Source organism: Brassica napus, chromosome C6 (genome assembly GCF_020379485.1).
Source record: "Brassica napus cultivar Da-Ae chromosome C6, Da-Ae, whole genome shotgun sequence".
In the NCBI taxonomy this organism is placed as follows: Eukaryota; Viridiplantae; Streptophyta; class Magnoliopsida; order Brassicales; family Brassicaceae; genus Brassica; species Brassica napus.
In genome coordinates, this window is record NC_063449.1 from 35,341,039 (window position 1) to 35,401,986 (window position 60,948).

A 60,948-nucleotide genomic window follows, 5' to 3' on the forward strand; every position below is an offset into this window, starting at 1 on the left:
GTCTACCTTGGATTATGTACTGATGGTTTCAGCCCGTTTGGCAAGAGTGGAAGACAGTATTCTCTATGGCCAGTCATTTTTACACCATACAACTTACCGCCAAACTTGTGCTTGCGACGAGAGTTTTTGTTTCTCTCCATTCTCGTTCCCGGACCAGAGTATCCTAAGAGATCACTTGATGTGTTTCTTCAGACACTAATATATGAGTTGCAACAACTATGGGCTCAAGGTGCTGAAACATACGATGTTTCATGTAAAGAAAACTTTCAAATGCGGGAAGTACTTATGTGGACAATAAGTGATTTTCCAGCATATGGTATGTTATCTGGATGGACAACACATGGAAGGCTATCATTTCCATATTGTCAAGATAAGACTGATGCTTTCCAACTAAAACACGGAAGGAAAACGTGTTGGTTTGACTGTCACAGGAGATTCCTACCACCTGATCATCCATATCGTAGGAGTAGGAATTTGTTTACGAAGAACAAGAGAGTGTTTGACAAGAGTGTTTGACAGTCCACCTCCGGAAATTTGTGGGGCAGATTTGTCGACACAACAAAGAGATTTTGGTGCAGAAAGGGCGCAAGACCAAGGTGGACATGTGCATTATCCGGTAGATGCTGTTGGAGAACTACATAACTGGCACAAAAAGAGTATTTTCTGGGATCTGCCATACTGGAAGGATCATCTGCTGAGGCATAATTTAGATGTCATGCATATTGAGAAGAACTTTTTTGACAATCTCATGAACACGATCCTTAACGTTCAAGGTAAAACAAAGGATAATTTGAAGTCAAGACTGGATTTAGTCGATATATGTGCTCGTTCAGAACTTCATGTTGATGAGAATGGTAGGGCTCCTTTTCCCATATACCGACTTGATGCAGAGGGAAAAGATGCGTTCTTTGATTGGATTTCAAATGATGTAGAATTTCCAGACGGTTACGCTTCTAATTTGCGTAACTGTGTCGACAGAAAGGAAGGAAAGTTTATCGGCTTGAAGAGTCACGATTGCCATGTAATGATGCAGCGCCTCCTTCCGTTTGCCTTCAAGGAACCATTACCACGAAATGTTCATGAAGCAATTGCAGGGATTAGTGCTTTCTTCCGCGATTTATGCATGAGATCAGTGACTCTTGAAGGTATTGAAAATTTGAAGACTAACATATCTGTGATTCAGTGCAACCTTGAGAAGATATTTCCTCCATCATTTTTGGATGTTATGGAGCATCTTGTTATTCACCTGGCAAGAGAATTGGAACTTGGTGGTACTGTGCAGTATAGATGGATGTATTTGTATGAGCGGTACATGTACAATTTGAAGAAGATGGTGAAAAATTATAGTAGGGTGGAAGGTTCTATAATCGCACAGATGATAAATTCAGAAACTTCAAACTTTGTCGAGTTCTACTTTCCAGCAGAAGTGCAGACCAAAAACAGAAGACCTGCTCGGCATGATGATAGAGGCGAACGGGCAACATATCATGTTACGGTTCCAGACATCTTCACAGATGTAGGATGACTTAGCGGAAAACCAAAGGACCGTCGACTTACTGAGCAGGAGCGCAATCATTTACAACAAGTGTTCCTCGGAATTTCCTTGGAATATTCCGAGGCTTTTCCGAGGAAGTAGGGTTTTTAAACCGAAAACAACGTTTTGCGGTTTGAATAACACTTATATAACCCTTATTAAGTGTCTTATACTGATTATGAAGTCAAAAATTTGTTCATTACCCTATCATAAACACTTTTCCGATTGTATGAACGAAATTCCCACAACATAAGAGAAACACTTATACACTTTCATGAACGGTAAAGGGAATACTTACAATTCGTTTTGAAATTTTTTTATTTCATAGTTTATGATCATCTATACAAAGATTCCACAATGGTATGCATTGCATTTGTATAAGAAATGATATAGGGCAAAAAAATTTGATGTTTTGAAACCCCAAACATGTGTTCCTCGGAATTTTCTCGGAATAGTTCGAATAAATTCCGAGGAACAATATAAACCAATAGAAATACATGCATAGGATATTCTTTTTCCTCGAATTAATGAACATACCGAGGAAATTCCGACGGATATTTAAGTGTCCGTCGGAATTTCCTCGGAATATTGTCATTTAACCGGGCAAACTAGCCGCCAAATATTTCGCGAAAAATGAAATTGAAAATACCAAGGAAATTCCGACGGATAGTTTCCGTCGGACCCTAGGTTTTATAAACACGAAACACTTCTTCTTCCCCATTTATCTCTTCTTCCTCCGGCGATCTCTCTCTTCTTCCGGCGATCTCCCCCTTCTCTCGCGACGATCTGTCCGGCGAATCCTCTCTATTCCTACACAAATCATGTAAGGACCCTATCTCACTCTCTTAAGTTCTATTTGTTAGGTTTTTAAGTAGATTTGATGATTTTAGAAGTTTTTTGATAGATTTTTGTTAGGGTGATTGGTTAGGATTGTGATTTGGTTGTGTAATAGGTTTAGAATTGTGATTTGGTTGGATAATTTGTTGTGTTGAATTGATTTAGAACTTTTTTATAATTTTTTTTATTATTTTTGTATTTATAAAATCGATTTTGGATTTTACAAAACGTTTTTTGTATATAAATTTGATTTTTGGATTTATAAAAGATGATTTCATATTTCTAAAAAATTTTATATTTATTAAAACTAATTTTGTATTTATAAAACATTTTTTTATTTATAAACACTATTTTATTATTTTTTGTATTTATAAAAACTATTTTTAAATATGTTTTTCAATTAATATTTATTAAAACTTTAAATATGTTTTTTTTAATTTATATATTTATTATAACTAATTTAAATATTTTTTCAATTAATATTTATTAAAACTATTTTTAAATATGTTTTTTTTTAATTTACAGGTCTACTGGTGATCAGACCCGGTCTCGACCTCGTCGTGCCTCACCACGAGGTCGTAGTGGTACGGGGAGCCACTCTTAGGGTTCGTCCAGCCACTCTCGGGGTTCGTCCAGCCACTCTCGGGGGTCGAGCAGCCACTATCGGGATTCTTCATTTTCCGCTACGGTTCTTGCTTCCGCTGCTGCACCCCCTCCCGTTGCTGCACCCCCTCCCGCTGCTGCACCCCCTCCCGCTCCTCCAGTCGTTCCGGGAGTGGTGACTGTTGCCCAGTTGGTTGAACAGCCCGGTAGTGAGCATCTTCTCTATCTCACTCCGTGTCCAAAGGGACGACGTCAAACATGGTAATTAAAAGTCTTTTTTTTTCTTTCATTAAAATTTGATTCATTATTAATAATTTGTTTCTTATATTAGGTTCAACCGATCCGGGAACGGGATCAGCACATGGATCAACCGTATGATGTACTCGAACCTCAGCAAGGGACATCCGACTTTCACTCACTTCCCTACCGAGGACCAGGAGATGTGGTTTCGTCAGTTTGCGGTAAGTATTCTAATTTTTTTACTTATATTTTTAATCTTTATTATAAAATTTCTACTAATTATGTTTTTTTTTCAGCAAGAGTTCACCTGGAATCCCGATCACACGAACTTTATCCGTGACGACTTCGTCCATAAAGTTATGGACAACTATGGGAAGCAGATCTACGAGTGGAAGTAGAAGTGGCTCATCAACAAGGTTTTTTTTAATTTATTAAACAATTTTTTGAATTTATTAAACTATTTTTGGATTTATTAAACTATTTTATATTTTTTTTATTAAAAGGTCCCGAAGTCGATCAACAACACGGTCTGGGAGGAGTTGTGTGTGCATTGGGATAAGAACAAGATGAAAGATACCTCCGTGACCAACTCCGCCAACCGCAAGAGCGATCGTGGCGAGAAGGGCATGTACAAGCATAATTTGGGTGCCCAGACTATTGCCACTCTGGGGGATCGCTTGGTAAGTTCAATCTCTTTTTTTTTTTAATTATGTAAGTATTTTTATTTTATTTTTTATGCATTTCTTCTAATTTTAATGTTTGTTTAACTTTTGTTTTTTTCAAGGCGGATGAAAATGATGGCGAGCCGGTTGATGATTTCGTCCTAATGAAGACGGCGCAGACCAACAAGCACACCGGGGAGATTGATGATGGTGTTGTGAGGGATGTGCTCAGCCTGATCGAAACTCAGAAGGAAGTCGAAGATACCCGTCTATCTCAGCTTCAAACCGACCTGGACGCCACTTCGACGGCTTCGACCAACTTGTCCCGGATTCGAATCAACGAAATCGTTGAATCGGTATGTTCTTTATAAAAAAGTTCAATTCATTTATTTCTTTATTTTCATTTTATCATCTTTTCTATTATTTAAATTTGTTTATTTTCTATTTCAGTCGGTTCCAAAAAAGAAGGGACGTTTGGTCGGTTTGGGTCGTCGAGACCGGTCGGTTCCTCCTTCTGCACCACAGCCCTATGTTGATCCAGAAGGGCTTATGGACCAGTTGAAGGACAAAGATGACCGCATAGCTGCGTTGGAGCAAAAGATGGCGGATCAGGAGGCGGGATGGGAGGCAACGAAGAAGCAGAACGAGCAAATGATGGAGATGATGAAGAGGATGTACTCGAACGAGCAGTTCCCGTAGTTTCTTTTTTTTTTTCAAAAACTCTTAATGTTTTATTTTGGTTTATACAACTTTGAATATTATCTAATATGTTTTCTATTTCAATTTAAATTTTATATTTTTGAATTTCAATTAAAAAAATAAATTTTTAATTTTTTAAAAAAAAATTATTTTTGGGAATATTCCGAGGAAGTGTATCCCTCGGGATATTCCGACGACAACTTCCTCAGTATATTCCGAGGGACATATGTCCTCGGAATATCCCGACGGATACACTTCCTCGGAATATTCCGACGGCTAAGGTTTCTCAGAATATTCCGACGGCCGAGGTTCGTCGGAATATTCCGATACCTCTTTTTCTCGGAATGTTTCCGAGGACCGTTCCATCGGAAAGATCCGAGGAGATACCGACAGACAGTCCTATGAAATGTTTCTTCGGAATGTCCTCAGAATCTTTAATTCTCGGTATTCCCTCGGAATTTTTCGAGGAAATTCCGAGGAAGTTTTACTTTCCGACGAAAAATTTCCGACGACCATCCTCGTCGATATGTCCTCGGAATACCGTTATTCCGAGGACATACCGACGATATTTGTCGTCGGAATCCCGGTGTTTTCTTGTAGTGCTGATTGTATATATATCGAGTTTTGCATCCATTTTTTAGTTGGTGGACTCGTGATCTTCTCCTACATCTTCATCCACCACTGTTTTAGGTGAAGTAGACATTAAACTATTTTAATGTATTTTGCTCTCTTTTTTCTAAATAGAAAAATTATATAAAGGATGTGAGATTTTCTTTAATGTATTTTTTCAAAATAGTAATTTTTAAATATATAATAAAAAATAGAGAAATGTTGTTTCTTTCTTTCTGAATAAAAAAATATATAGTAATTTTTACTTCAGAAAGAAAAATAAAAATTGGTTAGAGTAATTTTATTTCTAAATGCTATTATATACAGATAAAAATATAGAAAAGTTGGAGATGCCCTTAGAGGAACTTACGATAAACTGAATTAAGCCACGTAAAAAAAATTGGAATGATGAAGAACTGGGCTGATCTATTGACGGATGGAATAAACTGATAAGATGGCAAAGAGAGGAAGAATTGACAAAAATATACAGCCTTTAAGTTTGGTGTTCAATCCAATAATCTACCGTTTAGAGTTTAATTAGGAACTTTTGGTGTAAATGAGAGTAATAAATAAAGTGGAAATAAAAGTAATAAATAAGGTAAAAAAAAAGGAGAAAAATGAAATAAGAGTGTTACTCTCATAAAATGTAGCACAACGATGAGTGTTAGTATTCTTTTGATTAAATAGTAATTAGAGTAAATGTAGGAAAATGTAATTTCATCCGATTGGCAGTTTCACAGCGTTATTAGGAGTAACACATTTTTCACTAATAAAAGTTGTGCTAGATATACCTTTCAATCAAAACTTAAAATTTGCTATCCAATAGTCTGTTATACCAATTTAAAAATCTACTATGTCAGAATTTTTATTTTCAACTGCAGAAGAAATAAATGTGGAATTTTAGATTTTTACGAGTTTACAATCTGACTTTTGTATTAAAATTACAAGGCTATGAAGTTATTCGCATGTTCTGGAAAAGATAAATATAGCAATAATTCATCTAAAATGTTCAAATTTAAAACCTGAATTTAAAGGTGACCACAGTTAACACTAACAGTCACATTTGCTTTTCAATTACACGGTCAAAATTAATCATAAAACAAAATTCACGGATAGCAATAAGTATTAACATTTCGGTCGGCGTGTGGGGTAATTGCTTTATTAGTGTTATCATGTCACGTTTAAGCAAATTATTCTTGATGTTGACATTTGTAACTAAAAACTAAAGAAGATATAGCCAACTTATTTTGTATGCTATAGTCTTGTTTATCGAACTTCATGTGAGAATTGGATGTCTATTATACGACTTATGTTTGCTATGTAACAAAATTGGTTGGTCACTTGAACCAATCGAGGGACAAAGAACTTTAATGTGACCCGGCAAAATGATCACAGAGAAAAAAATAAATCATTTCATCAAAAGAATCCTATTTGGAAACATGATAGATCTCAAAATAAATCATAACCTTTTTTTTTGATCAAATTAAACTTATATTGAAACGTAGTTACTCATCCCCAAGGAGGTTTGATCGTAGGTAGTACAAAGCTGATTTAGCCGATGAATCAGCATGAGCATTTGCTAAACGCGGAATAAACTTAAAAGAGATAGAGGTGAAAGACTGAGCCAACTGATGGATGTCATGAAGGATGCCTTTCAAAGCCACATCTTGTCCTTGTGAGTTCAGGAGCAGGATAAGAGCTTTTGAGTCAGAGTAAACAATGAGACTGCTGACGTGTGACGAGACTGCAGCGTTAACCACAACTTTAACCGCAAGTGCCTCAGCTACAAGGGCCGAGGTGACAAAGCGCCGGTGAGATGAAGAAGACTCTGCACTGGTTCCTTCAGCGTCTCGGAGTTGCCATCCGAGGCCGCAGTTGCCTGTTGAAGAATCCGAAGCTGCATCTGAGAATGAAGACCAAGTATAAGAATTAACAGCTTGTTTAACGTTAGATGAAACCACATATTGTGGTACAGGAGGTTTTGTGACCATCGTCTGAGCAGCTCTCCAAGCTCTTGCATCTTGAATAGCTTTAAGAACAGAGTCTTTCTCAGTAAAGATTCTGTTTTCAAAAAGGAGTTTGTTCCTATTGGTCCACAGAATCCATAGGATCCAGGGATATAGTGGCGTGCTTCCAAGGCCAAGAGGGGGAAGAGATATCATCTTCCGGCATCGATCAAGTAGTTCTGAGACAGATGAGACTCCATGTGGGTTCGGTTTATTGATGCACGGGAGTAGTTCCCACACCTGGTCAGCAAAAGGACAGTGTAGTAACACGTGAAGTTCAGTTTCCAATTCGCCACATCGTTTGCAAGTAGCGGCAGCATCAATTCCTCTGTGTACCAAGACTGAACCCACAGGGAGCGCTTTGTTGTTGGCCTTCCAAAGAAAATGTTTAATCTTTGGTGATGCTTCTATCTGCCAAATACACTTGTTCCAATTGAAAGCTAGGTCAGATTGATCTCCATTGCAGAGTTTTGCTATAGCATAGCCTGATTTCGTGGAGTACACGCCTGAGGCATTGGGCAGCCACACTCTCTCATCTTGCATTCCAAGGGTACTGGGAATCAGTCTCCGGATTGCTTCCTCGTATTGGGGGAGGTTACTTCTAATAAGATCAAGGTCCCAGTCTGTAGACGATGGTTTCATAAGTTTGTTCACCCGCCAGTTACGATTTTCTTCAGTGGGTGGTCCCATGATACACATTGGCTCAACAGTTGATAGCCATGGTTCCTTCCATATCTCCACTTCATTCCCTGACCCTATTGCCCAGCCTAATCCCTTAACGAGCAAATCACGTCCCACCAAGAGACCTCTCCAGCCATGTGAGGCACTTGCTGGAACCTTCACGTCCAAGAAAGAAGAGTTAATGCAATACTTGCCTAAACGATTTTTGCCAGTAGGGAAGAAGGCTCCTTGAGGATTCGCCAAGACAGTTTCGCAAGCATTGCATCATTGAATTGTGCAATTTCACGGAACCCTAAACCGCCAGCGTTCTTCGGCTTTGCGAGTTTTTCCCACGCAATCCAACTCATCTTTTTTACACTAGGGGAAGCATCCCACCAAAACCTAGTAAGGATAGATTGGATTTGTTTGCACAAGGATATGGGAAGTTTGAAACAAGACATGGCGTAAGTCGGCATAGCTGCTAGGACTGATTTGAGTAGCACCAACTTCCCCGCTCCGGAGAGGAATCTCGTTGTCCAACTATGTGAGCGTTGTCTTATGCGATCCACCAGTGCCGCGAAAATGTCTCGTTTTTTCCGACCAAAGTGCTCCGGTAAGCCTAGATACTTGCCGACTCCTCCCTCGTTGAGAATTTGGAACTGGTCTCTTACTCGCCGTTTCGCTTCCCCAGGTGTTTTCGATGAGAAGGTAATGGAGGATTTATCCAGATTGATGCATTGACCTGAGGCGTCTCCATACTTCCTTAGGATCATGATGAGTTTCGCACAGCTTTTGTGATCCGTCCTACTAAAAAGCATAGTATCATCTGCGAACAAGAGGTGGTTGATGGATGGACTGTGACGAGAGACTTTGACTCCAATAACATCACCCTGAAATTGGGCTTTCTTACAGAGGCCGGATAGAACTTCCGTGCAAAGGATAAACAAATATGGTGAAAGGGGATCGCCTTGTCTGATTCCTCGGGTCGGATTAACTCTTCCCTGTGCCGCTCTGTTGATGAGATAAGAGTACGAGACAGAGGTCACACAGTTCATGATCCACCTAACCCACAGGTCGTGGAAACCCAGCCGCGTGAGAACATTCCGTAAAAAGCTCCATTCGATGCGGTCGTATGCTTTACTCATGTCCGTCTTGATAGCCATGCTACACCGGACGGTGGCGCTTGAATGTTGCAGATAGTGTAGAATCTCGTGAGTTATAAGAACGTTATCCGCAATAGATCTTCCTTTTACGAATGCGGACTGGTGCTCTGATATTAGTCCGGTGAGTAGTGGCTGGAGCCGTCGTGTGAGCATTTTGGCTATGATCTTGTAGTGTGTGTTGCAAAGAGCGATAGGACGGTAGTCCGACACCTTTTTCGGGCTTGAGAATTTTGGAATGAGCCTTACGTGAGTTTCATTCTGTCGCGTGTCTAGGGTTCCAGTAGTGAAGAAACTTGTGATATCTTCCACCACATCATCTCCTATAATGTCCCAAAATGATTGGTAAAAGCTGGCCGAGAAACCATCTGGTCCCGGTGCTTTATCAGGGTGGATAGAGAATAATGCTTCTTTGATCTCTAGTGCTGTCGGAGGAGCAATCAATGTATCGTTCATCTCTGTGGTGACCATCGGGGAGATCCCTTCCTCCACTACCTGAGATGAATCAGACATTTGGCATGAGAAAATCCGAGTAAAGTACTCGGTTATGCTCAGTACTATCTCCTCTTCCTTGTAGACTGCATTTCCTTCACTGTTTTCAATTACCGAAAACTTGTTGATAGCTCGACGACCTCGGGTAGATGCGTGAAAAAAACTGGTGTTGCGATCACCACTTTGGAGCCATTGGATACGGCTCCGTTGCCGCCAGTAGAGTTCCTCCTCTTTATATGTTGATTCAAGTGTAGCCGAGAGAGAAGCTATGATCACCGGGTCCGGAGCCAAGCTAGATAGAGCAGACTCTAGCTCCACTTGTGCCTTCTGGATCGCTAGATTGCTGTTAAGGTTTTGTTCCTTCACCCAAGCGATGATGCTATGTCTGATCTTTCCCACTCTTGTAAAAACAGAGTCATTTGGATCGCTTGTCCATTGATCAGACACTATCTTGCGTATCTCAGGTTTGTCCTTCAGCCTTCTATCAAACCTGAATAATCCTTTCTTCTTGCGGGTAGAGACATCAAAGTGTACCACAATTGGCCTGTGATCAGACCCTTCGAAACGGAGATACTTGCAATGTCCAGCTGGGAATCGTTCAAACCAAGAGCAGTTTCCCATAGCTCGATCCAGTCTTGATTGAATGAAATATTTGTATCTTGTTCCTCTCCACGACAAATGATTCCCGGAGTGTGGAAGGTCCCAAAGTCCCATTTGAGAAACGAAGCTCCTAAACGAGAGGAAAGATCCTTCCCAACGAGCTGGGCCTCCAACTTTTTCCGAGTTGTCGAGGAGATCATTGAAATCACCGGTTATCAACCAGGACTCATCTCTATCCGCCCCAATCTCAGTTAGTTTTCTCCAAAACTCCGGACGATCAGAAGCATTTGGAGCACCATAAATAAACGAAACAAAAGAGAAAGTTCCCCGAGCTTCTATTCGTGTATCAATTATATTTGGGGAGGAGAATAAGATTTCAACCTGAATTTCATCTTTCCAGGATAGGCAGAGACCTCCCGCCAAGCCCACCGGAGGGACCGTGAAGTGGTTGGTGAGGTCAGAGTTTTTGAAGAGTTTAAACAGCGCTTCATCTTGATTTTTAGTTTCCATTAGGAACAGAACAGCCGGAGAGATCCGTTTGCGGAATTCTCCGATACGCTGGATCGTCAAGGGGGTCCCAATACCTTGACAATTCCAGCTCACGCATGCTAAGGAAGAGGTTTTGGGGGAACCCGAAAATCCTTCCCCTTCTTAACCGTTGGAGGAATTATTTTAGTGTTCAGTGCTAATTTGCGTGTTGCAGCTGATGTTCCTCTTCCTCCGGCCACTATCGCATCGAGCATCAGTTTTCTTTTAGGAGATGGATGGACTTTAGTAACCCGTCGTTTCTTAATAGCGTGGCCTTGTGCTGGGCGGTTCCCAACCTTTCTAAGGGTCTGAGAATTCCCAACTTTCCTTTTTCCTGCAGCTTTAGCCAGTGCAGCCAGAGTCAGCTGATTTTCCTCACTTTCTTCAGTTTCAGTTTGGAGGAGGGGGCCTAAGCGGAGTGAAACATGGATTCTGTCTTCGCTGAGAGTCCTGATAGGTGATCGTTCCGAGGGGCCAAGCCTACCCGAGTCAAAAACATTAGAACTCGATGGTCGAGTAATAGAATTTATCACAGGGAGATGCATATTTTCATCAACTTCCTGGAGCTCCACATTATGGATGTGTTTAGAGTTGGAGTTTGACTCTGATCTTTCATTTAGACTGGTTCTCTGCGTGTGGACCGAAAGCCTATCCTTTGCACAGATTCTTTCCTCGCTCTTTGAGTTGGAACCACGCGGGTCTGAGAGACGATCTGCGATGATGTTTCGCCTTTGCACCGTTATGGCATTTGTTCCGGGGGACTGGTTCGACCTAGATCTCTCTTCTCTTATAGGTGATATCCCTGGCTTGTTATGCATGGGAGGTGCAAGGGGCTCCCGAGAATGGGAGACATAGTCAACTGACGGTTGATCTCGTCCTTCTCTACGGGGCGGAGTCCTTCTTGATGATGGGTTATTTCTGATAGAAACATTCCTATCATCATAACGTCTCTTATTTTCCTCATAGCCAGAGCTCCTTTCAGAAACAATCCTAGAGGGATCGTTATGAGAAGAGCTTCGAGCATCTCTTGGGTCCGCATATTTGTAGTTAGACCAGCGATCTCCCTCTCTCGATTGTCCTTGTTGTAGACGAGTTTGTCTCCTGCCTTCCTGCCGCCTTTTGCTTTCTTCGATTCTTTCCAAGGTGTTGTGTTGGGACAACATCCTCTGATCTCTTCCTTATCTAGATGGAGGGCGAAGCTCGCAATCTTCATCTTCATGTGACAGAGACTTACAGAAGAAGCAATGTTTTTCAAGCTTCTCATATTCCAACTCCACTTCAACAACTTTCTTTGAAGGAAGTTCGATGTCCATACGCATGATGAGTGGTTTTAGCCCATTGATCTGAACTTTCATTCTTGCCTTCTCAAAGTCACGTAGTTCAATAGGGCCTAGGGCTGCTCCTATGATGTCGAAAGTTTCATCAGTCCAGTAATGGAGAGGAACTCCATGGACCTTAATCCAGAACGAGATCGTCGCAGGGAACGAGTCTGATACTATCGGTTCCCATCTCTGAAGGATCATCATCCACTTCTTAAAATGAAAAGGCGATTTTGAGAGTATGGCTTGAAGGTCCTGTTCCGATTCAAACCCAAATTGGAACAAGGATGGGCCCAAATCTCTTCCAGTGATTCTGCCTACCACATTCCAATGTTGAAGAAAGAAGTCAACCAGTGCTCTAGTCTTTTGGATTGAGGAATTGGTGACTCTTCCTATGAGTGTGAATCTGTTGCGCTCTATGAGTTCAGAGCTATCCGATGCCGGGATTCTGACAAGCGGTTTACGGAAAGGAGGACGTTCCTCTTTCCATTTTCCTTTGTCAGCTCTTGAGTAGCGGTTCGCCATTGGCTCGTCGGAATAAAGTAAGAAGTTCCGCCGGTGATAGATACGCGAGACTACAGGGAGTAGTAAGGATACCGTATGACGATGGGGACTACAAGGATGTAGTAAAGTGAGAAACCAGTAGCTAGTGGTTTCATCCAACCATAAGGCTGTCGCAGTTGCAGGAGCCTAACATGGTGGTATGGTCGGAATCAGCGAACGTCGGCGGTGAAAATGGTCGGAGAAGACGGTCCCTCCCACACGGTCGGGGGAAGAACCCGGCGTGTAAAGACCAGAGAAGTCTTTTATCCACCAGTAACTTCCTTTCCCGGTAAGCAGTTCAAAAACCTAGAGAAGAGACTGCTGGACACTAGCCGAAAGGGGAAGGTCAACTCTGCAGACAGTCGGGAATCTAGCGGTTAAAGCCCAATATCGTAAGGTGTGCCTGGGAGAGAATTAAAAGCTTTTTTAAACTGTCGTTAAATTATTATTTTCAAAATAAATCATAACCTATGATTCTGCTGTCGCCTTTGAGTCCGTGTACCTATAGTTGTCTTCTCTTGAACATAAAATGATACCATAATTTCAAAACCATCCAACTATATAAGTATCCTAGTAACGATAAGGAGTAAACATGTAGATAATAACACTTTCAGTTCATTGGATGTTTTTTTTAAAAGGTCTTGATATTAATTTTTAGATTAATTTTAATATACATGAGCAATTTTTTTTTAAAAAAATAATAATCCAGTGTAGAGGAACCGGTGAAAACTTGAAACCTTAACAGATTCATGTACACTAGATATATAACTACTCTAGTCATGACTTCAATATTTTTTTAAGAAATAGAAGTCATGTATGGGAACCGGTACCGGCTCTACTCACTCTAAACCCGAAGCTCATTGATGTCTTGAGATTTTACATAGTTTTAAGCATGATTTCCAAACTCATTTAGATCATTTAAGATGCATTTAGAGTCTAATTAGGTACATAGCATATGCATGTGTAGTATGTTAGGTTTGGAAGAGCTCGAGTTGAAGTTTGGAAAGTTTGATGGATAAGCATGAAGAAAAGGGGCAAAGGCAAGAAGATGGACCAAGCCGCAGACAACCAGATCGGACTGGACCAGGCCGCAGAATCGCTCCCGAGAGATCAGCCGAAATGGACCATCCCGCGGACAGAATCCGCGGACAACACCAGTCCGCAGAATCAAACCAGAGAGCTCGAGGTTGGTGTGGTCGGCCGTGGGCGTGTACTGCGGACGAAGGCAGTCCGCGGATTCTCGCCCGAGAGGTCGAGTTTTGATGGGACAGACCGCGGACCACGGCCGCAGGTTGGAGCCGTCCGCGGTCGATGCGAAGACCAGCTCACCCATTTGCCTTTCGGGTCAAACCCGGGTTTGTCGGATCGACCCGGTTCGAGTTTTAAGCTACTATAAATACATTTTAGACCTAATTTTAGATCATATCTTGTTTTCTCTTAAAAATACATTGATATTTTGGAGAAAGTTTGAATCTTTAGTAATATAATTTTTCTTTCTTGAGTAATTTGAGTCTATCTCATCTTCTTAACATGATTTCTCTTGAATCTATTATGGGTTTAAGGTTAATCATGAAGATTAGTGAGTAAATTCTTTTTGGATTCATGGGTTAGGATGATTAGGATGATTAAGTGATGATCTAGAATGTTTAGAGTATATTAATATGTTTCATTGCTTGATTGAGTGATCTTTATGCTAATCTAGAGTTGGCCATTTTAGATTAGAAATATAGACATTTCATTGCCCGGAAGGTGTTCGATGAAATGTCTGAGCCAACTCAACATGCTCTTAGCTTACCCTACCAAAGGTATTTGATGTTAGGGGAGTTTAGAAAGTTGAATGATCTGTTCTTAATTATTGTTTGATTGACACAAACCAAAGGAATTTGATGTTTGATCAATGAGAGTAAATGAGCTTTTGTATTGACAAAGAACTTGATTAGAATTGTTCTCTAGACTTAAGGAATTGTGTTGATTGAATCTTTGCCATTTTAGATTAAATCTTAGTCATCTGAAATCAAATTCCTACACCCATGACTCCTCCCTTATCCATTTGCTTGAAAGTTGCTAGTTAATTGTGTTAGAACCTTGTTAGCTTAATCAAATTACCTCGTTACATTGATTGCATTTAGCTTAAGTATGAACATGAATTCTATTTGATTTGAAACTCTTAGAAATGGATTGACATCTAAAATACTACTTTGATTTGAATCTTGGACCCTTGAAAAGTCCATTTCACTCATTACCTCCCTTACCGGCCTACTACAGCGGGGAGTGAAAATGATCACGCTCCCCCCTACAGGACTCTCCAAAGCAACTCTCTTCCCCTGGATCATCTGGTACCTGTGGTCAGCCGGGAACAAACTTGCCTTTGAAGAGGTAAGGATCACGGAATGGGAGGTAGTGACACAGGCGATCAAGGAAGCCGCAGTCTGGCAAACTGCACATCAACGTAAATCCTCCCCAACCAACAAACCCCCGGATTGTAAGTTCTTCCCGTCCAAACCTTCGCTCAAACAAACAAAATGCTTTGTTGATGCTGCTTGGATCGCGGCGACGAATAAGGGTGGGTTCGGTTGGATTTTCACGGACCCTATCACAGGATCTTCACGATCTATGTTTTCAAACCGCAGCTATGTCGGTTCTGCCCTTATCGCAGAAGCTCTTGCGGTTAAAGCTGCTCTCTTAGATGCAGTCTCTTTAGGGCTCACTTCGGTCACCTTCTGGTCTGACTCGAAAATGCTCGTCTCGGCGCTATCCTCCAGTGATTAGATCATCGACATTCAAGGAATTATGCATGACATCTCTGTTCTAAGCGGATCCTTTGTCTCTATCTCTTTCAATTACTTTCCTCGTCTTGAAAACCTTGCAGCTGATGCTCTTGCGAAATCAGCGTTGTATGAACCTTAATTCTGAGTTCTAGTAGTAATGAAAGTATGGTTTGTTCAAAAAAAAAAGAAGTCATGACTTTTTTACATGTGTGATTTTTTTAAAAAATTTAGAAAATTCTCTAATTTTTTTAATTAAATATATGTTTAATTTTTTAATTAAATGGGGTGTATTCAACTAAGAGTTTTAGGTGATTTATATTAAAATGATAAATCCACTGTTATTCAAACATGAATTTTAAAAACTCATTTAAAATCTACTGTTATTGAACTTTACATTTCGTAGAGTACTCTAAAATCCACTGTTATTGAAAATATTTTAAGTTGTGGAGTTTTAAAGTTTTGAGGTGATTTTAGGGTGTTTGGGTGGAATTTCTTAGTTAAAAAAATTAAAACCCAAATCTCATGGTTTTAGGTTATATTCTAGAATGGTTTAACAAAATTCACCTAAATCTCTGCAACTTATTGAAATCATCTAAAATTCCATTAAAAATTAAATCACCTCAAATATTATATTGAATACACCCCTCTAATATTCTAACAATAAATTTTTATTTAACACAAAAGAATATTTATTCAAAATATTAAATTACTTTAATATTGTAACAATATTGTGAAATATAAGATTTGAAAAGAATATTTTAAAATAATAATTACTCAAAATATTTTATCTCAGATGCTCAAATTATTAATTAAGTAAATGAAATATTCACTAAAACGGTTAATAAACTTCAAAAAATGAAAGTAATGTTTTAAACGGAAATGAGAAAAGACAAAACTAGCTCGAAGCATATAGATATTTAGATCGGTTTCAACTAGGATGGCACATTAACAATATACAGATGTATGCAGAGTAGTCGTTTCGATTCAAGTAGTAAATAATCTCAACATCCAGTTTTTAACCATTTTATGTCGATTGGTGATTTTTTCAAAAAAAAAAAAATCGATTGGTGTAGCCATATCATTAAACCTCGAAAGGTTAAAACTAATTTGACTTTATACATCTGGTTACTTAAATCATTAACATATGCCTGGATATATATATTTTTTTTTTGAATTATAGGGTCCGAGTGGTTCAAACGCAGCGATTGCGGTTGCAGTTGCGGTTGTGGGAGTTTGCGGATGCGGATGGTTGCGGTTTCTAGCGTTTTTAAGAGATTTGTACGACTGGTTCTGCGGTTAAAAATTAGTGTGTTTGCGGGATACTTATGACTGGTTAACTACCAAATACAGTAGCAGTTAAATAATAAATTAACAATATTTACATTTTATTTAATTATAAAATATCAAAAATCATAATATTATAATAAATATGAAAATTATATTTAGAAAGTTATAGTTTTAACTTTTTTAAAATTATAGAAAATATTTTTATTTTAAAATTTTATAATAGTAATTAAAATATAATAGATATATTTTAGTATTTTTATAATTCCAATTTTAAAATTTTATTGAATATTTTTAATTTTGTATTTATATGTTTTTAATAAAAGGAAAAAAAATAATCATCCCGCAATCGCTCGCAACAGCAAACACTAACTAGAACCAGCTTTTGATTTTAAGAGGTTTAGAGCGGTTTGAAGCGATTTGTAGCGGTTTGTATGATTGTTTCGAAACGCTGTCAACCGCTACCAACCGCAAATGCTGCGTTTGCGGGTGGTAGCTTTACAACAACCACAAAATCTTATTAAGCAAATGACATTAGAAAAATTTGCTTAAACGAAAATATCGTATGTATCCCCAACATGTGATCAACTCCATTCCAAGATTCTAATGTTTTATCTTTTTTTTTTAGCAACAATGTTTTATCTCAACATATAAAAATAAGAAGAATAGTTAAATATTTCAAAATTTAACATTTCTATCTATTTGTTTTTGAGATATAACTACCATTTAACTATTTTCTTAGATTTTATGTTAATATAGTACGTTAAACTTTGGAATTGAGCTGCTCTAACCTACCTATTATCTTACATGATATAAATATAATAGGTAATTTTAATTATATATCATAAGAACAAGAAAACTATATTTAAGTCTATGTAATATTTATATTTTAATGTTATAAAACCATTTTTCAGTTCTGTATAATAATTTTGGGTATATAATTTTCTCGAGATATCATTTTAGAAATATCTACTAAATTATCTTAAATATTGCAACAAGATTGAGAGCTATAATATTTTTTTTAAAAATATTTCTTAAATAATAAATAAAAATATTAGATAAATCATAAATTTCCTAAAACTAAACAAAAATCTTGTTTTACAGTTTTAAAAATTGGCATTCCAATTTATCGCTGAACATGTAACACTAACAATCTTTTTTTGGTGAAATTGAGATATTTTGCATAATATATCATCATCATTTTCATAACAAATGTTATAGAATGCTAATTTATTTTATGGTTTCTTATTTTGACTGTCGCATACTTAGATATCATATAAAACTTTAATTAAAAACATATATTATAAAACACATAAATTTGATAAGATAAATTTCTTAGGATAACCCTTTTTAAATTTTTGTCACAAAATAGCCTTTAATAAAGAAAATGATCAATTTTTTTTATTAAAGAGTAAAATTGCATTTATACCCTAAGGTTAATTAATCTAGACTTAGGGTTTAGAGTTAAAAGGTGGGGTTTTGAGTATAGAGTTTCAAATTTAAAAAAACAAAAAAGAAAATATTAAAATTTTCAAAATAAAAAAGACTATTTTGGTTATTTTCTTTATTGAATGTTATTCTTTTGACAAGAACTTAAAAATAATTATTTGAGAGAATTTTCCATTTTATAAAGTATTTAAAATATGTATAATTTTAAAAAAATTATTTTTATCAAATAATATTTTTAATAGAAAAATAAATATGCATTTTTCGAAACGCGAGTCAAACTAATATTATGTTAGAACATTAAAAATATCACCAATCTTAAATTTGATCAGTAAAAATAAGATAAACACTTGCGTGATCGCACATATCATACTTTATTTTATATTAAATTGATAATTAAGCAAATGGCCGGTGAGACAAGCTTAAGATCTCATTTGTGATCTTCACTAGCGCATCCAAGGTTCCCGGCGCACGGTTCCACATGGGAGGCCTAGTCTGATCTGAAAAGTGCTAATTTGGTTTGGATAGATTTTAAAAAAAATTGTACTGCATTCTCTAAGTGTGTTTGTTCTGCAACGGAAGATTAGATTTCATAGACTTCAATTCCAACATGTTCTCACTTCGGACTGCAGGTCTTCTCGGGGATTTGCTTAAAAATTAAAAAAAAAGTTTGAATTTATCATAGTTATGTTTTGAAAACAATATTAAACACTCGAAAATATTATCAAGAGTCAATTTACTGTTCAGATATTAATACGAACATCTAAATATACAAAATCACGATACACAAATAAACAGTAGGATACAAAAACACGAAAAACCATAAACCATAATGTATATTGTAAACCAAGTGGTCTTGGCCTAGTGGTAAATGGCTCACAGCTGTGAGTACCGCCCTGGGTTCGATTCCCCTTGGCCACCCAGGGCGCCTTAAGTAGTAAGTAAACGCGGATCCTGCGGGCCTCGTAGTGATTAGTCCTTGGACCTAGAAAGCCTTTGGGATCACACTACGGTTATCAAGAAAAAAAAAAAAAATATTGTATATATATATATTGAGGGACTTTTCTAATTCCATGCATTAAATATTTTAGTGTTATAGATCTGTTGGTATATATTTTAGTTCATAATATAATTTATCATGAAATCATTTGTTAATATGCTACATCTAAAGTTTAGGAGAGCCTAAATATTATATTGGTGATAGAAATCTATCAATTTATCGCTAATTATTTTTTACTTAATAACCAAATAAAATTTAGAGGTTTTTACCAAAACTAACTCACAACTTGATTTTAACCTCAAACATATATCCAAACTTGAATCAAATGCAAAACTAACCTAAAAACCTTGTAAAATTACAGCTCAGCTCCTTGTGACAAAACAAAAAAACAGAAGCCATTTTTACGAATATAGCCCTAATAAGTCGTCTGAGATGTTGGAAGTCGTGTGGACACTTTATTACCTATACATGTTTATTTTTGTGTATAGTAAACACTTTTGAAGTTTAATTTGATTTTATGAAATGTTTAGTTAGTTAATTAAGTTTAGGGGTTATGTTTAGGGTCTAGACGACTTACATTTCAGTCGTCTGGTGAAGAAATTAAAATAGACGACTTACATGTAAGTCGTCCAAATATTTCCGCCTAAAATTTTTAAAAAAATTATTTTCCCGTTTAAATAATTTAAACCAGACGACTTACTTGTAAGTCGTCTGGGAAGTTTTCTATTTTAGTTTTTCGCTAAAAATATTTCAATTTCCCGCTAAAAATATTAAAGTCTTCTGGACAACTTACAAGTAAGTCGTTTAGGAAGTCGTCTGAACCAAAAATATTTAACATAATTGGATTTTTTGTCTCCTTATATAAAGAAAAATTTACACATTCTCTCTCATCCTCTCAAATGGCTGCAACAAAAATGTAATGTTCTTCATTCTAAAATTCTTCAACCTCTCTCTAATCTCTTGGACTTGAAAACACCAAACTTTATATAAATTTTTCAGTTTTGTCTCATGTCTTTCTTACTAATATATCTTTTTTTGCAGATTTTTAATCAGATGATACTAATCTTCCACTCATTTAAAGGTAGATCTATTAATTTTAGATATGTATTTGTGTGTGTTCTATAAAGGTAGATTTATCTAATCTTCCACTCATTTTCTCAGTTTTTAAGTCATTTGAACGTTTTTGGATATGCAGGTTTTTCAGATCTGGATTTGATATGCAGGTTTTTCAGATCTAGAAGACTTCTGTGACGACTTAGTCGTCTAAAATATAATGCACTAGACGACTTCCAGGAAGTCTTCTAGACGACTTCCATTTCAGTCGTCTGGACTTCCTGGAAGTCGTCTGGACTTCTTGGAAGTCTTCTGAAGAAGTCTCTCTTTCATAATAGATCTGAGCGTTTTGGTAAGTTTTTATGTCTGATTTTTCTTCATTTGGTAACTTCTTGTTGTATAAAGTTCTTATTTTTTTCTCAAACTAAAACTCTCCAAACCCACTCTAATCTCTTTGACTTGAAAACAACAAACTTTATATGAATTTTTCAGTTTTGTCTCATGTCTTTCTTACTAATCTATCTTTTTTGCAGGTTTTTAATCAGATGGTACTCATTTTCCACTCATTTAAAGGTAGATCTATTAATTTTAGATATGTATTTTTATGTGTTCTAAGGTAGATTTATCTAATCTTCCACTCATTTTTTTTTCTGTTTTTAAGTCATTTGAACGTTTTTGGATATGCAGGTTTTTCAGATCTCGATTTGATATGCAGGTTTTTCAGATCTGGAAGACTTCTGGGACGACTTACCTGTTAGCCGTAAAAAATATAATGCACTAGACGACTTCTAGGAAGCCTTCCAGACGACTTCCATTTTAGTCGTCTGGACTTCCTGAAAGTCGTCTGGACTTCCTGGAAGTCGTCTGGACTTCCTGGAAGTCGTATGGACTGGACTTCCTAGAAGTCTTCTGACAAAGTCTTTTTCCATATCAAGTGGAGTCCACGCTTGTCTTTGTAGATGAATGATCTATAATAGTTTTCTTTGTGGTCTGTTTTGTGTTGCATGTCTACTCTTTTAGTTATGAATTTTTTGTAAAATCAGTAATAATGTTTCCCAGGATGTAATACATGTGATAACAATGTGTTTACACATTTACAAATCAATGAAATAATAGACTTCATTAGCCTTTTTCTTATCTTTGGATCTCTCATATGCAATAATAAACTCCAATGGCCTTTTTCTCATCTTAATAAACAAGAATGTTGGTAGCTTCATACTGATACAACATTTTAAGAAGCATTTTAACCCTTCTTCCAACTCATAACAATAATCATCATTAGTGTCTATAACAATAGTACTTAAGAGATGGAAACAAACAATAGTAACTAGTCAAAGCATATCATATTTTTTATAAGTTTGTGTTGAAAAATTTAGTCAAATTTAGTAAAACTAAGGGAGAGAACATATTTTGAAAATATGAATTTTACATATCTTGAAGTTGCTTATCACTCTTAAAAATACAAGTTATACAAAAACTAGCATAGAAGACTTAAAAACAAGCGGAGAAGACTTCCACGTAAGTCTTCTCGGATCAGTTAGAAACTTTACTTAACGTGAATGTTGGTAACCTCATAAATATCATCAATTAAGTTATAAATTTCATTCAGTAGCCCAAATAATCATTAATAAACATGAATTAACAAGAAAATGTTAAAAAGTCATTATAGTTTTAGAGAAAATGCAAGTTTATTAAACATTGACGCAGACGAAATCGACGGAGGTTATCTAGTAAACTTCTAGAGAAGTCGTCCATTTAGGTCGACGCGGACGACTTCAATCTAAGTCTTCCAGACGACTAAAATATAAGTTGTCTGGTCAACGCATAGGTTATTTTTGCAATTGACTTTGAAATCTGTTATTTGAGACGACTGAAAAATAAGTCATCTACTTTTGTTTGGTTAAAAAAAAACTCCAAAAAAGCTAGACGACTTACATTTCAGTCGTCATAGGTTAGTTTTGCATTTGACAGGATTTTTTTCAGAAGTTTGACTTTCCTGGACGACTTACATTTCAGTCGTCTCGTGAAAATTAAAATAATAATATTTTTAAAAAACTAGACGACTTACAATTAAGTCGTCATAGGTTAGTTTTACAATTGAAAAATAAAAATTCAATATTTAATTATATATAGATGACTTACAATTCAGTCGTCCGTCAGACAACTTACATGTAAGTCGTCCAGGATTTACGAGGTTTGACCAGAATCTCGGAATAAAATCTTGGACGACTTACATATAAGTCGTCGGGCGGACGACTGAATTGTAAGTTGTCTGGGTATAATTAAATATTGAAGTTTTTATTTTCAATTGCAAAACTAACCTATGACGACTTAATTGTAAGTCGTCTAGTTTTAATAAAATATTGATTTTTCAATTTTCACCAGACGACTGAAATGTAAGTCGTCCATGAAAGTCAAACTTCTGAAATAATCCAGTCAAATGCAAAACTAACCTATGACGACTGAAATGTAAGTCGTCTAGGTTCTTTGGAGATTTTTTTGTAACCAAACAAAATCAGACGACTTAACTTTCAGTCGTCTCAGAAAACAAATTTCAAAGTCACTTGCAAAAATAACCTCTGCGTTGACCATACGACTTCCAGGTAAGTCGTCTACAGCCAGACGACTTACCTGTAAGTCGTCTGGACGAACAGATCTGGAAAAAAATTCGATTTCATACCTTAAATTGGTGAGATAACTTCCTTAGCACACATAAGGCTTCTTCAAGAACACAGAATCTCAAAAGAAAGTGACCCACCTAGAATCGTTAGCTTCTTTGACTCAATGAACTATAAAAAATGTAGAATCAAAATCTTGAGTTTTTTAGCTTAATGTGGAGAGAAAGTGAGAGAGATGTTGTGTTTAGTTCATAAGAATGAAGAAAGAAGAAGGGTAAATCGATTTTGGGAGCACTAAGAGCTTCAAATTGGTTGTTCATGGTGGTTAGGGTATTGATGACAATGACAATTTTGTAATTACTTGAAGATGATGAGGGTGAGAGAGTAAAAATGTCATTTTCGGAAAAAAAAAAATTGAAGGCATTTTCGCGAATTATATGAACTTGTGGGGTGAATAGGGCAAAACTAATTTCAAAAAAAAAAGAGGTTAGTTTTATGTTTGTCTTTGAGTTGTAGGTCAATTTTGCAAAAAGCCCTCAAATTTAATCCAATTATCGTTATCTAATTTGTTAATTATGCTCCAAAATAGTTCGAACAAAGTTATATAGTAAAATTCGGTTTGAGGTAACATGTAAGAGTTATTAAATTCAAAGGGGTGTTACGATATTACATCATCCAATTTTAAAGAAACTTAAATAGTATAAATTAATCCATTGTTAAAAAAATTTGAATTAAATATCCAACATTAGATATAATATTCTCAATTTAGTAACATTAAGTTAACTTTTCTGGTAAAAATGTGATTTTTTTTAGATTTTTCAAAAAAGTCCAAAATATTTCTCATTTCAAATTACTCCAGCATATATTTCTCGTTACTTTGAAAAAAAAAAAATGATGCATCAATTCCTATTTGTTGTTATTTACAAACTGACGCATACATCTAAACGTTTTCTAAACAATATTTCCTCTATTTTATTATATAAGGTGTTACGTCTAAAAATACGAAATAAAAAATTAATATTTCTTACAAAAATATCTGTAAAATTATATATTAAAATTGGTAATTAAGTAATTTTTAAGTTAATAGTTTTTAAAGAAGAAAATAACAAAAATAACTCATTTTTATTTTGAATAGTAATTTGAAATTCTATCCTCAAAACCCCACCTCTTAACGCTAAACTTTAATTCTAGATTAGTTAACCTTACGATATAAATATATTTTTATTTTTTAATAAAACTTGTTTTACTCATTTTCTTTTTTAAGACTATTTTTGTAAAAATAAATTAAAAAAACCTATCTTAAGAAGTTTTTCTATTAAAAATGATTCAACTAATCTTAAACATGACTATCAAATATAACTGGTTGAAATTAAAGCTGACACAAGTCTCCAAATATTTATATTTAAAACAAAAAAGACTTTATAAACCATGATATATTATAAAAAAAAAAGAAAAATAATCATAGGCTACGTGAAGTATTTACTACTACATGACTAACCGTACGTATTATATTAATATATACATAGCTACACGAAACGTATGTTATGAATGATTATTACGTAGTTAACATAAACTTAATATCATTAATTCAATAAGTGATGTAGACGTTTTAGACATTAAATCAGTTTCATTCTTCTATTTAATCAATTAAAATCCTATCCATCGGAGTATAATTTAACTAAAATTACTCATCACCACAAAGAAAAAAGTCATAGAAAATAGGGTTTATATTCAAATCGGTGAGAAAAAAAGAAAATTGTTGAAAAGGTATGGGTTATTGACCAAAATTGAGAGAAAAAAGTTAATTGACTTCGAATAAATATTCTTTATCTTGATTTTGATCAATAAGCCCTTATTATTTAGCGGACAGATTTGCACGTGATGCGAAAAATTCTCCTACAGCTATGCTATATGTCGATTCTACACCTCCAACTTGGTTCTCCAAATCGGATGGTTTAGTTACTTAGATTTACTGTTGTTGTAAAAAAAAACTCTTACTGTTTTACTAACTTTTTTTTTCTCTCACTGATTTGAATAGAAAATTTAATTACGTAGATTTTTCCATTTGTCGTGACAGAGAGACAACGCCTCTGATTTTTAACTTTTTTTCTTAAAAAATTGTGGCGAAATATAATTTTGTTTTATTGTGCTAGAAAGTGTTAAATTTTAGTTAAATTACGGTTGGATGGGTCGGATTTTAATTGATCAGTGAAAAAATTAAAAGAATTACCATCTTATTTTTAGATTAATGAAATTAAACTTGTGATGTTAATAATATAATATTATTAAATTCAAAAATGTTACTATACATAACATATATTTTGTGTAATTAGACATACATTATTTTTAATATAATATTATTAAATTCAAAAATGTTACTATACATAACATATATTTTGTGTAATTAGACATACATTATTTTGGTCTCTATGGTTGTCAATGCTTCATGTAACTAACCATCATTTTTCCTTGCGTAAAAGAGAGTAAAGTACATTTTGTATTGATTTCATTTAGAAAATATACAAAATCTTTGGCTAAAAAAAAAAAAAAATACAAAATCTAGCTTCTGTGGAATAAATTGGCGGTGGGGGACAGAGAAGTAAATTTGAAACACGAATGAGAGGAGAGTGAGCAATTTGACTGTGTGAGTGCCTCACAACACTCTTCCTCTCTCTCATAATAGTCTCCAACATTGGCTTCTCTTTTCCCGAGATGACTTCCTAATAACACAATCCAAAGCTCTCTCTCTCTATTTCCGATCAAAAAAGTCGAGTAGCTTTCTACAGGAGTTCCATTTCCAATGTCTTTGTTTCCCATCTAGCTAGATGATACCTACACTTGATCAAATCCATGATGAATCTTTTTTTTAAACGGGCCGAAATCCAAAGACAAAAATCCATCCAACAAAACAAAAGAAACAAAAACAAAGACAGAAGCCCAAAAAACAAAGGGCAAACCAGCCCACTCATGGAGAAATCAGAAAGGAAGGTATACATGTCTGAACCTCAACCTAGGAGGGACCACGCGTCCTTTCTCCTACCGTTTATGCCACCTCGAGATTTTACACCGGAGAACTGAAACGACGATGCACCGTAACCACCGAAACACACCGGCGTCACACTAGGAATACCATCCTTCATCATCATCTCCGACTTAATAGACACCACCAACCAAACAGAGCAAATTAACCACCGGAATCCACCGGAACCTTAACTACAACCACCGAAAAGCCACCTCCAACAACTGTATTGGAGGTTTAGGAAATTCAACAGCAAACCACACAATCTGAGATTCAGAGAGCATCAATCGATTGGAATCGAGATCTCATCCAAACTCAGACCAAAACCCGTAATCAATCATTTAGCGTCAACGGCTAACCAAACTTGAGAAACAGAACACACCGAGCTAAAGACCATACCCCATGATCTTCTCATTACAAACATCAACACCAACCGAGATCAAAAACATTCACGCCGGATGGTTCCACCAAAGAGAGCGCGAACCACCAGAATCCACAGCCGGCTACACAACATCAAGGGGACCACCGTATACCAGAGTCGAAGCCTACTTGCCAGGAGACTACACCGTCGGAAAGTTCTCACCGGCAGGGAAACACCGCGGCTCACTCTCTCTCTCAAGGTTTTAAGAGAGAGAAGAGAGAGAGTCTACCATTCCCTTATCAGGTTTGTGAACTTATTACTTATCTCTCTAGCTGACCTAACTTGTGATATTTTTTTTTCTTGATATTCAAATCCATGATGAATCTATTCTTCGTAAACAAATGGTTTTTATTTAAATGTGTTGAGTTATTAACTTATTCTTTCCCAAAATAGTCGAAGTTTTGGATGTATGCACACGAACTAAGTTATATACTTTTGACTAAAAAGTAACATTAAAAATATAAATCATAATTAATTCAGCCAATCTTTAAAAATAAGTATAAAACATCATTGGTCACACAATTTTCAATAAAACCAAGATTAATATAAAAATATCAAAACATCATCTATTTTGAAACATTAAAAACTGTCCAAAACATCATCTATTTTGGAAAACCGGACTACTTGAATAGCATAAAGAAAAAATGTCCCAGGAAGGAGTAGTTGACACTGGTTTCCAAAGTATTTGGTGTTTTCAGTATAATACGTTAGTTATTGGTTAGTAGTAATACTCAATTTTACAGAATAGTAATGAAATTTAAAATGTAATATAAATATTTTGTTCATATATACTCCATCCGTACAAATTATTATAGTATAAGATACGCAAAACCAGTTGATCCAGCCCGACAGCGTGAATATCAAACACTGAATACTCAATATATAAATCGTTTTTCTATCGGCTCAATAATCTTTAAAATGTCGATAATGACATTCCATACGGTTTTAGGGTTCTGATGGTATGCAATTTAATACTATTATATAGTCTTTACTTAGAACGAAGATGTTTTTTCTTGAAGAGTGTGATAGTTTTATGTTAATAAAGATTGTCTTTATGCAATTTATCAGATTCGTGTTCAACTTGAATTAAACTATGATTGAACAAAAAACCAATCTACGGCACTACAGTTTAACAAACTGTAATTCTTAATTTATTCGGCGACATACGCAAATAACGTCGCAATTTTCTCTTTGTCGTATTTAGTTAAATGCACGCTCTTCTACATTTCTCATGTCCTTATTAGTTCCACGTCTTTATTTCTATCGATTAAAATTTAACAACGTTACTATTTAGTTTAATATATTCATATCGTGATGTTCTGGTCACATCTTCGTCGGATTATGGCGCGCATATATATATATTTTTTAATTTTCTCACTGATTATCTACCTTTTTATCCTTACGGTTTAACAGCAGTCTGTAAAATGATCTGCAAAGATTTTAAGTTTCATAGTAGTCTCTTAGATCATCATTAATCTCAATCTTTTAACTGGAGTTCTCGGCTTACAGACGGTTCTTAACTTTTCTTGGTTTTAACTAAGAAAAATTAAAAACTGTCTATTAAATAAGAGATATAAGAGCTGTCGCTTAGCTGAAAAGTGTAAAGAAAAAAACAACAAAAAAGTGTCAAATCATGAGTTAAGAACCTCGACTAAGAAACCGGGGTTAATCATGCCCTTAGGTATATTATACATGTTTAAAACATTTCTTAAAATGGAATTTCGTTTCAGTACTGCAACCCTTGGTGAAATGAACATTAGACCATTAGCATAATAACTCCAATCAAGATTTAAAATTTAAACTTCGAAAATTGATATAATTTCACCGTTTAATTAGTGAAAACAAATGGTTAAATATTTGTTTTTCATCAAAATAACAGACTTAATTAAAACTATGCAAACTAAACTGGAAATTATGTGTTTATATAGATAATTTGGTTAGGTGGCTTTCACTTGTGTGAAATTTTCTACCATTATATTTTGAGTCTAGGATTCAACATTGCTGAATCTTTTTTTAGCATCTTTGAATCTTCTCCCAATATGCTACAAATGCAGACTATTCTTCCGATTAGAAGCCATATGCACCATAGTCTAGCAATATGTCCCCAATATCATATGAAATTGGTTAAACAGTTTTTAATTAATAACTTGATATTGTAAACAAAAGAATTACATTCTTAATATACATATTTTACCCAAAAAAATTATATTTTAAAAGGAAGAGAATACGTTCTATAAAATCATTGGAACGACTAAGTTTAAATTTAATGACCTCCGCCCACCTATTATTACGGATCGGATCATGGCGTATTCCCTAATAACGACGATTACTATTTTTTTTTGTCATCTGTAAATTTGATTTAAGCACCAAAGGTGAACAAGTTCAGTACACACTATCATCCCATCAAAACAAAGATTGAATGATCAAACAAAAAGAAACCGAGGCCACAAATTACATAAGCCGAATAGAAACCGGAGCCATAAGCCGGATAGGAACCAGAGCCATAAACTTGGAACACAACTTTCACCGAGAAACATCTCCACCACTATAACATTATCAACACCGCCATGAAGCTAGCACAAATGCCCACCTTCATCAACACCCAAAGAAACCGGAAGCTAGCATAAAGCTAGAGAGATACCTTTGGACGAGAACCCAAACAACAAAAACGCTCGTGACTTGGCTGAGACCACAAGACGAGACCAAAACCCCTGAATTTGCAGAGAAGTCCCTTGCTCAAACGCTTGAACAACAAATTAATACCATCGAAGATAAAGATGGAGCAACAGGAATCTGCAGACAACACATAAGTGATTAAAATAAGACTGCAAGACCGACGGAGAGGGGGGAATGAACTCTTAACCAGAAGACACCAAGGAAACACCACCAAATCAACATGCCAGCCTTAAACCAATTCCCATCGCTACTATAGATAATCAGGAAGTAAGCACTTGCATGAATTTTACCAACACATAAACCCAACTAAACAGAAGCCTACTTACTCAAAGAGGAAGGTCCGCAAAGCTAGGACGTGTAGAACCTAGTGCACTACACATCGACTTCCCGAGCCGTCAAGGCTCCTATGCTCAGCTGATTAAGACGACAGAACAAGACAAACGCCCCTCTCATGGCACCGGCAAGCTTGCCGGATACCGGAGAAGGCAAACACATCATTTTCTCTTTTTTTTTCTCTCGGCGGCTGGATGACGATTACTGTTCAAGCGTTGTCTTTTTCATCCATTTTTTTTTTCATCCATTTTGGTTTGTTATTTTATTACATATCCAATTTGTTTTCAAATTTGCAATTAATGTAATTACAATTATATTAATTAATTCTATCAATTTTGATATGATAATGTTTCGTATTATATTATATATATACGAAACCTAATCTATTACATAACAAATAAGATAATGATTCGAAGTTCTCTACTGATGAAGACTTGAGATAAATTATTTTATTTCACTATTTGATCACTCATATACGTTTAAGTAAACAATAAGAAAATTTTGAAATATATGGACTAAGTCACATCTGAATGTTAGCAGAGTTTACCTTACATATTTCTACATGCATTAACGAAATTAATGTTGAGAGTTTATTTCGTCGAATTTTTAGTTGAGCGGTTATTTTACGATTTATCTTTAGTTGAGAGATTTTATTACTAAATGCGATGAAATGTTTTAAAAATTATTACTACTTATGCATTATTTAAAACTCTTACAATCGATTTATAAGCCTTTAAAGTAGTTTCTAAATTCTAATACATTATTTATCAATTTTATAACTGATTTATAAAGCTTTATAAATATTTTTTATATTTTTATAAATGATTAATAACATTTAACAATAATTTTATAAGATGAAAAATATGGTTATTCGTCATACTACAAAAACACAAAATAAATAAATAAAATAAGAAAAGTAAATTAAATTAAAGATATAGTTTTATTGATTAATATGGTTCGGAAAATAAAGAGAAGAAAAATAATCCTGCATTTATTTCCCAGAAGAAGAAGAAAGTATGACTCGAAATCCATAAATCGTATAAGATTAAAGATATGGTTATTCTAAACTAATTAATTATCCTCAACACTATTTATAATTTAATATAACTTATAAATCTTAAATTATTTTATATTTGTCAATAGTAATATAAGAAAACTTTATGTGTTTCTTCCTTTATAAAGCTTTATTGGTTTATTTTATATTTTCATAATATCATGGTTATGAATAATCATGTATTATTTCATCCTAACAAATAGTAGAAATTATAATATTTTATAAAATCATTTTTAGGCCTTATAAAATCATTCGTAAAATTATTAAAATATTTATAAAGCTTTAGAAATTTATAAAATTGATAAATTATTTTATAAGAATTTATAATTTAGTTAAAGGCTTATAAATCGATTGTAAGAGTTTTAAATAACATTAATTTTTTTTGGAAATTGAAATAACATTAATTTTTTTTGGAAAAGTCAGTTAAGACAAATATGCACGTTTTGTGATTATGTTTGATAGCTACCCTGGACATGTAATACGCACGAAAATGCATGATGTTGCAATTTGTAGTTATTAAATTCAGAATATCCAAAATATATATTTGCGGTGATAAATTTATTAACACAAAGGCATAGGTTACAACTAAGCACCTTGGAAACACACACCCTTATCTACGTTTTTTAAAATAAATCTGCTAGATTAGCATGTGGCTTAAGCGTAAATCCCGCAACCTGAAATTCCAACTCAAGGACTGTACTTGTTCGATTCATGTGTTTATGTTCGTAACTTTTTGTCTTAAAGAATATAAAACATTGAGTGGAGATATCTGGATGTTAATGTGTCAATATATATATATATACCAGATCACAACAGTACATATGTTTGGGCTAGAATAAATTACTAACCTCAGCAGTCATCACATGCTATTAATATAAATCCATGAAGCCCAATGATTTGATGGCGGACAAACATATATTGATCTTCGTTTTGTTCAATATTACAGAAATATTAGGAATAATAGGGATCTTTTTCAACAATTATATGATATATATGACAGAATTATTATTATTTCTCGTATAAAACAGTTTGAGAACCATGAAGCAATTATAACCGATAACTTGAGAAGGTTTAGTGTTTAAAAGAAAACTTCAGAAGGTTTAGTAATTTTTAAAAGAGGTATTTTAGTAATTGTGTAACTTTCTAAGATTATCTGAGAAACAATCTCTAGTTTGATCAGAACAAAAGGCATCAAGTTCGCGATGATATTTGTATGAAATCAATCAGAAATTATTTATACAGGTTTTTATAATGTTTTATGTTCTAACATCTTGCTAAATAGTGTTTGCGGTGGTGGAATTAGTATACAGGTTTTTATAATGTTTTATGTTCAATACATGTATTAATTAGATAATGAAATTAGTAATCATTTTTTATGAACCAGTCAAAAATATTTTTACGAAACATTTTGGCTTTCTCATGTATACGAAGCATATAAACCTTTTAGTGACACTTATAATAAATTAATAACTATCATCTTTCACAAAATTAATAGCCGCACTCACATCCATTCTTTCTGCTTTAAACAAATCGAGTTCTAAGTCAAAAGAAGATTAGCAGACATATATATATATAAAATATACTATATTACAACTTAATCAAGAAAATACAAAATCTCATGAAATCAAATGATTTATAAGTCAAGAAGATAATATAAAAAATTAGTAATACAATTTTGTTATTGAAAAAAACTGAAAACGACCTTGGACGGTATTATATATAGTTTAATTAACTGGTCCAAATAGAGCATTTTAAAAGTATATATTCACCTTTTCCTCAAAACTATGCTCATCTTAATTATCCTTATAATATTATGTCACCCGTAGTCAAAGTCACCACCTCTCTGATCCAATCATTATCCATCCATACGGATATATGATCAGATTGAGGCTCTACAACCTTTCTATTTTCTTAAGATAATCAATTAGAGCACGGATCCAATAGAGTTATTGCATGCATAACCTATAATTGGAGAACGACGTGATGACCACATGGGATGAAGCACGATGCAAAGCCAAATTAGAGATGACATATTTTATTTTGTTAGTAACGTGAAACTTTCGTGAGTGATTGCGTTATAAACCCATACTGCAAAATGCATATGCTCAAGTTTTAAAATCATTTTTGACCAAAGAACCACCATCTCACACGGCCACTGGTTTTTCTAGAGGTTACCATTGTGATTCTATGATACATCAAAATCTTTGTAAGAAAAAAAGTTATGATTTGATATTTGATGTGGATGGATTACCGACATTAAAATAAGTTTATTTCACTCATATTGTTCGTGTTAAATTATAAAATCCGAAACAAAAACATTTGCTTGAAAGTGGAATAAGCCTGAAATACTTTGGAAAATAAAAATTACTCAATTACAAACCGGACACATTTGAACAACCGGAACATTAACAAATCTTGGTCATATTTGCACTAACCGGTTGCTCCATTGATAATTACATCCCAACTTATATATTGATGGAAAAATCACAATCATAACATATACTTTATACGAAATGTTACATCTAACATATTAATTAGTTATGATGCAAACATCTTCTAAATAGAACCATTGTTAAACCTTCAAAGTCAACCTACCAACCACAAAGGCCCTTTGTAACCATTGGGCAACCCCAAATCGCAGTTTCTCTTATTGTTCCTCTCCTTTTTAATTATGATATCTTATCATACCATTTCCTTTGATCATCACATCAATAAATATTTCTCTGTCCTTCCCCAAAAAAACATAAGAGCGTTGCATGGACCAGAGAGCCAAACCGGGTAAAGCTTGGTCCTCATGAACACCCGAAGTAGAATCATCCTCAGCCGTTCAATCATTGGTCACCATGGTTCGAGTCTACGGCTACTTCTCTTTCTCGTACTCTTCTCCGGCCAAGTTTCAGCTGAAACTCACAACGGTTCAGATATGTATGGAGAAAGCTCTCGGTTCGACCCAACCATGGCAATACTCATGATCGTCCTGGTCAGCGTCTTCTTCGCTCTCGGGTTTTTCTCCATATACATCCGTAGGTGTCTTGAACGATGCATGGGCAGCAACAACCAACACCCCCTCGACGTCGGCGGCAACTGGCTTTCCCTGAGACGTCCACAGGCTCGTGGACTCGACGCGTCGGTCGTCGAGACATTTCCGACGTTCCGATACTCAACGGTGAAGACGCTCAAGATTGGCAAAGAAGCCCTTGAGTGTCCTGTTTGCTTAAACGAGTTCGAAGACGATGAAACGCTGCGTTTGCTTCCTAAATGTTGCCACGTGTTCCATCCTGGTTGTGTAGACGCTTGGCTCCGGTCTCACGCCACATGTCCTCTCTGCCGCGCCGATCTCGTCCCTGTACCGGGTGAATCTGTTGTTTCTGTCCAGATACCCGGTTTAGCCGATAATGCTCCCGGTTCTGATTTAACCGGTAACCGCACTATGGTCTTGAGTTCTCCGGATGTGAGGCTAATTGACTCGGTGGCGTTGACCGGTAACCAGAGTAGGCCACGTAGGTCTCTGTCTACCGGATGGAATTTAGCCGGTATTTTTACCAATTCTGACTCGCCCGGTCAACATGCAGAGAATCTTGACCGGTTCACGCTTAGGTTACCGGAAAACATTCACAATAAGCTCGTGAACCCAAGCCTTTCGAAAAGCCACGTAGAGTTACCTCAGGTGATGAGTTCAGCTAGAGGGTACAGAGCCGGTGGACTAGAGACGGATCGAAACTATTTCTACTATGAACGGTTTGATGACCAAGATGGCCGGTTAGACCGTAGACCATTCTCCATAACACCTCCGTACCGGACATGTTCGATCAATACGTCTCCATGTGGCAGTGGTGATCAGGTGCGTTCTGCTACACCCAAGGGTGGTTTGCTTCTAGCGATGAAATCACCGTTTGATCGGTTGTTTCTTGGAAAGAATAAGAATATTGGTGAACGTTCATCAAGCATCAACATCGGTGAGCGTTCGTCGGATCACCTTCGCTCCGCCGATGCTACCCCTGTGTAGACCAAGTTGTGTAATTGGTTATTTGAGAAAGTTTTAACTTGTAAATATTTTATTTTTATTCTCTGATTCTGCATTTTCAGTTTTAATGTTATGGAACGAAGTCTCTATTTGTTCTCTGTTTTCTTTCTCGAGGTCTTTTTTTTTTTGAACACCAAATTATCATTAACTTAAAAAAAACAGACTCAAGCCTCCGAAGGAGAAATAGATGAAGTAGCATTACATAGTGCGAACTTAGCAAGCTGATCAGCTGCTGAATTTGAAAGTCTAGCAACGAAATTAAAAGAAACAGAGGTAAAACAGAGCGATAGTTGGTCGATGTCCTGGATAATCCCGTAGAGATCAGCCGGAGGAGTCTTTGACGAAATTGCTGCTAAGAGCGATTGACAATCTGTGTTGAAACAGATTCTAGAGTAGCCCCGTGCTTGGGCTGTAAGTAATGCCCATCGAAGGGCTAAAGCTTCCGCAGTGAGTGATGAAGAAACGTGGCGTTCCACCCGACTTGTCTGGTAGTCAATAACTCCTGATCTTGATTTAAAAACACAACCGAAACCTGCCAGGTTAACATCTGTCCGCCATGCTGCATCTGAGTAACAGAGCATTAGATCATCCAGGTCGGGATTGACCAATGGTCCGTTAGGAGGAGGAGGGTACTGGTGCTTTCTTGTAGTCTCTGGTTGGGCCATATTCCATTCTCTTGCTCCTCTCATCGCCTTTGTTAAAGTATCTTCTGGGGTAAAGACTTTCCCTTCAAAAACTAAGTGGTTCCTCGCAATCCAAATAAACCAACACACCCATGGAAAGATGTCTGAAGTAATACCAAAAGGAGGAAGACAGGTTGCTAGCTTCCCGATCTTCAAGGCCTCAATGAAAGCAGGACAAGCTCCAGCGTCAAAACGGTTCTTAAACAGAGGTAAAGACCATACTTTTTGAGCGAAGTCACAGTGTAAGAAAATATGATCTACTGTCTCCAACTCTCCACACCTTACACAATTGGTATGCTGCAGTAATCCTCGCTGCTGTAGGTTAGCTCCCGTGGGGAGAGCTCCCTGTGTTATTTTCCAAAGAAACAATTGTAACTTGGGTGATACTCTTCCTGACCAGAGGAGTTTCTTCCAGTCAGGTACTAGTGCTACCGTTGGAGGATTCTGGTAATGCTCTACCGCCGCAAAATAGCCAGTTCGTGTGGAGTATATTCCAGAACGTGCTCCCAACCAAGCATAACCATCCGACCCTCCTGTTATACCAGGTTTGAGAACTGTAATCTCATCAACCAACAGTGGGAAGACCTTTTCTATCAATGGGATATTCCACTCCTTAGTTTCCCGCGTTAACAGATCAGCCACAACCAAATCTTGATACTTTTCTGGGGGCTGTCCATAAGGTGTTTTTGGGCTAATCGTACTAAGCCAAGGAGATTTCCAAACACTAATAGTTTCTCCATTTCCAAACACTGCTCCCAGTTTCAAAACCAGTAGGTCTCTTCCAGCAATAATACCTCTCCAGCCATGGGAACAATCCTTAGGTAAAGTTACCGTGAGGAAGGATTTTTTCGTGCAGTATTTCCCTTTAAGTACTCGCACTAGGAGACCTTCTGGTTTTGAGATTATTCTCCAAGCTTGCTTTGCTAGAAGGGCTGTATTGAAGAGTTGAATATCCCTTATTCCCAGCCCACCCATATCTTTGGGTCTTGTGATTCTATCCCAAGATACCCAACACATTTTCTTTTTGCCTTCAAGTGAATCCCACCAAAACCTTGTGAGTGCCGATTGAATTCGGTTACAGAGGCTGACTGGTAACTGGAAACACGTCATAGCATATGTTGGTATTTCTGAGAGGACAGCTTTTAGCATCACAAGTTTCCCTGCATTGGATAGATGGCGAGAAGACCAGCTACTAGCACGTTGTCGTATACGGTCTACTATGCTTGTGAAAAGGTCTCTCTTCCGACGATCAAAATGTTTCGGCAGCTCCTAATATTTACCCATACCACCTTCTTGTTCGATCCCGAGGTAAGATTGGACAAGGAGTCGTGTCTCCTGCGGGGTTTGCGAAGAGAAAGTGATAGAAGATTTGGTAGAGTTTATCATTTGTCCGGAAACTGTCTCATACTTATGTAGAATAGCCTGCAGTGTAGAACAACTTTCCTCATCCGTCTGTAAGAAGAACATCGTATCATCGGCGAAACGCAAGTGATTGATCCTAGGAGCCTTTGTAGCAACTCGTAATCCCGTCATACGTCCACTAGCATGCGCTTTACGACATAGTCCCGATAGGACTTCTCCACACATTATAAAAATGTATGGTGATAGGGGATCTCCCTGCCGGATCCCTCGAGAAGGCGTGACATGACCATGAGCCGAATCATCAAGCAGAAAGGAGTAAGATACAGTGGTAATACATGTCATTATCCATTCTACCCACACTTCACTGAAACCGAACTCTGTAAACACAATTCTGATGAAATCCCACTCGAGGCGGTCGTACGCCTTACTCATATCAGTTTTAACCGCCATAGAACAATTTTTCTTTGCTTCTGAGATCTTGAGGAAGTGCAGCAGCTCATGTGTTATAAGAACATTGTCTGAAATTGCTCGATCTTTGATAAAAGCCAACTGTGTCTCGCTAATAATACTCTGCAGGATAGGTTTCAGACAAAGAGAGAGCAGTTTGGATATGATCTTATAAGTGACATTGCTCAGAGCGATAGGTCTGTAGTCTGCAACGAGTTTCGGTCCTGAGATCTTAGGAATGAGCCGGACAAAGGTATGATTTGTCGAGGTTCTCATTTCACCGGAGGAGAAGAACTCCTGAACTTCCTTGCTGATAGCTTGGCCAATTGTGTCCCAATTTGACTGAAAAAAACTCGCCGAGAAACCATCCGGTCCCGGTGCTTTATCCGGATGTATCGAGAATACTACAGTTCGGATCTCACAAAAAGATGGGATCATAGTCAGTAGATTATTCATCTCAGTAGTAATGCATGGGGAGACCGCTTCTCTGACAATGGCACTAATTTCCTCCCTCGATGCCGTGTTGATTCCAGACGTGAAGAGACCTTCATAGTACTGAGCAATTTGTGCGGCAATATGCTCCTCTTCGAGGTCTAATATTTTAAAAATAAACAATCGTTAGCAATTGGAATACAAAACACAATTAGTATGTGGTCTAGTTTTTTTTGTTTGGATGGAATGGAACTTCTCATGTAGGTCAATCAGTTTGTGCCATAAAACACAGCTAGGGTCTGACTGATTCAAACGCAGCGGTTGCGAGAATTTGCGGATATGAGTGATTGTGGTTTTTAGCGGTTTTAAGAGATTTATACGACTGGTTCTGCGGTTAGAAATTTGTGCGTTTGCAGGATACTTATGACTGGTTAACTACCAAATGCAGCAGCGGTTAAATAATAATTTAACAATATTTACATTTTATATAATTATAAAAATATCAAAAATCATAATATTATAATAAATATAAAAATTAAATTTAGAAAGTTATAGTTTTAATTTTTTTAAAAATTACAGAAAAATATTTTTATTTTAAAATTACAAAAAATATTTTTATTTTAAAATTTTATAATATTAATTAAAATATAATAGATATATTTTCGTATTTTATAATTCTAATTTAAAATTTTTATTTAAATTTTTTTTATATTGTTAAAAAAAAAGAAAAAAAATGTATTCTCCAGCAACCACCCGCAACCGCAACCGCAAATGCTAGTTGGAACCAACTTTTGAATTTATCATGTTTAGAGCAGTTCGAAACAGTTTAGAACGGTTTGAGTGATTGTTGCAAAATGCCAACAACCGCTACCAACCGCAAAAGCGGCGTTTGTGGGCTGTAGTGGGGAAACCAATCATATCCTTAGTATGTGGTATATTGGTGGTTTTGTTCAATGTGTTATGATAAAGATTACACCACTATCGCTACACTACAAACATAACTTGGTCTTGGGCTCCTAAATGTATTCTAAAACAAAATTTTATTAAATTATCTATACTCTAAAATTTCTGGACTCGCCTTGAATCTAGAAACCTTGGGTTAATGACTCTAAAAACATAAATGATATTGTCAACCAAATAAAAAAAAGAAAAATGTATTGCATCCAAAAAAAAAATGTATAGTTGTGATTGGTGACCAAGAGAATAAGAAGGAACATTCAATTCCTTATGATTCCCATAAAAAAACACAATTCATAAGGAGTTAATTTTTCTTTCTATTTTTTATCATTCTTTTTTTTTTTGTAGAAAATAACAAAACAAAATTGTTCCTCGTTATTTTTGGAGGAGGAACAATCATTCTCGCTCATTCCTTTAATTTTATTCCTCTTCATTTTTTTTTATTTGTTCGTAGTGTTCCTCAAATGGTCACCAGTCACACCTATAAATTTCGACTTCAGGGTTAAAAAAAAAGAGGTGAGTTGACAAAAAAGAAGAAGAGTAATCTCCAATTAGAGACAAAATATAGTAGCATGCCAGAGTTGTCCTAAGTATAAGTTTGTATTTCAACTTAAAAGATCTATTTTGGTTACCAAAAGAATATAAATTAGAATACAAATCCTTATGGACAAAAATATAAAACCTTTTAGTTTTGAAAAGCTGCAATAGAAGCTTTAATAAGATAGATATGAAATGTTTTGCAGAGTATTAATCGAATTGGTTTATGTTTTGTTTATGCTGATGACAAAAAATGAAAATGAAATGTTAGGGCTAAATGGTAATAGCTATTTCTGCGAGGAACATAAGAAATTGGAGAAAGAACATAAGAAATTGGGAAAAATCGCATTTTAAACACTAAGAGTGTCACTTTCTAGCATTTTAAACACTGAACTTTTTTGACTAGCACTTTAAACATTCAAAGTGACATTTTTATCATAATAAACCTACAAAGACGTTTTTCTGTTCATAGACGACCGGTACTGTTCATTTTACAGGTCAAAATGATGAAGTGTCGGTTTATTAAAAAAAAACAGAAAAAAAAGAAAAATTCGAATGAAATTGGAAAAAATTGGAAAAAATTCAAAACAAAATTAAAAAATCAAAAAATTCAAAAAATTTTAAATTTAAATTTCAAACTTAAAAATAAAATATTAAAAATTCAAAAATAAGATCTAAAATTAAAATGTCAAATTTAAAAAAGAAAATAAAATTTTAAAAATTCTAAAATAAGAGCTAAAATATGAAAAAAATAATTTGAAATTTTTCTTTATTTATTTGTATTTATATATTTAGAGCATAAGAGTCTTTTGCATCTTTAATGAAATATTTTGGTCATTTTTTTAAAAAAAATTTTTGGGACAAAACTCAAAATAATCTATTTCATAGAATTATTAGCCCTGCGTCTAGCCACCATCAATTAACATGGGTGAAATTGGCGACCCCCGAAATGCTTTCTGCAAAGTGTACTTAGGCGTTAGTCGGGTTATGAAAGGTGTCTGGATATCCAGATTATCAAAAAAAAGATTTTGGTGGTAGCATGTTTTGATATATTGTTTTTGATGGTGGCAAGTTTTGATATCATCATAAATAACAATCACTTTCATTGGATAGAATTTTAAAATCAATATAATTTTTTGATTAAATATTTAAAATTTTAATTTTTAAGTTTGAAGTTTTAATTTTAGATCTTATTTTAGAATTTTTAGAATTTTTAAAATTTTATTTTATTTTTTTAAGTTTGACACTTTAATTTTAGATCTTATTTTTGAATTTTAATTTTTAATTTTATTTTTAAGTTTGAAATTTCAATTTTAATTTTTTTAAATTTTTAGATTTTTTTTTAAATTTTGCTTAGAATTTTCCACGCTTTTTTCCGATTTCATTCGAATTTTTCTATATTTTCTGTTTTCTCTTAAAAAACCTACACGTCATCATTTTGACTTGTAAAATGAACAGTATTGGTCGTTTATGAACAAGAAAACGTCTTTTAGGTTTATTACGATAAAAATGTCACAAAAAAATTTTTAGCTTTTAAAGTACTAGAAAATGACACAGTGTTTAAAATGCGATTTTCCATATGAAATTGTGTAAAGTTCGATTCAAGTAAAACGCATCAACGGTTGCAAATGTGATTCGTGTGACGAAGATGTATAATATCGCCAAGACTGCGTTTCGAAACAAAAACTCCACTGTCGCTTCGCTCTTCCATTCTCACCAGTCTCGCTCAATTTCCAGGTCAAACCAAAACTCATCCTCTGTTTCATATCATTGAACTTCTCAGTCTCGTCGCGTAATTGCTAGATCTGTATCAGGCAAAATTGTATATATATTTTTTCTTCTGTTGTTGGTCAGGCAAAGTAGTAAACTAGTTAAGCCCGAGAGAATGGTTGAGAAAGAAGAAGACAAGAAAGTAACTCGTGTTCTGTTTTGCGGCCCTCACTTACCTGATTCCTACAACTTCACTAGAGATTACTTGCAGCCTTACCCTTTTATTCAGGTTAATTAAAATAAAAAAAAAACTATTTAATTCTTCTACCAATTGCTAAAGTTGTCAACTTTACTCATCCTAGATTAGTTCCTGCTGTGTGTTGAGATGTTATTGTTTTTGTTCATACAGGCAGATGTTGCCCATTTCCGTGATGTTCCTGAGGTTATAAAGAATTATCATATATGTGTGACTTTGTTGATGCAAATGGATTCGTTTGTTATCTCACGTGCCAGCAACATGAAGCTTATTATGCAGTTCGGTGTTGGTCTCGATGGTATCTGATTAAATTTTTCTATGCGTCCAAAGAGCATCCAAAGCTGCGGTTTACTTACCTTTTTAGTGTGGTCTGATTGTAAAAGGTGTTGACATTGATGCTGCTACTAAGAATGGGATCAAGGTCGCTAGAATCCCCAGTGAGGGTACCGGCAACGCAGCCTCTTGTTCTGAAATGGCTATTTATCTCATGCTTGGCCTCCTTAAGAAACAGGTTTTGCTTCATCTGTTTTTCTCTGTGGCTCTATTAGTATAGGCTATACTGTATAATAGCTCTCACTCTCCCAAGTAAATCTATTTTAATTTTTATTGCAGAATGAAATGCAGATGTCTGTGCAAAGCAGACTACTTGGACAGCCAACCGGTGGAACTCTTCTCGGTAAAACTGTGAGTCTCAGTGTCAATATACATCTGCTTTCTATATCTTCAGGTTGTATCTCTTATGAAAGTTTTTGTTAAGGTGTTTATCTTGGGATATGGTAACATTGGAATAGAGCTGGCTAAACGGTTGAAGCCGTTTGGGTCGAGAGTAATAGCTACAAAAAGAAGCTGGCCTGCTTCTGTTATGAACTCAGACTGTATGGTCTCTCTGTTTATTCCTCTGTTTGCCTTGACATGAGGGTTGGTCTAGTAACTTGTTAACTTATGATCTTCAGCCAGTCTAGTTGATGAGAAAGGTAGCCACGAAGACATTTACACATTCGCGAGCAAAGCAGATATAGTAGTTGTGTGCTTGAGGCTGAGCAAAGAAACGGTAAAATCAACTTGTTCTCCTTCATTGTATATGCATTGGTCTGTGTAACTGATATGTTTATACATTGGTGATCTCCAGGCTGAAATCGTGAACAACAAGTTCATATCTTCAATGAAAAAGGTAGACTCTTCCCATTTATACAGAGTTTTGATCGGATTGTGATTGATATCTCTGGTTGTTTTCAGGGTGCTCTTCTTGTAAATATTGCTAGAGGCGGTCTGGTTAACTATGAATCAGCTTACCAGAGTCTGGAGTCCGGTCATCTTGGAGGCCTAGGGACTGACGTGGCGTGGTCTGAGCCGTTTGATCCAAACGATCCGATCTTGAAGTTTAAAAACGTAATCATGACCCCTCATGTCGCTGGAGTTACTGAGTATTCATATAGGTCCATGGCCAAGGTAAACTATCTAAAGAAGATACTTTATTACATTTTGTTACTAAACTCTAACTGTTATAATACAACAGGTGGTCGGAGATGTTGCCTTGCAGTTGCATGAAGGACTTCCTCTCACCGGAATCGAACTTGTTAACAGATGAGATAGCTTTGACAAGAACAAAACCATGTTTAGGTCAATACTTTGTATTTATTTAGCATTGTTCTCTTTCTATTTTACTCTAGAGTTTTGAATACAGAGAAGCTTTTGTGACTAGTCAATTGACTCGGTAAACCTATACTGTAATCTTTCGGGTTCTGTCTAGAGTGTTGGAGACGCATGGATCAGCGTCTTCAAGCTTCCTCACGACCTCCCTCATGTTTGGTCTGAGACTAGGGAGCTTTGTAGTGCAGAGAAGTCCCATTTTCAGAACCTTGATCATACTTTCTTCTACGTGAGAGGACAGAACATGCTTGTCCAATACGTTTCTTGGGTTCCTCCGGTCTTGTTGAATTTTGAATAAGACATAGTCAACAATGTCTTTGCCCTCTCCAAACTCTTCTTCCACTGGCCGAAGACCGGTCGCTAGCTCTAGAAGAACAACGCCGAAGCTGTATACATCACTCTTCTCTGTCGCTTTCAAGGAGTAAGCCAGCTCTGCACTCACCACACCACAAAACAAATCAGTTTAAAAGTAAAAACCAGTTGAAACTGCAATGAACACTCACCTGGAGCCATATAGCCATGAGTCCCAGCAACACAGCTCCATTCATATCCCTTGTCTGCAACTTTTGCAACTCCAAAATCAGCGATTTTCGACTCATAATCCCCGTCAAGTAAAATGTTACTCGACTTTATATCTCTATGAATGATCGGAGGACAACAATCATGATGCAGATATGCAATTCCTTTAGCAGCTCCCACCGCGATTTTGTATCTGCTTTCGACATAATAATAAGTTCTTGAATCCATACTTAGACTAGAGAGTAGAGAACAAACAGTACCTCTTGTGCCAATCCAATTCACCTTTAATAGTCTGGTGAAGAGCTTGATACAAGTTCCCATTCTCCATGAACTCAAACACTAAATATCTAGAACCTCTTCCGACAAGACAAGCGTAGAGCTTCAGCACGTTTCTGTGTCTGATCTTCCCAAGAATCTCCATTTCCGCAACAGAGACCTCTGTTCCATTACCATCTTCTTCTTCTCCTCTCCTCAGCCACTTAACCGCCACTGTACCACCGCCTTTCTTCAAATCAACACGGTACACTTTTCCCGCGCTTCCTGCTCCAATCACGTGACCTTCATCCAATTTACAAATCTCCTCAGCGTCTAGCTCCATTTGATGGAAAGACGCGATCCTCCACTTCGCATCCCCCGCCTTGTTGATATCCCCATTTTCTCTGTCGAACTCGCGTATCTTCACGACTCTGTAACGCAACGCGAAGAGACCAGCCACCAGCACCACCATGGCAACAGCAAGAGCCAAGAACAAGAGCGTTCCATCGACAGAACGCTTCTTGTGCACGTGTTGGTCCCCACTGCATAAGCTCAGAGAAGATTCTTCACTTGTTTTGACGTTTTGGTTATCAACGCAGAGCTTCTCGTTGCGTGAGAACGCGGTGGAACCTCCCACCGCCAAAAGATCCGGTGGTATTCTCCCCGAGAGTTGATTCTCAGACAAGTCTATAAAATTCAGCTTCAGCTTCACTAGAGTCGCAGGGATCTCTCCTGTTAACCCGTTGCCTGAGAGGTCCAAAGAGTTTAAAGAAGCGATCTGATATAAACTCTTTGGAATCTCTCCAGTCAAAGAGTTCTTGGCAAGATTCAGATCGACAAGCCTGACGCATTTTGTCAATCCGACAGGGATGTATCCTGTCAACGAATTGTTTTCAAGATGCAAAGAAGACAACTGTTTCAAGGATCCAAGTTCTGTCGGAATCTCACCGGAAAAACTGTTGTTGCTTAGATAAATCCTCTCTATATTAATCAGTTTTCCAACCTCACGAGGGATCTTCCCGGAAAATCTGTTGTTCTGCAAGATCAGCTGGCTAAGTTCAGTTGAGAGTCCTATCTGAGAAGAGATCTCTCCGGTGAGACGGTTATCGCTGAGATCGATCATCTTAGCAAGGGGGAGAGCCCAGAAGCCTTCGGGAACATGACCAGTAAGAAGATTCTGGTTAATCCTGAGCCTCAAGAGAGATTTGCAGCCAGCGTAGGATGCCGGAATCTCGCCGGAGAATTCATTCCGTAGAGCGAGTAAGAACTGTAGTTTATTGTTTTGGCATAAGAAACGAGGGAATGGACCTGTAAACCTGTTTTCGGATATATCAACTGTCTCCAACGGCGAAAACCGGCCGATGTTTGCTGGGAATTCACCGGAGAAGTTGTTCCTGTAGATTGATAAGGAAGTGAGGAAACGCAATTCTCCGAAACCGGAAGGAAACTCGCCGGTAAAGTTGTTTTGATGGCAGTGGAAGACTCTGAGCTCTTTCAAGTTTCCGAGTTCTCGAGGTAATGGGCCACTCAGCTGGTTCAAAGAAACATCAAGCTCTCGTATATGAGTCAGTTTTCCGATCTCCGGAGGGATTTCACCGGTTAACTTGTTGTCGTATAACTCGATCTTAGTGAGATTTTCCAGCCTTGTGATCGAGGCTGGAAAATCTCCAGAGATGGCGTTCTTGGCAATGTCGAAAGTGTCGAGAGCGTTCAGATCAAAGATGGAGTCTGGAATATGTCCGGTCAAGTTGGATTTAGCTAAGTAGAGCCAAGTGAGTTTCTTCAAACCGCCGATACTCTTGGGAATCGCGCCTTCTACGTAGTTGTTGTTTCCGAGACTGAGTGAAACCAACAGAGTCAGGTTCCCCACCCAGCTCTGAAACTCTCCGGTTAAGAAGTTCACGGAGACGTCGAGGGTCTCTAGGTTTTTCAGAGATGAGAAGTCAGGGATCGCACCGGAGAGGTGATTGGATGTGAGATTGACGACTTTGAGGTTTGTGCAGTTGAGTATCTCCGGCGGGATTGGGCCCGAGATGAGATTGCAGGGGAGGGACAAGGTAGTGAGCTTTGTGAGAGATGAGATAGCCGGAGAAATGGAGCCAGAGAGATTCAGGTTCTCTAGAGAGATACCAGTGACTTCGCCCGAGAGTGGATCGCATCTGACGCCGTGAAACGTGCAGGGCGAATCAGAGGGTTTCCAAGATTGTAGAACGTTGTGAGGATCGTTAAGGCGGTTTTTGAAGCGAAACAGAGCTTGCTTCTCAACTGTCGATTCTGTAATTGGCGGGAAAACTGAGAGGAGAATTGTTGCGGCCACGGTGGCGAGTATGCCACGTCGGTGGTCTGGTCTTCTCGACATTTAGTGTGATATCTAAGGGCAAAACTCACAATTCCCGCAGGTTAGGTAGTCATCATGGTCGATGTACTGGAATTCACCTACAGAAACAAATAAAATAATCAACAAACAAACATATATCATATATGAATACCAAAAACATATCAAAACATTTAGAGAAAAACAATTCACTAGGAAAATATATTAATGTCTGTGGAATTGTGGATGGTCATGTTATTATATATATATATGGTTTTCCAATTGTGATTAGGGTTATTATATTCCATGCATACATACATATATGTATGATATGATCATTAAAAGTATAGGGTTCATGGGATTCTTACCTGGTTTTATGTAACTAATAAAATAAAATCTGTAATGAATTTCTTTAGTTGGGTACTAGACCAAAGAAAATGAAGTTAATGAACAAACGTTTTTTTTTATTAATGGACATATAAAGCTTGCTTGTGTCATAAACATACACAAACTCAATAAGTGAGCTTTAAAGGTACTCATTATAGTGCAGAAAGTTTATTTTCATCTGCTAGATGATTAGGTTAATCATTTGCTTTCAAAGTAAATCAAATGGTTTATCTCTCACTCTCTTCTTTTTTATTTTTTTTCTGATCAACGAAACTATCACTCACTACAAGAAAACGTGAGAGTAACGACTACCATTTACGACTACAAATGTGTAGTCGTAAATTAACTTCTACGTTACGTCTAACTTACGACTATGTTAAAGTCAGTCGTAAGTTAGACGTAATTTTGCTACTAAAAGGTTTAGTCGTAAACTAACTTCGCATTTACGACCACACTTTCAGGTAGTCTTAATGTGGTCGTAAATGTACGACTAAATTACATCGACAAGCTACCATCTGATTAACGACCAATTTACGAGAAACGTAGTTGCACATTCGTGGTTTAGTTATTATCAAACGTAAATATGTTATTTATTATATAATTAATGAAGTTATATATTTATATATATATGTTGATGATCCAAGTTGATTATGATGATCCATTCTATCCTCAGTGGTTTCACGAATTGATACAATGTCCGGTCGGTAAGGTCACCACAGCAACTATGTATTTCACACGAGGCTACACTTTTCACACTTACGAATATAGAAGTCGGCGAACAACAATGAACTATGGAGTATGTGTGAAAGGTGAAACTGATTTCTATGGAATCTTACAAGAGATCATCGAAGTGGAGTTCCCCGGCCTGGTGAAGCTGAAATGCGTTCTCTTCAAATGTGACTGGTTTGACCCACCGTCAATAGAGGTGTTTGGTATAGCAAGTTTGGAGTTGTTGATATAAATGCTACACGGAGGTACAACAAATTTAAACCCTACATATTGGCTTCTCAAGCAGACCAAGTTTGTTTTATTCCATACCCGAGGATCAGACAATCTGGAATATCTTGGTTAGCCGCTATAAAAGTTACACCTCGGGGCCGAGTCTTGACTGTTGAACAACCGCATTTACAAGAAGATGCCGTAAATGAAGTAGAAGTACATGAGCAAGCTACAAATGATATCTTACTTGTTGATCCACACAACCAGGGATATGAAGAACTTCCAGACGATGCAAGAGATGAAGCCAACGAAGATGAATTTGAAGAAAATGATGAAGTCGATGATGTTTCTGATGACGAGTGATCGAGTTTGATTATGTTACAGTGTTTGTGTTTATTATATTATTAAATTTTTTGTATTGCATTACAAATAATATATAACTTATTATCATGTTTGCTCAACTATATATGAACTTAGTTTAAAAAACAATCTTTGTACTTTGGGGTTTAGAAGTGTATAAAACTTATGATGTTTGGGGTTTGGGGTTTCGATTTTAGGGTATAAACACAAAACGAAGCTAATTAGTCGTAAAGTACGACTCAGTTACGACTAATCTTAATTCTTCCCACATTGGTCTCTAATTGGCCGTAAAGGACTTCGTCCCACATTGGTCGTAATTTTAATTCTTCTTTACGACTATTAGTCCTTAATTGGTCGTAAATAAAAAAAAAAATTTAGTCCCTAATTGGTCGTAATATTATTTGGTCCCCCATTGGTCGTAAATTTACGTCTCCTTTACGACCGCTAGTCTCTCATTGGTCGTAATATTACAACTCATTTACGACTAACACCAAAACTCTATATATACTCGGACCTCGCGAAGCCATTTGGTTGCTCATTCCCTTCTCTCTAACAACGACTTCCTTTCTCTCTCAAGGTAAGTTTTTTTTTTTTTTTAGTTTTACGTGGTTAGTTAGGTGATTAGATTAGGTTTGGAATTAGTTTAGGATTGAGTTAGATTATGATGGAATTAGAATAGGTTTAGATTATTTTTATATAAAAAATTTGAATTGTTTATAACCATCTATTTTTTTTTGGTTTTTTCTTCAGATTGACGATATTGCTATGGTTGGCGATAGAAAGAGACATAGGAACCTTGCGCCTAGAAACTCTTACGGGAGTACCTTTCTCGGACAGCCGGATCCATCAGCTTTTACCTCCGGCACATCATCCGACTTCTTCGACGAAATAAACCTTAATGCTTAGTTTTTTTCGGTTTTAATTAATTTGTATTTTGAATGTTTTATATGATGGATATTATTATGTTTACGGATGTTAGATATTTTCTTTTAATTTTATCAAAATTTAAAAAATTAAATCAAACTAAATTTAAATATTTGATTTTAATTAATATATAAAATTCGTAAATAAATACAAGATTCGAAAATAAATAAATAAAGTTGGTCAAATTTACGACCAGTGAACATCTAAAGTCGATGTAAAGTGGTCGTTACCTTATGACTAATAAACATCGACATTAGAGGTAAATTGGTCGTAAGCTTACGACCAGTGTACGACTAATATGCCTAGTCGTAATATTATGACCAATGTGCCTCTAATAAATAATTACGACCAGCTTCTAACGATAGCTTCTAACGATTAATCGATTTTCGAAGTTAATTGGTCGTAATGCCCATATTATGACCAACTAGCTACTAATACTGTAGTCGTTAAGGTCATGTTTTCTTGTAGTGACTCTCTTCTTGATTAATATGTGAAAATACTATAGAAAAAAAGCATTGAACTTTTACTGAAAAAGAAGAAGAGAAGAAATTAAAGAACCCACAATTGAGGACTGAGTATGTTTCAAGAATTAATGATTAAAACTTAAAAAATCAAGAGATCATTTATCATAATTAGTGGATATATAGTAACTATTTTTAAATTACTACAGCTAGTAACTTACACGTTAAAAACTTTTTAGTTACAAGATTTCCAGCTTTTCATAGAATATATCTTTCAATTTTTTACAATATATAAAATAACCACAGAGGCATAGAGATTCAGGGCCATTGAGCTAAGAAAGTGAGAGAAAGGCTTGAAGACTAAAAACGACAACTAAGAAGAGCAGCATATTGAACAAACAATAATAAAGAATGGTACCTGAAATTTATGAAAACAAACCAGAATCTTAGGTTGGAGAATGATCCTTCTTCAGTCTGTTGAAGTTAAACTTGAAAGATGTTCGTTAAAACATAATCAAAAACAAGGTAGAAGGTATTAAGAGGATTTTCGATTTGTTGTTACCTGGAAGAATTATAATAGAAGGTGATTTTCTTTGGCTACTTCCTAGGAAACTCTATGGGGGAAGCAACAAAAAGCAAAAAAAAGTTCTGGTTTTGAGGGGGTTCTTCTAATACACCAGATCAGCTGATTCTCATATAAGTGGAACAAGAAGTTATAAACTATTAATTTATTAGGGTTTCTTTTAAAAACAAAATTGTGAAGAAAACAAATACAGAGAAGGATGTCTTCAAGAAATACGAGAGAAAGATTTTTAAGATGGAGAGAAGAGAGATACAGAAGAAGTTTGTCGTTGAGACATGGAGCCAAAATGTTTAGTCTCAATGCAATCTTAAATCGAGTCTCTCACCTAGGACTAGAAAAAATATCCGTAAATTTTCATTCGATTGTTATTTGTTCCGATTCGAATCGAAAAATCTGGGCATCCGTAATTCTACGAAGTAAAGAAAATACTAATATACAATAGCCGTAAAAAACGAAATAATTCACAAATACTAATATTTTTTAGAAACATATACCTTATATGATCCGTTATATAGATATATATACATATATTTAAAGAATTAGATGTATAAGTTATATAAATATATATTTTATATAAGTTTTGCAGTATTTTTATTTAATAAAATTATTCTATTATTTATTCGAGTTTTAAAAAGAAAATATTTTTTTTTAATTTTTGTAATAAAATATTAATATTTTTTAGTATTTTGGATTATTATTTTTTACAGATCAAATCTAAAATTTTCCGAATATCCAAGATATCGAATATCGGATAGTTACGGATTAAGTCGAATCAGATAATTCATTATTCAGACGAAACTCTTTGGATCACAAATATCTCCATTAACCTAGAAATTCCATTGTTGCCCACTCCAGTTGTCACCATATATTTCAATGTTACTGAAATTAATAAATTTAAAAATAAATAAAAGTAATAGAGATCATTTGATTTTGACATATTGTATGCAAGATGGATTGTATGTGATGATCTTTCGATTTTACAGTTAACGTCGCTTTCAGATAATTATAAAATCCAACGGTGCTGATATAGTTTTTAATATAAACAAAAACAACAGACATTGACATTCGTAAAAGTTGTTTCATCGCTGTAGACATTAATCTTGGGATGATTCAAAGGAAATTTGCCCCTGTAACCATACGAAAAACACAAATACATTATCCAATCAAAAATCCCTTCTCTCTCCTCGTTTTTCTTCGTATCTCTCTCTAACTTCTCACTACAAATCTAATTACCTTTTGTTTTTTGTTATTTGGCAAATAAGCCGATGATTCAATAAAACTCTAATAAAATTTATATAATATACTCTAATAAAACAACAGACATTGACATTCGTAAATAATGTGTTTCTTTAATGAAAACATAGCAACAAATTATTTATTGTTACTTAAGTTAATGCGTAATAAATCGCTGTAGTTGAAAACTTGGAGAAACCAGTGAGAGTTATTTGAGTTGCATTAAAATGAACAACAAATCCAAATAGTTAGGCACATAAAAGGAACAGTGTGCTTTATACTTATCAAAAAAAAAAAAACAGTGTGCTTTATGAAAAATAAATTAAAAGAACATTAAAATGTTGTTGCTGTTATAAGATAAGCATTCAAATGATCATCCAGTTCTTTACCAAACTCAAGCACTATGATCATCCACTTCTTTACCAACTCAAGCACTATGATAATCTACTCATCAAGCACTATGATCATCCACTCATTTACCAAATTAAGCACCATCTTTGTTATTTTATGTATTGTTGTTCACTATAAATACCATCACTTATCTCACTCTTTTGTACACCAAAAAAAAAAAACAAGAACAAGAGTTTATAATCAAAGAATCATTACATTTTCTTCTTCATCCTTATAATAAACTTTCTCCCTTATATTAGTGTTATTTGCTTCTTACTGGTATTAAATTCTACTCTTATTTAAATTTCTCGATAATATAAATTATAAGTTATTTCATAACACGTTATCAGCACGATCGTTCTGCAATTCGGTAAAATTTATTGTATCATATATACTCTGCTATAATGGTCGGTATACCGCCTGTACTATTATTTATATTATGTTATAATGGCCGGAATACCGCCTATATTATTTATTAATATTTTAATTAATTTATTGGTCGGCCGAGCCGCCTTATATTCTATTTATTGTTAACTGGACGGCCGAGCCGCCTTTATTTTCTGTTTGTTGTTAACTGGATGGCCGAGCCGCCTTTATTTTCTGTTTGTTGTTAACTGGTCGGCTGAGCCACCTTATATTTTGTTTATTGCTAATTGATCGGCCGAGCCGCCGTATAATTTATTTATTATTCTGCATTGACCGGCTGAGCCGTCGCATAATTTATTATCATAACAAAAAATATTTATTCACCATAATTTTTATTTTTATCAAAATTTTATGAAATTTAATAGATTTGATTGATCGTTTAATACGATATTTTCAGACTGATTTTTAGTGCACTCGATTTAACCCCAACGGTCACAAAGAAAAAATTTCAAAATTTTTCTTTTTTTCAAGCGGCTATGAACAGTATTTTCATCTATAAATACAACTCATTCTTCACTTCATTCACTCATCCAAAACATTTCATCTCCTCCAAAATTTTCAAATCGCCATATTTCGGTTTTTCAGTCGCAATGAAGATGAGTCGCTTAGCTTTAATTTTATGTGCGATTTATATTTTTTCCGTCTATGTATTTTATTTTTGTTGGAGGAACCACTGATGAATATTTTGGCATTAACATCGCTTTATGTTTGTTTACATTATATTTACTTGTTATTGCTTGTATGATTAATGTAAACGGTTTTTAAATTATGAAGTTCATAATAAATGGTTCATTTTAAAATTGCGAAATTCTACAAAAAATATATATATATATATATATAGTCATTTTAGACGATGATATATATATCAACGGTTGTCTATATGTAAGAATAATAGTTATTTGATGAATTAAATTTTTCTTATTATACTTTAATATGCTTCATGGTTTAATGGTATTAAGGAAACATACTTTATGATTCATGGTCTAACATCATAAAAGAAATTATTTGTAATCGGTTAGTTTTGTAGTCGATTTGTCTTTGGTCTAATATCATAAAAGAATTTGGATTATATGTTGATATTTACTAATGTAATGGCCATGTTTATATGAGCAAAATTTAAAGTTTTCAGGATTGTGTATTCTCTCGGAAAGATATGTACAAGTTATCAGCCAATTCAGAAACGTGAACAGCTGAAACTTTCATCGCCGATATACTTCTGTTTATAAGATAAGTATTTTTATGCTTTATATACAAGTTTAACAAACTTGATTAGATAAATCAATTTGCATGAAGTTGGCAGTGATATTAATTTGTTCATTAAATTGATTGATAGATTAAAATTTGTTAAAAAGCATGAGAATAATAATATAGTCTATATAATAATTACTATGAAAGTTTTATTTATTTTCTAATATAATAAGACACCTTTGTTAATACATATTTATATATATTTGAAATATTTTGATTTTATTACCATTTATATTGAGGATTTTAAGTTTAAAACTTGACTCTAAAATATCCATAAGTTTTGGAGAATAATATATATAAAAAAGGTATTATCACCTGAAGTGATTACCTAAAGCTCATTTTGTATTTTGCATTTAAAGATTACAAGACCTGAAGTCTGTAAATAAAGCCAACTATGTTGGATGTTAAGTTTAAAAGTAAAATTTCTTCAATAAATTTTTTATGATGCATATATATTGAAAAATATCTATTGATAAATCACGTCTAGTTGATTATGATTCATTCTCCTGAAGAGAATATGACATTTATACCCTTTTAGACGTGAGCATTGGTCAAGAAAATGAACATAAAAGTGGTTTTAGACGTAAGCATAAATGAGGTCAAGGTCCAAAGAGTTTCTTTATAGAACTCATACTCTCACTTAAAGTTGAGAAAATAAACATGGTAATAAAGAAAAGAAATTATGAATTCATCTGAAGATGAAAGAAAATTTATTGTGTGTACAATACAAGGTAGTAAAAACTTATAGAATGCTTAAAAAGAGGATCTATATGATGCTCCAGAAGTGTACATAGTATTACTGCACATAAAAATTCAATTTAAAGTTCTTAAGAATGCAATTTAAAGTTCTTAAGGTATTGTATTTTTATAAGTATCAAAAGTTAAAAGGATCTACGAAAAATACATAACCCATGTAGGATATGGTGTTGATTAAGAAAATGAGATACATTCGAGATTGATAAACCTGTAGTATTATCATCTCGAGGGAAGAGTTAAAGAATCTCACTTTTTATGATAAGTCAAACATCCAGAAGATTATGTTTACACTAAAACTAAGATTGATGAATTTTTCTCAAAGTAAATCCATGAGATTTTGAGACACTTATGTTGAGACAATAAGCAAACGAAATGATATATACATTTCAATCAGAAATAATTCTCAAAGCAGTATAAGTATTTTAGAGAAAATATCTACAGCCTCTTATATATTGTACTACACAAAGATTAGTATAATGAAGATAAATGTATAGTAAACTAGAAGTTTACATTTGGCATGAATCAGTTAGACCATTTTGGTTCATTAATAATGCGAATATATAGGTCATATGCATAGTCATATAAGAACCCAAAGATTCTTCCGAATGATTTGACATATGTTGCTTACCCATAAGATAAAAGGGTAATATGGTTTTCACCAGCCAAAATAAGATATTGGCATAAATAACGAAGATGTTAGTGGACTGATCACCCACTATGCATTTTTATAATATTGGTGAATTCACTTCTTAAAGTCTTTAACGACTATAGCACATTCACTGAGATAAGTGCTAAACATTTTGAGCAACACTGGTTCGCATCAAGCCAATAAATATTCACTAGTTCTCCCCATCATTGGTATAGGATCAGAAACCAATCATTTTCATCTAAGAATGTTGGATGTTGCTCCGCCACAGAGCTTCAAATGAAGATGTGTTTTCAAATGAGGTTGGAAATATATGTTGGATATAAATCTCTATTGACACTTAAGAATCCAGAGCCATCCCCGAAAAATATAAGTAAGGCTATACATGAATTCTAAAAGTGAGTTAGTACTTCCAACATAAGGGGGAGAAAATAAACAGCTGGAAAAGAAAATAAGTTGAAATGAATTATCATTGATCCTCGGGCTAAACACAATGTGAAATAGAAGTCCAAAAGATAATTCATTTCAAAACTTACTAAAGCAGTTGCCAGACACGACCCATATAAATATAGTGATCAAGTCACATATACCAGCTGTAAATGCTCAATAAGAATAAATGTTCTACAAGAACAATATCAAACTGCTAGTCACGCCTGCAGCGTGGTAGACAGATTGGTTCCAAAGATAAATCCTCGTAAATGAAAAAGGAGCATATATTGATAATGGTCAAAACGAGGCAATATAGTTTTGTATGATCTCCAGAAGAGAAATTAAACATGACTGACGAAAATTCAGGTACCTGAGACAAATGAAGAGATCTCAATAAGTTATGTCATGTATGAAACAAAATGGAACCGATAAGAAAATTGACGTCGATGATATTATACATGCAAAGTAGCAGTTGATATAATAAATGAGAAAGAGGATCATGAAAGAAAGTCTATTGAAAAGTGTACACAAAGAAATGATTGGCCAAATCAGAAAGATGCAATAGACAAAGATATAAACTTCTTGTGAAATAGAGAAGTATTTGGACCAGTAGTCCATACACTAAAAGGTGTAAAACAAGTGAGATGTAAATGAACCGTTGCACACAAAGAAGATCAATATGAAATTGATTGTGAAGAGACATAATTTCATATGGTAGATGCAACTAGTTTCAAGTTCCTTATAGTCTGGTAATAAAGGAAGAACTTGAATAAAACAATCCACTTGAAAAATGTTAATCCCTGAAAGTATAATCCATGAAGGATTGATGATATCAAAATCATGTTTCCGGGAACTCTGCATATTCGATCGAATTGAAACAAACTATTTTATGGGATATATGAAATATTATAAGGTTAACAAATGTATCCATTTGTATTTATCAAGATATTATAAATCAATAGAATCATGATTTGAATATAATCAAAACTCCTGAAGAGTTATAGAAAAATTATATTTTGGAAGAAAACTCTTGACAATACTATATTGTTTTTATGTATTCTAAACTGGAGATCTAAAACTGAGATGTTATCATAAAGATCCTTAAAGTATTTTATTTAAGAAGCTCGTATATGTTTGGTCCTGAAATACCATACGTAAGAGTGTTATTTAAGAAAATTATTAATCTTTTTCATTACTGAAAGATGTAATTTCATATGAAAAGAAAGAAAATCATAATAGTAACTTCTATAGTTACAAATGAATAATTCGTATGTACGAGACGAATTTCTATACGATTATATGTAAGAAATTTGGTTTGAAATCCAAATAGACCAATAAACTATTGTCTAAGTCAAAAGAGAATTATGGACAAGAAGTCTAAAGGCCCTAGATATCATAATAGAAATGAATAGAGTTTATTCTCTTAAGCTTAATTCTCTGAAGAGAGTTGATTGGAATGCATATCCTGAAGATATTGTTTCCAGGGAAAGAAATATGATAGTAAGTGTGGTTGTACTCTTTTTCCTTATCATGGTTTTTTTTTTATCCCATTGGGTTTTTCCATGACAAGGTTTTAACGAGGCAACAAAGAACATACAAAAGATAGACACCCAAAGAGAATGTTACAATTTGAGAGATGAAAATCTATCATTGTTCTAAAGGTTCTATGACTACTCATTCGAGGGGGAGCTTACGTAGTTGTACTCTTTTTACTTTTACTACGGTTTTTCCCATTGGGTTTTCTATGACTAGGTTTTTAACGAGGCACCACGTAATACAAGATGAATGATCAAGGGGGAGTGTTATAAGATAAGCATTGAAATGATCATCCACTTCTTTACCAAACTCAAGCACTATGATCATCCACTCCTTTACCAACTCAAGCACTATGATCATCTACTCATCAAGCACTATGATCATCCACTCATTTACCAAATTAAGCACCATCTTTGTTATTTTATGTATTGTTGTTCACTATAAATACCATCAATCATCTCACTCTTTTGTACACCAAAAAAAAAACAAGAACAAGAGTTTATAATCAAAGAATCATTACATTTTCTTCTTCCTCCTTATAATAAACTCTCTCCCTTATATTAGTGTTATTTGCTTCCTACGGGTATTAAATTCTACTCTTATTTAAATTTCTCGATAATATAAATTATAAGTTATTTCGTAACAGTTGGGTCGATTACCCTTTTAAGTGAAGTTTGATAAGAATCGTCTAACCTCCTCAAAGTCTTTTTCTTTCTATATCCATCTCTCTAGCTAGCGTTATACCCCTCTTTGATTCGAATCCAATTCTGATTTACCTCCCATTTTGTATCACCCATCTTTTTTTCTTTTTTTGAAACACAACTATCACCCATCTATTCTATTGAAACTAAGAGCATTATTATTGGAGATCTCTCTTGAATCTCTCATTAAGTTTTAATCCATTAAAAAGGAAGTTTTTTGTTTGTTTGTTTGAGAGACTTTAACAATCACGGGAGATTCTAAAACTAGATGTCAAATTGTGAATTGTTCAATTTTATTTATTTTATAAATTTAATTCATCTTAGCTTTATCACTATTTTATAATTAAAATATAGGAATTCTTCTAAAAACACATAAAATTTTCATCACAAAATAGCAAACAATAAAGAAAATGACCAAAATAGCTTCATTAAAATACTAAAATACATTTAATGAATAATAATTTTAACATAAATATTTAATTAGACATTGTTATTTTAAATTTTATACTCTAAATTTTAAATTCTAGACTATAAACTCTAATCCTCAAACCCTAAAAACTCCACCCAAAAAACTAAGAGTTAAATTTTAACTAATTAACCTAACATGTATGTATTTTAAACCCTTAATTAATGTTATTTTAATTATTTTAGGTGCTATTTTATGATAATTTTTTGTGCTATTATATAGTATTTCTCTTAAAAAACTGATACAAAACACATAATCAATGTTGATGCTCTAATAACTGGCCATTATCTTTCTGCTACTTGTCAAAGGTGCTGGCCAAATAAGACATTGTGGAATCACAAATTAAAGAGTTATTGCTCCTCGTGTCATTGTGGAATTATCTATCATGTAACATTTAATCAAAACAATCCTCACGACACTAGACATGCGAGGCCCCCGAATATGAGACCATGTTTTATGCCTTATTTGAAAATCGGAAATATGAGTCTATCCGCGGATCATAACACTCCTTTGAAAATTAGTCTGAACTTCTCTATGAATCTGAGATATTCTCAATGTTTAATAAAAACATTTAATCACAAACTAACATATCCTACAAATAACTTCATTGCATTATAACTAGCTTGATACTTGAAAAAAAAGATAGTCCTTTTATCTTGTCATTATACAAAAACAAACAGTAAGAACGCAACATTTTAGCCTCTAGAGTTTTATATAGTGTATCTTCTTTTTCTTTCTGTTGGTTCTATAATAACTATTTTATACTTACTAATTTTTCTTGTGGCGTCTGGTTAATTTCGGTTAAATGGGAAGATAAACGGATTAAACTATGTGGGAAATGAAATGAGAATCAAAGAAAAACCCCCTTCCCTTAATTTCCACATTGGTTCTTTTCTTTAGTGAAATATATCCAAAGAAAGCCTATGTTTTGTGTATTAGATATTCGTCTGAGTTTACTAAAGTCAATCGATACTTTATAAAAGTTCATGAAACTTCATCTCCTAATCAATTTTCCAATATTGAAGAAGAAAAGAGTCGTGTACCTTATAGACTTTATTGTATTTCTTTTTTCAATATCTTACATACATAACATGTTCCTGTTCCATCAAGTAAAGACATTATTGGAAGGAAAATTTTCAGTAAGTTTGCTGATATTCTATCAAATAAGACACTGAATATATGGGGTTTCAATGAGAAGAAAATAGCTAGCCAAATAGTGATAGTAGGGCCGAGGTTAGATAACAATTTACAATAATGTAAATGTGGTGGGTGTATAATGTCTATAATTCGTAGAGTAGGACCGTCCAACAATGATTACAATATTGATCAGAGGAGAATCTGATAAGATGATCATATCTATCTTCATACCTCTAATAATACAATTTCACTACTATACATCTGTTTACTAGACACAAGATTATGCAACTTCATGGGAAACTGTTGATATTACTATGTGTATAAATTTAGTTATGTAATACTCGTTATAATAAACACCACAAAATGAAACTCCATTTTCAAATAACTAGAATTTATATCATGTAGTTTCTTGCCGCCCTGTTCAAAAATGCGGCTTTCAGAGACCGTTCTTTTGCCAGATATATGTTCGGCGGAGGAAAACCATTGCGATTTTGCTCAAATCAAAGAAAATATAAGTACATAAAAACGTGAAATTGTTGATATTTAGCTTCAAAACGTGTGTTTAACATATGTTTTACTGTTTAGATATTCAATTCAGTTGATTCGGTGATGAAATCAGAGAAAAGTAACTGAAAATCAATGGTTTGCGTGTACTCTTAACGCACAAAAAGTTTAGCTATAGAAAAAAGGGAAATTGCAACGGATGACGTCCAAATAAATTATAATTAACTCAGTGACCAATTGCCCAATTATACCAATACATCTTACGTCTTTTATATAAAAATGCATTTTTACCCTTGTATCCAACCGACGCAATCTGTAAAAAGCAAATAAATATAAATTATTTTTTTATTTACAATAAAAAAGTGAACGTGTCCTTTTTTTTGACACAAATTGTAAATGACAATAATTATGGAAGATGCATTGTGTCCGCCATGGAAATCACCAAATACATTCCCGGCGATGTTTGTGAAGTAGCAGCCCGGTTGTGACGCCTCTGTCAAGGATGGGAGACAAAGGATTCACAGCTTCGGAACTCGAAAGTCGCGACAATCGTAACACCTTTGTGGATAACTTTCTGTTTCAAGATTCAACAGTGAATGAAGACACAATGATTCTTTCATTTCTTTTCCTCCTTCTCGTAATTATTGATTTTCACAATCATGCTTTTGACGCCGTGAATGAACCAAAATTGAAAAAAATGAACATTTTTTTGTTAAATTGTCTTCTATTCTATACATATAGAATAGAAATGTAAAACAATATGTATTATTTTGTTCTATTCATGTTATGCAATGCGATATATTTGTTACATTTCATTTGATGATCAATAAAGAGTGTTCTATTTTGTTAAGAAATAGAATCTGTCATTTTCTTAAGTTCTAAATATCATTACATGTTTTTGAACCTGTAAAAATCGTATTGTATTCTATACTGTATAGTTTAATATTATATAATATAATATAATATAACATAATATTTTGTACTTTTTTAGATTTTGATATTTGGGTTTAGGGTTTAGTGATTATGGTTTAGGGTTTAGTATTTAGTAGGTGAGGAGGTATGTACATTAACTTATTACATGTAATCATAAATATTTCACAATTTGTGTCAATATGTAATATGCTATGTATTTTGTTACATTCTATTTGGATCTAGGGTTTATATTTGAGTTTATGGTTTATATTTTTGGGTTAGGGTTTACTGATTAGGGTTTAGGGTTTAGTATTTAGAATTTAGTAACCTGATCAGTTGAGCGTTAAATGTTATTCACTCAATTATGTTAAAATCAATATTATTCACTTAATTATAGTTGACATTTTATTCATTTCACAAATTATATATAATTAGGGATTTAGGTATAGCATTAGCGGTTGTGGGAGGGTTTAATATGTAGGGGTTTGAGTTCAGGTTGGAATCCTATACTACTTCGACATATGGAATAGAACAAACACAAACTTTCTCTAAAATATATTGTAAAAACATTTATAGATTATATTTGGGTTTATGGTTTACTGATTAGAGTTTAGAATTACTAATTAGGAGTTTAGGTATAGTGTTTAGCGGTCGTGGGAGGGTTTAATATGTAGGGATTAGATGTTAGGTTGAGACCCTATACTACTTCGATAATATAGAATAGAATACACGCAGACTTTATTTTTAAAATATAGTAAAATATTTATTAATTATATTTGGGTTTATAGTTTACTGATTAGGGTTTAGATTTACTAATTAGGGTTTAGGTATAGTATTTAGCGGTTGTGGAAAAGTTTAATATGTAGGGGTGAGAAATCAGGTTGGGATTCTATCCTACTTCTAAATATAGCGATTGGGATTTAGGTTTAGTATCTAGAATGTGAAAGATATATATAGTTGGGGTGAGCATTAAATTTTTCCATGAAATCATAGGCATTTCATTATTTCACAAATATATACTATGTTATTTATTTTGTTCTATTCTATTTGAGTTTAAGATTTATATTTGAGTTTATGGTTTATATTTGAGTTTATGATTTATTGATTAGAGTTTAGAGTTTACTATTTAGGGGTTGGGGTATGGTTGATATAAGGATGACTAAGGTTGGGGTAATATTTAGTATTAGGGTATGTGGGTGAGATTATAATTTTATACTATTTTGGCGACATGGAATAGCACACACAGTTCATATATGTATGGTCAATAAACAGCTGACGTGGATGGTTTGTTCTTTTTTCCTTTGAAATAATTTTTAGGTATACCTACCATATATTATAGAGATACGTGGGTACATAGAACACATCTTTACCGGATAATGTTAAAAAGTAAGGATATAACCGGATGAATTAGAGTGTAAATGATAGTTTTACATTACATCAAAATCATAACCATTTATTTAATTATCATCTCAAAATTGGCTATTCAGAAAATAACCCCAAAAAAAACAATGCAAAATTTTCTTTTTTGCCTCTATCTAATATAAATGAGTAAAATGAATTTTGACGCACTAGAGGAAGCTTAACACATCACCGGATGATA

The 60,948-nt window shown here is 34.8% G+C and overlaps 4 protein-coding genes and 1 pseudogene across 5 annotated transcripts; 2 read left to right on the plus strand and 3 right to left on the minus strand.

Moving 5' to 3' along the window:
- Nucleotides 1-11,808: 11,808 nt before the first annotated feature.
- On the minus strand, nucleotides 11,809-12,474 carry LOC125588502 (uncharacterized protein At4g02000-like). Its single transcript, XM_048759876.1, has one exon. It carries the CDS (start codon nucleotides 12,472-12,474, stop codon nucleotides 11,809-11,811), a length of 666 nt encoding a protein of 221 aa, XP_048615833.1.
- Nucleotides 12,475-32,740: 20,266 nt separating this feature from the next.
- On the plus strand, nucleotides 32,741-34,296 carry LOC106395315 (annotated as a pseudogene).
- A 56-nt stretch (nucleotides 34,297-34,352) lies between these two features.
- Nucleotides 34,353-37,372, minus strand: LOC111203653. The gene is made up of 3 exons (XM_022697592.2): nucleotides 37,366-37,372; nucleotides 36,152-37,273; nucleotides 34,353-36,031 (listed from the first exon to the last, which is right to left on the minus strand). The coding sequence occupies exons 1-3, from the start codon at nucleotides 37,370-37,372 to the stop codon at nucleotides 34,353-34,355; spliced, it is 2,808 nt and encodes a 935-aa protein (XP_022553313.2).
- Nucleotides 37,373-40,168: 2,796 nt separating this feature from the next.
- LOC106392148 (hydroxypyruvate reductase) lies at nucleotides 40,169-42,273 on the plus strand. Its single transcript, XM_013832927.3, has 10 exons — nucleotides 40,169-40,343; nucleotides 40,461-40,605; nucleotides 40,726-40,870; nucleotides 40,956-41,083; nucleotides 41,185-41,256; nucleotides 41,330-41,447; nucleotides 41,526-41,623; nucleotides 41,702-41,743; nucleotides 41,809-42,021; nucleotides 42,089-42,273. The coding sequence occupies exons 1-10, from the start codon at nucleotides 40,255-40,257 to the stop codon at nucleotides 42,158-42,160; spliced, it is 1,122 nt and encodes a 373-aa protein (XP_013688381.1). The 5' UTR covers nucleotides 40,169-40,254; the 3' UTR covers nucleotides 42,161-42,273.
- Nucleotides 42,188-49,249, minus strand: LOC106392147 (receptor protein-tyrosine kinase CEPR2-like). Of its 2 annotated transcripts, none has more exons than XM_013832926.3 (5): nucleotides 48,944-49,249; nucleotides 48,800-48,855; nucleotides 43,002-45,432; nucleotides 42,726-42,934; nucleotides 42,188-42,654 (listed from the first exon to the last, which is right to left on the minus strand). In XM_013832926.3, exons 3-5 carry the CDS (start codon nucleotides 45,353-45,355, stop codon nucleotides 42,293-42,295), a joined length of 2,925 nt encoding a protein of 974 aa, XP_013688380.1. In that variant the 5' UTR covers nucleotides 45,356-45,432; nucleotides 48,800-48,855; nucleotides 48,944-49,249; the 3' UTR covers nucleotides 42,188-42,292. The 2 variants fall into 2 exon arrangements, with proteins under 2 accessions (XP_013688380.1, XP_022555053.1); XM_022699332.2 differs by having other exon boundaries at nucleotides 48,800-48,869.
- Nucleotides 49,250-60,948: the final 11,699 nt, after the last annotated feature.

Excerpts from the sequence above, each read along its gene's own strand:
- LOC125588502 (XM_048759876.1), bottom strand. The coding sequence starts at position 12,474 with ATGGCGAACCGCTACTCAAGAGCTGACAAAGGAAAATGGAAAGAGGAA.
- LOC111203653 (XM_022697592.2), bottom strand. Across the intron at positions 36,032-36,151 it reads CGAACAAGAAGGTGGTATGG|GGAAACTTGTGATGCTAAAA; the intron begins GTAAATATTAGG and ends TATCCAATGCAG.
- LOC106392148 (XM_013832927.3), top strand. The coding sequence starts at position 40,255 with ATGTATAATATCGCCAAGACTGCGTTTCGAAACAAAAACTCCACTGTC. Across the intron at positions 41,257-41,329 it reads GAACTCTTCTCGGTAAAACT|GTGTTTATCTTGGGATATGG; the intron begins GTGAGTCTCAGT and ends GTTTTTGTTAAG. Across the intron at positions 41,744-41,808 it reads TCATATCTTCAATGAAAAAG|GGTGCTCTTCTTGTAAATAT; the intron begins GTAGACTCTTCC and ends GGTTGTTTTCAG.
- LOC106392147 (XM_013832926.3), bottom strand. The coding sequence starts at position 45,355 with ATGTCGAGAAGACCAGACCACCGACGTGGCATACTCGCCACCGTGGCC. Across the intron at positions 42,935-43,001 it reads GAATTGGATTGGCACAAGAG|ATACAAAATCGCGGTGGGAG; the intron begins GTACTGTTTGTT and ends TGTCGAAAGCAG. Across the intron at positions 42,655-42,725 it reads TCATGGCTATATGGCTCCAG|AGCTGGCTTACTCCTTGAAA; the intron begins GTGAGTGTTCAT and ends TGGTGAGTGCAG.